The 57,886-nt window shown below is 36.4% G+C and overlaps 1 protein-coding gene across 1 annotated transcript; it reads left to right on the top strand.

The window, feature by feature from the left end:
* The first annotated feature begins 14,550 nt into the window (after positions 1–14,550).
* On the top strand, positions 14,551–34,243 carry Lipn (lipase family member N). The gene is made up of 11 exons (XM_078022132.1): positions 14,551–14,585; positions 17,216–17,274; positions 18,585–18,700; positions 19,518–19,635; positions 22,052–22,250; positions 23,846–23,955; positions 26,562–26,698; positions 28,394–28,540; positions 29,936–30,007; positions 30,538–30,609; positions 32,672–34,243. The coding sequence occupies exons 1-11, from the start codon at positions 14,551–14,553 to the stop codon at positions 32,903–32,905; spliced, it is 1,299 nt and encodes a 432-aa protein (XP_077878258.1). The 3' UTR covers positions 32,906–34,243.
* Positions 34,244–57,886: the final 23,643 nt, after the last annotated feature.

Here is a 57,886-nt window from a genome sequence, read left to right on the forward strand (position 1 = left end):
TATCCCCTACTATTCCCCCCTCCCCTCCCCTCCCACCTTCCCTCTCTGCCTCCTCTGCTGTTGTTCAATTCTCACCCTTTTATTCCCCCTCCCCCTTGACCATCATAACCTCTTATACTTTTGTGTATCATTGAAGGTCTTCTACCATTTGCATATCCTTTCCCTTCTCTCTCCCTTTCTGTCCCCCCATTCGTCTTTGTTTACTGTTAGTCTTTTCCTCATGCTCTTCCTTCCTGTTCTGTTCTTAGTTGCTCTCTTTATATCAAAGAAGACATTTGGCATTTGTTTTTTAGGGCTTGGCTAGCTTCACTTAGCATAATCTGCTCTAATGCCATCCATTTCCCTGCAAATTCTATGATTTTGTCATTTCTTTGTGCTGCATAATACTCCATTGTATATGGATGCCACATTTTTTTATCCATTCATCTATTTAAGGGCATCTATGTTGGTTCCACAGTCTAGCTATTGTGAATTGTGCCACTATAATCATTGATGTGGCCGTATCCCTATAGTGCACTCTTTTAAGGTCCTCAGGGAATAGTCCGAGAAGGGCGATAGCTGGGTCAAATGGTGGATCCATTCCCAGCTTTCCCAGGAATCTCCATACTGCTTTCCAAATTGGCCTCACCATTTTGCAGTCCCACCAGCAGTGTACAAGTGTGCCCTTTTCCCCACATCCTCGCCAACACTTATTGTTGTTTGACTTCATAATGGCTGCCAATCTTACTGGAGTGAGATGGTATCTTAGGGTGGTTTTGATTTGCATTTCTCTGACTGCTAGAGATGGTGAGCATTTTTTCATGTACTTGTTGATTGATTGTATGTCCTCCTCTGAGAAATGTCTGTTCAGGTCCTTGGCCCATTTGTTGACTGGATTATTTGTTATCTTATTGTTTAATTTTTTGAGTTCTTTGTACATTCTGGATATTAGAGCTCTATCTGATGTGTGGGGGGTAAAAATTTGTTCCCAGGATGTAGGCTCTCTATTTACCTCTTTTATTGTTTCTCTTGCTGAGAAAAAACTTTTTAGTTTAAGTAAGTCCCATTTGTTTATTCTTGTTATTAACTCTTGGGCTATGGGAGTCCTATTAAGGAATTTGGAGCCCGACCCCACAATATGTAGATCGTAGCCAACTTTTTCTTCTATCAGACGCAGTGTCTCTGGTTTGATATCTAGCTCCTTGATCCATTTTGAGTTAACTTTTGTGGCTGGCAAGAGAAAGGGATTCAATTTCATTTTGTTGCATATGGATTTCCAATTTTCCCAGCCCCATTTGTTGAAGATGCTATCCTTCCTCCATTGCATGTTTTTAGCCCCTTTATCAAATATAAGATAGTTGTAACTTTGTGGATTAGTCTCTGTGTCCTCTATTCTGTACCATTAGTCCACCCGCCTGTTTTGGTACCAGTACCATGCTGTTTTTGTTACTATTGCTTTGTAGTACAGTTTGAACTCTGGTATTGCTATACCTCCAGATTCACACTTCCTGCTTAGAATTGCTTTTGCTATTCTGGGTCTTTTGTTTTTCCATATGAATTTCATGATTGCTTAATCTATTTCTACAAGAAATGCCGATGGGATTTTGATTGGCATCGCATTAAACCTGTAGAGAACTTTGGGTAATATCGCCATTTGATGATGTTAGTTCTGCCTATCCATGAACAGGGTACATTTTTCCATCTTCTGAGATCTTCTTCTATCTCTCTCTTTAGGATTCTGTAGTTTTCATTGTATAAATCTTTCACCTCTTTTGTTAGGTTGATTCCCAAGTATCTTATTTTCTTTGAGGATATTGTGAATGGAGTGGTTTTCCTTATTTCCATTTCAGAGGTTTTGTTGCTGATATACAGGAATGTCTTTGATTTATGTATGTTGATTTTATAACCTGCCACTTTGCTGAATTCATTTATTAACTCTAGCAGCTTCTTTGTAGACCCTTTTGGGTCTGTTAAGTATATTATCATGTCATCCACAAATAGCGATAATTTAACTTCTTCTTTTCCAATTTTTATGCCTTTAATTTCTTTTGTCTGTCTAATTGCTCTGGACAGTACTTCGAGAACTAAATTGAATAGAAATGGTGACAGAGGGCACCCCTGTCTTGTTCCAGATTTTAGGGGGAATGCCTTCAGTTTTTCTCCATTTAGGATGATGCTAGCCTGAGGTTTAGCATATATAGTTTTTACAATGTTGAGGAAAGTTCCTGTTATCCCTAATTTTTCTAGTGTTTTGAACATAAAGGGATGCTGTACTTTGTCAAACGCTTTTTCTGCATCTATCGAGATGATCATATGGTTCTTGTCTTTAAGTCTATTGATGTGGTGAATAGCATTTATTGATTTCCGTATATTGAACCAGCCTTGCATCCCAGGGATGAATCCTACTTGGTCATGGTGCACAAGTTTTCTGATATGTTTTTGTATTTGATTTGTCAGAATTTTATTGAGAATTTTTGCATCCAAGTTCATTAGAGATATTGGTCTGTAGTTTTCTTTCTTTGAAGTATTTTTGTCTGGTTTTGGGATCAGAGTGATGTTGGCCTCATAGAATGAATTTGGAAGAGCTCCTTCTTTTTCTATTTCTTGAAATAGCTTGAAAAGTATTGGTATTAATTCTTCTTTGAAGGTTTTGTAGAACTCTGCTGTATACCCATCCGGTCCAGGGCTTTTCTTGGTTGGTAGTCTTTTGATGGCTTCTTCAATTTCTTCCTTTGTTATTGGTCTGTTTAAATTTTGTGTGTCTTTCTGTCTCAATCTGGGCAAATCATATGCCTTAAGAAATTTGTCGATATCTCCACTATCTTCTATTTTATTGGAATATAGGGTTTCAAAATACTTTCTAATTATCTTCTGTATTTCTATAGTGTCTGTTGTGATATTGCCTTTTTCATCCCGTATGTTAGTAATTTGAGTTCTCTTTCTTCTTCTTTTCGTTAGTATGGCTAAGGGCTTGTCTATCTTATTTATTTTTTCAAAGAACCAACTTTTAGTTTTATCTATTTTTTCAATTGTTGTTTTTGTTTCAATTTCATTGATTTCTGCTCTAATTTTAATTATTTCTTGTCTTCTACTACATTTGCTGTTGTTTTGCTCTTCCTTTTCTAGATTTTTGAGGCATAGTGTGAGTTCATTTATTTGTTGGTTTTTCCTTTTTTTGAGGAAAGAACTCCAAGAAATGAATTTCCCTCTTAAAACTGCTTTCATTGTGTCCCATAGATTCCGGTATGTTGTGTCTGTATTATCATTTGACTCTAAGAATTTTTTCATCTCCTCCTTTATGTCTTCTGTAACCCATTGATCATTCAATAACATATTGTTCATTTTCCATGTGGTGTAGGGTTTTTCCTTCCTTCTTCTATCATTGATTTCTAATTTCATTCCATTATGGTCAGATATGGTGCATGGTATTATCTCCACACCTTTATATTTACTAAGAGTTGCCTTATGGCATAATATATGGTCTTTCTTTGAGTAGGATCCATGTGCTGCTGAGAAAAACGTGTATCCACTTGATGATGGTTGATATATTCTATATATGTCGGTTAAGTCTAGGTTGTTGATTGTGCTGTTGAGTTCTATAGTTTCTTTATTCAGTTTTTGTCTAGAGGATCTGTCCAATGGCAAGAGCGGTGTGTTGTGTTGAAGTCACCCATAATTATTGTGTTGTGGTCTATTTGACTCTTGAACTTGAGGAGGGTTTGTTTTATGAACGTTGCAGCTCCATTGTTCAGTGCATACACATTGATAATTGTTATGTCTTGTTGGTGGATGGTTCCTTTTAACAGTATATAGTGCCCTTCTTTATCCTTCTTGATTAACTTAGGTTTGAAGTTGATTTTATTTGATATGAGTATGGCCACTCCTGCTTGCTTCCGAGGGCCATGTGAGTGGTATGATTTTTCCCAACCTTTTACCTTCAGCCTGTGTATGTCTTTTCCTATCATATGAGTCTCCTGAAGGCAGCATATTGTTGGATTTGTTTTTTTGATCCAAGTTACTAGCCTATGTCTTTTGATTGGTGAGTTTAGGCCATTAACATTTAAGGTTACAATTGAGATATGATTTGTACTTCCAGTCATGCTTCTTTATTTATTTATTTTAGTTTGGCTAATTTTACTTTTTGGTTATTTTCCTCCCCCTTTACTGAGATACTTCCTGCTATTGGTTTTGGGCACTATTTTTCAATTCCTCTTCTTGTAGTATTTTGCTCAAAATACTTTGCAGTGCTGGTTTTCTTGCTGCGAATTCTTTTAGCTTTTGTTTATCATGAAAGATTTTAATTTCGTTGTCAAATCTGAAGCTCAATTTTGCTGGATACAGTATTCTTGGTTGGAATCCATTATTTTTCAGTGTTTGAAATACATTGTTCCAGGATCTTCTCGCTTTCAAAGTCTGTGATGAGAAATCAGTCGTTAATCTAATTGGTTTACCCCTGAATGTAATCTGCCTCTTTTCTCTCGTAGCTTTTAATATTCTCTCCTTGTTCTGTATGTTGGCCATCTTCATTATTATGTGTCTTGGAGTTGGTCTATTATGGTTTTGAATGTTTGAGGTCCTGTAGGCTTCCAGGATTTGGCAATCCATTCTATCTTTCATCTCTGGGAAGTTTTCTACAATTATTTTATTTAATATACTGTTCATTCCTTTGGTTTGAATCTCTGTGCCTTCTTCTATCCCGATGACTCTCAAATTTGGTTTTTTTATGACGTCCCATATCTCTTGAATAGATTGCTCGTGGGTTTTAAGCATCTTTTCTGTGTTGACTATACTCTTTTCAAGTTGATAAACCTTGTCTTCATTATCTGATGTTCTGACTTCTACTTGATCAAGTCTATTTGTAATATTCTCGTTTGAATTTTTAATTTGGTTTATAGTTTCCTGCAATTCTAGGATTATAGTTTGATTCTTTTTTAATATCTCTATCTCCTGGTAGAGCTCGTTCTTTGCCATTTGAATTTGTTTGTTTAGTTCATTTTCAAAATATACTTTTATTTCTTGGACTTGCTGTCTCACGTCTTCTCTAATATTCCTTTCCATTTGAGTTAGGTATGCCTTGAGTTCTTTCCCTATCCCTGCTTCTGATGTTTCTATGTCCTCCTGTAGAATTAAGTTGTCTTGCATTGTTTGTACTCCTTTTTTCCCTTGTTTTCTCGTGTTGTCCACGTTACTTTCCAGCTCTTTTTGATTGTCGTGTTTCTGCTCTCATCTATAGCTTTGTTTTGGTTCTGTATTACTCTGATGTCTCTCCTTTGTGTTGTTAAACTATGCCTGCTAACTTGGATTCCGCTGGGAAGGAATTCCGACATCCGAGCTCCAGTGACGACACTACTCTGCTGTGGCGGGCCCCAGGCTCCTTGCCGGGGTGTCTTAATGAGGGGTGTGACTGGACTATCTCTGTTTGGTTTCAGTTCCCTGTCGCGGTAGGCGGGCGGTCTCTAGCCACCCAGTATCACAGGCCGCTGGCGGGTGATCGGTCGCCTGCGGGCGGCGTTCTCCTACGGCCCTGTTACGCAGGCAGTGGGTGAACTGTCGCCAGTGGGCCTGTGGTTTCCAGCCGCTCACTCGCCAGGATCTTGCCTCTAGTCTCCTGGTTTCTCCTGCTAGTCTTGGTTTCTCCTGTTTTGTTGTTGCAATCTGTCGGAGATTGGCGGTGTATACTTCAGCTTTCCCAGATGGTGGCCGCTGACTGCCTCAGTGGAGTGTCCGCTGTGGGGGATGGGACTGTACTGCTTCCTTCCCCTTCTGAAATCCCGTACTCAGCCCAAGGGTCAGTGTGGGCTTGGCTGGCGGGATTCCACCTAATGGCAGTCACTAATCTCCCTGCTTGCTAATTAATCGCTTCTCTGCGGCGCCACGCCTTCTGTAGCCGTGGGGCAGGCCATGAGAATCAGTCGGTCTGGATCTCCGGGGTCCTGCTATTGGCTGTTGGGATCCCCGGCACTCTATCACTTTGATTTTTTCTGCTTGCCCCTCCCCAGCGCTGGCTAGCCAGGTTTCCATTTGGCTGCTGCTGGGAGGAGGGGTTGGAGGTCAGGTGTCTCTAGTTTCCCCCTAGCCTTTATGCAGGCTCACTCTGATACTCCCTCCCCCGGAAAGCCTAGGAGAGATTTTATGCGAATTCCCCGATGTCTGGGGGGTGAGCTGAGTGACATACACCTGTTTTGATGTTGCAATCTGTCGGAGAGTGGCGGTGTATACTTGAGCTTTCCCGGACAGTGGCTGCTGACTGACTCGGTCCGCTGTGGGGGATGGGACTGTACCACTTCCTTCCCCTTCTGAAATCCCATACTCAGCCCAAGGGTCAGTGTGGGCTTGGCTGGCGGGATTCCACCTAATGGCAGTCACTAATCTCCCTGCTTGCTAATTAATTGCTTCTCTGTGGCGCCACGCCTTCTGTAGCCGAGGGGCAGGCCGCGCGAATCAGTTGGCCTGGATCTCTGGGGTCCTGCTGTTGGCTCAAAATCAAGGTTTTCATGGCATCCATTATTGCCTGTCTCCCTCTCGGGGATTACAGTCTTATGCTGCCTAATGTCCAATGTCTGAAAATTCTTATTTATTATTTTGATTTCAATGTCTGGTTTGGTGGGATGGTGAGATGATAATTTCAGAGCCTGTTACTTTCTAAAGATCAGAAACAAAAGTCAAGATTCTTTTAAAAAATTATAACACTCAGCTATGCATTACCATTATAACTTGATGCATGGAAGGTAAATCTAAAAATAGTCATACGTACCTATTATAATTTTAAGTTTATTTTCATGTAAAATTGTATTTCTTACTATCAATATGCTATAAAAAATACTCAAGTAAGCCAATCCTTTAAATTTAGATGGAAACCTATGCAATCATTGAGTTTGGTAACTTACCCACATTATCTGAGTTCATAAATAAAATCGGATCAGAATTATATCTCCAGAATGCTGGTCCATTGTACTACTTCTACTACACAAATATTTCTTTCTTTATAAAGACTTTCTGCTTCCTCTCTAATATCTCTAATCTACTTATCTAATTTTCTCTAATTCCCTGGAACAGTTTTCACCATGATGTAGTACTGGTCCACATTGTTCCCATCTGCAAAATGGAGATAATGTTGGTATCACTGATATTGGATTTCTGTGAGATAACACATTGAAAGAATTTAGAACAATTCAATGACTCTATGCTTTTATTCCATCAAATCCTAACTTTTCCACCTATCTTTCAAGACTTTCCCATAATCTGAGTCTGCCTGCTTTTACAAAGGCAATTATCTCTGCTTCCTAACCAGCTACACATCTTTCATTCAAACAGATTTGTATCAAGTCTTCTCTCTTACACATCTCATTGGCCCACACTATTTACCTTAAACCAAATGGAGTCAAATTAAAATTAAGTCCCAACATTAAATTTCTCAGTCAAATAGGATTTTATTTCTATAGCTATATCTTAGGAAAATTTCTTTTTAATTATTTATTTATTTTCAATAGGAATTTCATGGTATATTAGCATCACTGTCACCAGCTATATCAATTAAATATTTTTAATTTGATTATGCACTACATGTTCAGTGAGTGAACATTGGCAGCTTCTAGAAAAGAGAAAACTTTTCACATTGAACCAGTTTTCAATTCTACCAAAACCCTGCTTTTGCAGAGATTGAGCAGTCAGGTGTCTCCATAGTGACAGTGTGTCTTTATAATCTCTGCAAAGACTCCAGGAAGGGTAGTAAAAAAAAAAATAAGTAAAACTATTCAGCTTTCAGTGACAAAGACATGATACTGTCATTTAGAATGAATTTAAGAATTAGTAAAAAATCTGGGTCTTGAACCCACAGTTATTTGAATCCAAGTCCTAGGCTCTTAATGGTGGTTGCTCTGAAGACACAAGTGAAGATGGCCAGAATATTCCTTATCAGGGAAGGTCAGAGCACCTGGTTTTCAGAGAATTCCTGGGGATCTGCACAGTAAACAAGGACAGAATTTAGGATAGATTAAAGTCAACAGAGAGACTAAGACAAAATTAATGTTATAATAACCAGAGACCGAAAGGGAGTGGCTGAACCAACAACAGGGGCCAGGAATGAAATGGGTAATGTTGGTACAAAGTAGGAGTGCAGGTTCATATGTAAAACAGGTTACACAAGTTCTGAGTCAAAACAAGTTGGCAGAGAACAGGGCCAGGGCTGCTGGCCTGGTTGGTAGTCACTGGGCAAACCTGTCAGCAGATGTGTCATGATGACTCTTCATAACACCAAAGGTAGCAGCTGGCCACCATCTACTTGACCCTCCCCAACCTCAGTCCCCTCAATGATATTTCCATGCAATGCTGGAAAGTCACCCAAACCTCAGCAGAACACACTTCCCCCTTTAATAGAGCAGAATCTGCTCTTTTGAGAAGTCACTGTACCCTGTAAGGCCTGAGCCTTATTTTCATATCTGAGACTTCTCACCTGAAGCTGAACACTTTCACACCTTGTGTGTTCCATCTTCCAGGCACAGCCCTTTCCATGTGGGTTACAACTATTGTATCCCACTCCCAAGATGGTGCCAGGTAGACACAGGGTGTGAAACGAACCAGTTCTCTGTGAAGGTTCCTCTCTAGGACATTGTGAGCACTACCATTAATGATAAAGATCATCACAACAAAAATGCCTCTTATTTCTAGCCACTTCATGTTTTTTATTTTTCAAAGTGCTTTCTCAGGCATAATTTCCTTTCCTTTTTATTAGTTGAAATGCAACAGGGAATTTCTATGGAATGGATGGATGTTCATGTTAGTTTGTTTAAACCATGAGGATCTCAGAAGCATCTCTACTTCACATTGACTGGATATCTCTGGAAAAGTTGATTTTTTTTTTTAAGAATTCTTACAATGTCCTTTTCTACATAATAGAGACATATACTTCTGCCTACCCCATATACGGTCATGAAGACCAAACACACACATGAAGCAGTTTAGAACAGCATGACACCTAAACATACAGACCCTACTGTCTTGGCTCCTGTTGTCTTTAGATTTAAAGACATATTATCTTAACACTATAATTCACATTTTCCCCATACGCGAAATAGAGATTATGTTAATATTAGTTTCATTGGATTGCTGTGAGATAATGCAATAAAATTAAAAAATTTAAAAAATGGAAAAATAAACTTCTTTATTTACATAGGAATAAAATATATTAAGATATTGAGTAACATGAAAAGTCATACTTAATCACAAAAGTTGTTTCTTTGCCTTCTTAAGTCATGGATATATTTTGTTTTGATAATATTAACAGAAAGCATGTCTATTTAATGTATTTAATTAAGCCTTTAAAATTTGCCAGGTTCTGTGTTAAGTACTTTCTGTGCATGATCTCAAATGCTTCTCATAGTATGAAGAAGATGGACTCTATGTCTCCCCCATTTTACATCAGAGGGGAATGAATGTCTGGGAAGTTATGGACCCAAAAGCTCTCCTACTACAGACCAAGCATTCTTGACTCACCATGACTCTCCCCTGCCTAATCACAATGCTATCTTGCCTTTCGGTGCATTTTTGCCTGTATAATGGTATTTTCAGCCCATTTTTCTCTATTTATTCACATATTTTATTTAGTGTTATGTTCTCTACTATGGGAAGAGGAGGGAAAATGGTATGGAATGTGTGGAAGCAAATAGGGGATTCCTATTTATTGAGCTCCTGCTAAGTACCAAGTTCATACATATGACCTCACTCAGTCCTAATAATCTTTGTAAGTTAGACCTCTGCGTTATCTTGTTACATTGAGGAACCAGAAATCATTAAGTTCTCAAAGACAAAGCAAATAACTAGCTGTCTGTTCTAGTTGCCAAGAGCTTTACTATCTGCTCTCAAGGTTGTGAGCTTGATATGGATATAATTGTATGTGTGTGAAAGGTAACAGGATATAATAGATGTGAAACATCCTTTGAATGTTAGGCATGGGGTGTTGTTGAACCTCAAAGCATGGGAAGACCATAGAAGGCTGAAGTGTCAGAGGACATTCCAGAGGAGGAAAAGGATGACCAAAGTAGTGAAAGAAGTGTCAGAGTATCTACAGACAGATAAAAAAGCAAAGAATGTGAGGTGGTCTGGGTTCCAAATGAACTCAGAAGGGAGCCAGCTTCTTGAAGGCAATGGCTGTATCTATACATTATCACATTTGCAAGCATCATCACTCTGGTAGAGTTAGTGATCAATAAATGACTAAGGCTGGGATTGTCATCTCTGTTCTGAAGCACTTGACCGAATCATGTAGAAACTGGGCATCTTTATGACATATAATTAATACACCTTTGGCTAAGACTTATTTCTCAAGATTTTCTTGGTATAAATAAAAGGGCTATAGACATGATTTTATTAAATAAGATCTGAGCCTTGAAAGAGAAAGGCTGGTGGGCAGACACAAAAGATTTACAGGGAGACACCTCTATGGTGTGTATGGCATATCATATTGGCACATTCTGACACCCAGTCTTATCATTGTCTCAGAAATGACTACACTTAGTCTTGCTGAGTCATGCAACTGAAATTTTTGAGAAGTTGCAGACCATATTCAAAATATATATTTATGATTTAGATAAAAAACATATGACCAAAATTATTATCATATTTGTTTTGTTTTGTTTGTTTGTTTTGCATAGACTGGTGCCTTCTTTCCCTACATACAACACATAGAAAGTTCTAGTATGAAAATGTTGTTTGGTACGTATGGAAAACAAACCAACAAACAGGGGAAGCATATAGTTTGCCAAAACTATCACCTCCACAATCCTTCAAGTTCACAGAATCTTTTAAATAAGAAAAACAGTCTGAGCACTGTACATCTTATTTAGTCTTCATTACAGCCTTACAAAATGGTATTGCTTGTATCTTTTCCATACAGATTAGGAAACAAGATATTGGGCAACTTGACCTATTCTCTGAACTCTAGAATCTTGACTTTAGATATGTAAGCTCTTAATCTTTATGCCATAATGTTGAAATGTATCATGAAGTAGCTAGACATTCAGAATAACAGGAACAAACAGGTAGACACTGTTCTTTTCCAAGTGGAACTTAGAGTAATGAAAAAAGGCAGACAAGATATTCTCCAGATATTCATTCACATTCATTTAGACATTTAAATATTTAACTATAATTGTGATGAATCTTCCTAAAAGAAGTGCTCCTTTGGGTAGACATCTCTGAGCACATAATATTTCAATTGAGACCTATAATATCTACAGAGAACTAGTGCAGATGGCAAGAAACCAGGCTTAATGAAGAAAATTAAGAAAACAGAGTGATCCAGGGAAAGTGGGGCAAGATGAACTCAAAAGAAGTAGGCAGAGCCTTGTTTTTAGGCCTTCCTAACCACATTGAAGGACTTAAATCTCAAGAGTGCTTAAAACACAATCAGATGTTGTCTATCTCATCCCACTGCCTCTCCTGCCCCACCACCTCCCTTCCCCTCCCTCCCCTTTGCTCTATCCAGAGTTCATCTAATCCTCCCATGCCCGCCCCCCCACCCCAACATTATGAATCAGCATCCTTAAATCATAGAAAATATTCTGCATTTGTTTTTTTGGGATTGGCTAACTTCAATTAGCATTATATTCTCCAATTCCATCCATTTACCTCAAATGCCATGATTTTGTTCTCTTTTATTGCTGAGTAATATTTCATTATGTATATATACCACGTTTTCTTTATCCATTCATCTACTGAAGGGCATCTAGGTTGGATCCAAAGTTTAGCTATTGTGAATTGTGCTGCTATAAATATTGATGTGGCTGTGTCCTTGTAGTATTCTGTTTTAAAGTCCTTTAGGCATAGACTGAGGAGTGGGATAGCCGGGTCAAATGGTGGTTCCATTCCCAGTTTTCCAAGGATTCTCCATACTGATTTCCCTATTGGCTACACCAATTTGCAGTCCTACCAGCAATGTATGAGTGTGCCTTTTCCCCCACATCCTTGCCAACACTTATTGTTGTTGTATTCTTATTAGCTGACTGGGGTAAAATTCTGACTGGGGGTGAAATGAAATCTTAGAGTACTTTTGATTTGCATTTCTCTAATTGCTAGAGATATTGAACATTTTTTCATATATTTGTTGATTGATTGTATATCATCTTCTGAGAAGTGTCTGTTCAGTTCCTTGGCCCATTTATTGATTGTGTTATTTGTTTTTGTTTATTTGTTTTTTTTTTTTTGGTGTTAAGATTTTTGAGTTGGTGTGACTATGTTGTGTATAACCAGAGATATGAAAATTGTGCTCTACATGTGTAATATGAGTTGAAATGCATTCTGCTGTCATACATAACAAATTAGAATAAATTTTTAAAAAGAAATAAAACAGATAAAATATTTTTAAAAAAAAAAAAAACACAATCAGATGGGCAATTAAACATGATGATAATGGCTGCAACATGGAGAATGACTGCAGAGGGCACAGGGAGTAGTGAGGAGTTTGGGATGGTCCTGGCAGGGAGAAAGGCAGCCCAGGTTATTGCATGGCTATCTGAAAACACAAAACTAGCCAAAGACAAATATTTCTCAGGTCTATACAAGGGACTCCATCCTCTTTTATGGACAATCTGTAGATTTGTGCTGATATCCATGGTCTCAAAGCAAGACCTTCAAGAAAGCTGTTTTGTCTGTAGAGCCTTCGACCAACACTCTCAAAGAATTAGATCCACAAAATTTCCAAATGCATAAATGTTGACATAATCATATTAGTCACCCTTTATCAGGAAATGTTAAATTATTTAAAAACCACATAATAATTTAGCATTTGTTTGAGTGGGTCAATATAACAAGCTATCTTTTTTGTAACAGTAGAGGGTATTGTTTTTGATATAGGATTATAGCTAACAATTTATATAAATGCTTTTATTTGGGGGAGATTAAGACTCAAATCTCAATCCTTAGCACCACATAAAAAAATAAAATAAAATAAAGATATTGTGTCCAACTACAACTAAAAAATAATATTAAAAAAAAAAGACTCAAATCTCAGTTGGAGAATAGAAGCCAAGCACTTGAAAATATGTATTAATGACTAGGAGAGAAGGAAATTTGGTAGGCAGACATTCAAATCATGTTAAACATACAATATGAAATAAATATTTAGGGTGAGTATTATATAAAAAAATAGAATCTGGTTAAAGAAATATTTGAGGGAGAAAGAAAAAAATGAGCATAAGATTTATTGTTCAGAGCTATACTAATACACAGCTGCCGTCAGAAGATGTGGCTACCAAGTACTTAAAATGTGGCTAATTCAAATTGAGATGTGCAAAAATGTAACAGACACACACACACTCACCAGATTTCAAAGACTGAGGGTGAAAAAAGAATGGAAGGTATCTCATTAATAATAATATTGATTACACATCAAAATGATGGTAACAAATTTAATAATTTCATAAAATTATAAAAAGTCATAAAAATTACATAAAATTTTATTTTATATAAATTATAAATTATTAATAATTAATAATTTAAAATGTATCACATTATGTTGGTTTAAATAAATCATTAGAATTTATTTCACCTATTTCTTTAGATTTTTTAAAAATGTGATTAATTAAAAACTTAAATTACATATGTAGTTCACATTGGAAATTCTCTTTTAAAACTTCTGATTATTTATAGAAAACTTGACTAATTCTGCAACATATGCAGAAGTGAGAGAATACAGATTGTATGAAAGATGTTAGATTGTGCCATAGCAAATTACTGGTTTGAGGGTAATTTAGAGGCTGCATAGGGGGAAAAAACTGCTATCAAGTTTCAATTTTTTATTGAATCAGTATGCTAAGCATACTAATACCTACTTTAGTTCAAACATACAGCAAAATTGAGTTTTTCCCATAAATTTTATGTCTCCTCTAAAATTTGCTAGATAATGTTAAGAACACTTTCCTTTGGAACACTTAGCAGAGCAATCCAGGAGAATTCATAGTCAAGCATCTCAAAGTAAAACTGACAGAGGAAGTACTCAATCCTTCACTCAGTAGGCTACATTTTCTGGACTTCTAGATCAATCCATCCATTCATTGCTTTAAAGGTGATGTTGATGGGGAAGGGGGAAATGAAATCAAAATCCTCTGACACTAAAAACCACTTACTTATTTTCAGGGATGCTGGTGAGATTTGAAAGTGATTTATCAGTAATTGAACAAAAACAGAATATGAACTCAGGATAGACATAGGTGTATATTTCAAAAGAGTCAGTGTTACCTCTTTGTACATTCCAGTCATAATTTCATTTACCCATAAAATTGGATGACACCATATCTAAAACTAGATCCAACTTGAATTCCTGGCTAAGTGTTCCGTGTGTGTTTTAAAAAAGAATCTCCATTTGAATGTACCTCCTACAGAAATAATTCAAATGCAAAATGAGCTGTAGGAACTACCACACTTAAGTGGTGCACATTAGGCAAGCAGGGAGGCAGGTAAGCCTGCTTGGAGGAGTAGATGATATAATTTCCCCCTTCAATGGTACGGCCCTTCCTCTTTGTTCTCACAAAGCTGTGACCTTTCCATAAATACAATCCAGATCCTGCCATTGGGGACATGGACATCATCAAGGGCAGCCACCAGCATTTTGGGTAAAAACTTTTCTTTAAATGTAAGTTATTTTCCTTTGACTATTTTGTATTGAGATGGGTATATGTTCAACTAGTTTATTATGGTCTCTTCAGAAACCTTTAATACTTTATTTATTTATGATCAATCTCTCTTTTTGCCATTTCTCCTGTCTCTTTATCATCACTATGCTGTTTTTTAAGATGGGTGTAGTTTAGTGGTCCTTAAATGAAGATTTATTGTCACCAACACTAAAGAAAACATGTTCCAATCTAACAGGGAATCTCAAAAGCAACACTTTCTTATAGATATCATGAATATTTCTTTATGGGTAAGGAAATAAAATTTTAACATGTAAATTTAAAGTATTTTCCCACAGTCAGAATGTGTTAATTAATCATTTTACACCCTCCCCCCATCTCTCTCTCTCTCATGGTTCTGTTGAGCCCTATTTGAATTTTAGGGTGCAGAATGAGTTAATCATCTAGGAGGCAAGAGGTAAATTCCAGGCTCCCATTCCTGCAAAGTCATACTCTAGGGCAAAATTTGTCTCAAAGGTATAAACTTTCAAATTATTAATTTTTTTCAATTTCTTATTATTTTCTAATTTTTGTTTATTGCCTAAGTCTTAAGACTTGGAATTATATTTAAGGGGAAATTATGCACCCTTTTGCAAAAAGTTGATGTGTTAAGATAAAAAACAGTTTTGGGGGAGAAAGAAGCAATCAAACAAAAAGACAAACCATTGCTATAGTACACATGTTTTTAATTAGATGAGAACCATTGTCACAGTCAAGAGATGCATGTTTGACCATGTATTTTCAGCCATCTTGATAATTCAGTGGACGGTGGTCAACAAATACTGTGCCCAAGCTGTGACAGAATTCTTAAATCAAGATATCAGAAATACTTGTTTGTCCAAAAGATTGCCCCTCAACATACATTTTGCCCCTATACCTTTCTAGCTCTACTATCATCTAATTTTATGAGTGGGGGGGGGGAATGGAACTAATAATAGATGAATAGAATAGAGGCTATCATTTTATATTTCTCAGGGCTAAGGAAGAATTTTCAATTTTTATTTAAATAAATGTCAATATGAATATTAAGCTATATAATAATTACATATGTTACTATTATAGATTTGTCTCTGTATAATAAAATGGATATGCATTATTGTGCTTAACACACACATGTATTACTAAGTATAATAATACATAATATTTAATAATATGCTGAATATTTATTAAAATAGAAAGATTATATAAGAAGAGTAATGAAACTGCCAAAAAGTTTAGTGTCGTTTATTTGTTACAGCTTTGTTTCTATAAAAAGCAAAAGAATTGGAAGAATTACTCAGATTTTAAGCTAACCCTCAAAATTAAGAAAAGAATATGAGAAATCAATGATATAGTAATTTTTTGAGGTTTGAGTTAGTCTACAATCTGTAAAGACCTGAGAAGTTGAACTATACTCATGCTATTTCTACATTAAATTATGGCAACAAATCAACAAAATAATAATGATAATAATAATAATAATCTTAGAACTCTCTAGAATCCATTTAAGTTTTGTCAGTAAAGATCATTTTAAAATCAAAAGCCATGAGCAATTCCAAGCAAGTCCATACACCTCTGTCATCACACAATCGATCAGAACAAAACATAGTGGAGTTTTTCATCAAAGACTGAATGAGTAGCGAGTGGTACGTAACTTTTCCCTGTTTCAACATGCTGAGATCTTCCTTTTGCTCCACATTTATTTAAGTAGCACAGAATTTCCACTTAACTGAAACAGATCTTAGAATTTGGACAAATACTGACCATACCTTTGTTTCTGAAGGAATTTGACAATGAGTCTAAATGAATAGAAGTGAAACTCGTGTGTCATGCTGGGTGGCAACTTAATTTTCCCTGTCCTTCATACTGTGATAAAAGAGACTGAGTTCATGTTTAGTCTCTATAGGTATAAAAAGTGAAGTAGAAAACTGAGCACATGTGCCTCCATTATGTGATATTTCATGTAGAGTTTAGAGATAAATTGTCTTCATTATTCTCTCAGGCTTCCATTCCTACCTCGTTTAAAGCAGTAGTTAAATGGTTTCTGAGTCAGCAAACACAGCAGTTACTGCCAAAGTTGACAATAGGCCAAATACATTTAACATGTGAGTCACTTTCCTCTGCCACACTGCTAGCTCCAAACTCTTCTGGTCTCAAGCATCACCAACCAAATTGCTTCATCTTCTCTGTTGAGTGACAGTGATGCATATTCCTGTGAACTACATGGTTGACACTATCACATACATTGCTTCATTGGATCCTCACTGTTAGACTATGGGGTTTGAGGGGTGATACTATTATCTCTGATTTTGTCCATTAGAATCCTGATCTACTTCCCCGTTCCATGCACTGGTTTGAAAATGTTACTGAACACTCCCCACAAGGACAGTGGAAATATGAATGATTCAGCCAAAGTGGTTACTTGGCATTATGTAGACCACAATTTCCCAATATGCAAACTGTATCATGACACTGTGTTTGCCAAGGAGACGCCTTGGGTGAGGCACAGTCCAAGTTTTCCTCATTTCCACAAGCTTCCTGTTTCTCATCTCTCTAGTTTCTAATAGTTACTGCAACCATATCTTACTCTTCAGCCTGATGTCAAAAGCAAAAATTCAGAAGTTCCTCATCAATCAGGAGTCCTTGGGAGCAGGTGAAGCTCACCTAAGTAGGAAAGATGGAGATTTTATCACAACTGGGAGGCCAGATGGCAATGGCTCTCAGATGCAAGAGCTCTGAGGAGAGGCTGCCTTCTTACCCACCCTAGACCTGTCACTGGCTTGTTCTGTATTCTTGACTAGGAATTAAATCTCTCCAAGCTTTTGTTTTGTTTTGTTTTAATTGATAAAATGGAGAGTATTGGTACCAGCTTCATGGAGATTTTCTAGCTTTAACTTATGAAGCACTGAGGACAATGCCTAGCATAAGGTAAGCACTTACCATTAGCTACTAATAGTCTCAAAGCAGTGTTTAGATTATATAACATTTACAGATATAAAATCATCTACATCTAAGTAGCAAATGTATTGAAAGCTATTTTGCTTCAAAAGTAAACTGTTAAGTTTTGTAAATAAGACATGGTTTTGTTACAGTAAAAGCTCTCTGGTATTAGTCCCTGACTTATTCTTAGAAAAAGAAAAATAGTAAAAACATTTATTAAGGACTTACACTGCACTGAGTGTGTTATATATATTATGTCACTTAGCCCTCCCTATACCACTCTGAAATAGTTTACATTATTATCTTTATGATACTGACAAACAAAAAGACAAAGTTACAAAATAACTTGCCCAAGGTCAAAAATCTTGCTTGTGGTGAGGCTGAATTTCAAGTTCAGGCCAGTTGACTGCAACACACTCAGATGATGAGCAAGCTACTCTCTTACTGGTGTCAGCCTGCTTTTCAAACTGCTTTTGAACCATGGCAAGAAAGTGAGGTACACATGGACATGTGCAAGATTATTCCTCTGGATGTCCACATATGACATAGTCACAGCATGAGAAGCTGATCATAGCTTGTTTGTTGGCAAAAGCTTCATCAATTCAAGATTCTTGGTTGCTTTGTGGGATTCTGGTCTACCCTAGAGACACCTCTACTTTCACTGTGCTGTGATGTGGAAACTTGTCCTATAAATCATTAGGAATTCAGGTACCTCACAGATGAACAATGACTTAAAATAAATTTTTAAAAAATGATTAAAATAAGAGCAAAAAAAAAAAAAAAAACAAGCCTCCGTGCTAAATTGAATTCATTCCCTTTTAAGAACTGGACTATGCCAAGACAGTTTCTATGTGCAAAAGTAGATTAATAGTGCTCGGAGTTAGTTCATTTTATCTGTTGTCTTCCAAACATTATCAATGTTCCCAGGATCTTACTCCAGTTTCCATTAGGGCACTGTTTTTATTTCACAAGTCAAGGTTGATGGATGAAATAAATCTGTGAATGTTAAATGTTTTCTGCCAGGCATTCCTGTGATGTGGCTGTTTTTAACAACAGTTTGTTTGATTTGTGGAACATTAAATGCTGGTGGATTCTTTAATTTGGAAAATGAAGTGAATCCTGAGGTGTGGATGAACACTGTAAGTCAAGAGCAATTCCAAAGAACATCAAATAAAGCAGGATTAGTGGGTGGTGGGGAAAATCTCTGATAAGAAAAACAGGTGGATGGTTTTTAACAACTCTAGAAGGGTCAAGCTAGGTAGATCTGCTCCTTCAGTTGAATAATTAATATTTTCTACTAGTAATACAAAGCAGAATTGTATTGTATTATATACACCAACTCTTGTTCTGAATGTATACTTTAAGAATATTAAGCCATTTGGATGATGCATGAGACTGCCTTCTACTAGTCTATAGTTTTATCATTTTTAAACCAAGAAAAGTCTCTAATGACAAGTGAGTGGAAAATATGGCTTTGTCAGAAAGAATATGTCAGTGATGAATATCACCCCCCTCAAAATTTGCCTACACAAGATATTATCTAACATTCTACTTGTTTCTTTTGTTTTGCTTTTTTTTTTTTATTTTTAGTTTTTTAGGTACTGGGTGTTTAACCCAGGTGTGCTCTACCCCTGAGCCACATCCCCAGCCCCTTTTATTTTATCATTTTACTTTATTTCATTTTTTTTTGTCAGGGTCTCACTAAGTTGTTCAAATTGGCCTTGAGTTTATAATCCTCCTCCTTTAGCCTCCCAAGTAGCTGGAATTACAGGAGGATGCCACCACATCTGACTATTTTTATGAAGACTTTAAGTGGGTAGATTAATTTTATGGTTACTTGTGGCTGAAGATTTTACATACTCCACCCCAATAAGATGCACTAGGTGCTTTGTTCTAGTTCCTTTTGATGTCATTCAGAGAAGAAGTTTAGTGGATGGCTGTCTTTTCCTTGGGCAGAGTGAAATCATCACCTACAATGGCTACCCCAGCGAAGAGTATGAAGTCACCACTGCCGATGGGTACATACTCAGCATCAACAGGATTCCCTGTGGAAGACGGCATGCTAGGAGCACAGGTACAAGATACGCGGCTGCTGAGAAGGGACTGCATGTGCCTGAAATGTAAAGCTGGATATTCATAAAGAGAGTACTTTATCAAAATTTGTTTGAATTATTAGGGTGGTCTCTAAAAAAGAGACTCATTCTTTTGCCTCTAATTCTTCAAAAACAGATAAAAGCCTAAAAATACCAAAGGCATGACTGATCTTACTCAGAGCCACTGGGGTTGTTTCTTAGGTTGGAAATGCCAAGGTGGAGCCTGCATTTTATTAGATCATTCCTGGTTCCTCATATGTCCCAGGATATTGGATTTCCTCATTGTTGGAAGAGGTTTTTCTCGGTGGAAAGAAATTGACTCCAGTGGGGTACCCAGACAAGCTTCCTTTGCTCCCACTAAGATCCATGATCCTTTCTCTGCGGAGTAAAACATCAAGTGAAATGTCAGTAGCACTTCTGAAACTTTTTCCAGGAAGGATAACCAATATTCACATGCCCCTTGGCCTAAGGGACGGTTTATGAATGGGAACAGCCTGGTGTTGTAAAATGAGGCCTGAATGGTAGAATGAGGAGCCAAGGATACAGAAGCCTGGGATAGTGCTTCTTAAAAATGAACTATAACTGCACAGGCTTTCAGAAGGGAAAAATAAGAGTAAGCAAAATATGTGCAAAGACTCAAAGGCAAGTCACTTATTGGCAGATGCTTACCATGTTGGTTCTGCCTGGTTTCTCCCATCACCACTTTTAAGTGACAGCTAAAATCACTTTGTTTGACACTCTAAGAAAAAAAAATTTATAATAAATATTTAATACTAATTGATAATTAATAAATAATACTGAATAAATAAATTCAAGAGTTTCAAAAATGAAAAAGGGGAGTGGGATATAGATAGTTCTCCCAGATAAAGTATGGGATTTCCAGTTAGATTTGAAAGCAGAATAAGCAACAAATAGGTTTTTTTGAATTTCCAATTTAGGCTGTGCTTGTACTAAAGAAATTATTTGTTGTTATCATGATTTCAAATTTAATAGTGCATCCTGCATCTCTTTGTTTACCTTGGGGTTTGTCTTTTACTAAATCTGGGCAATAACAGGCTTGAGGGCAAGGAAACTATGAAATAAAAAAGGAGGAAAAATCTTATAGAAAAAAGTTTGCTTAAGGACAGAGAATTTTGGAAATATTTGTAGCTAAAAACCATTTATTTTCTGTGTTATTCTAAATAATTTAAATCAGTTAAAACCTCCAGCAACCCAGTAGTCACCATCTTACAGATGATGAAACTGAGGCACCACAGATTATGTAACAAGCCCATAGTCACACAACCAAGACACAGACCAGGACTCCAGGCAGCCACTGAATTAAGGTTACTGTTCTGCATTGTTCTTCCTGGTTCTTCCTGCAAACTTTCCCTTATGAATTTGGGAGTTGAAAGAAGGATAAGCTAATTCTACTTATTAATTATTAATTCTTTAAATATAAAAACTACTGTTGTAGTTTGCCAATGTTCTCCAGTGAGCAGAGGCTGGAGTTTGAGTTAGACTTGGTGAGGAACTTACAAGTGCTTATTTATGCTCTCCTCCTCTTCCTCCCTGGAAGAGATGTAGGGATCCATTAAGCATGATATATTGTGCATCTTTATAAGCCACGTGCAGAACCTATGTTTACAGATGCTTCTCAACTTAGCATGGGATTATGTATTGATAAAATCAACTTAAAAATTTAAAGTAGTGTAAGAAAAAGTGAATTTAATACAGCTGACCTACTGAACACCATAGCTCCACGACACAGTGCACTGTGTAGTATGGATCATTTATCCACATGATCACATGCCTGTCTGGGAGCTGATGGTCATTGCCATCATTGACCGGCATCTTCAGAGTGTTATATAATATATTGCTGGCCTAGAAAAAGATCAAAATTCAAAATCTGAAGTATGATTTATATTGAATACATTATCAGTTTTGCACATGGGAAGGTTGAAAACAGTAAGTCAAACCGTCATAAATTGGTGACCATTTGTAAATGAACGCATAAAAACAGAGCAGTTACAATTCTCTGTTGGAATGAGACAGAATCAGGTTTGTCTCTTCTCTGTATTTTTGTGAGTTGAAAGACCTGCTGGGAAAATCACTTATCTTCCCTAAGCCTTGTTTTCTACATCTTTAAAATAGCACTACTTTCAAAAGTTATTATAAGAGTTTAATAAGCTAATTCATGTAAATCATTCTACCTAGCTCCAGGTACAAAGTTTGTGCTCAAGAAATTGAAGTTATATGATTATAATTCTCTGCACTAATGATAGGAAGAAAAGCATATTCTGTTTATGTCTTCTATTCTTGGCATGTATTTATGTGTGGTGTGTGTTGCTATCAGTTTGAACATACTTTGTTTATCACAGATTCTTCTTGATTTCTGTCTTTCTACCACCGTCACAGGTCCCCGGCCAGTTGTGTACTTGCAGCATGCCCTGTTTTCAGACACTGCCTACTGGCTTGAGAATTATGCCAATGGAAGCCTTGGATTCCTTCTAGCAGATGCAGGTTACGACGTATGGATGGGAAATAGTCGGGGGAACACTTGGTCAAGAAGACACAAAACACTCTCAGAAAATGAAGAGAAATTCTGGGCCTTTAGGTAAACTATATCTAAGAAAAACAAGTTGGAGGCAATTTCTTGAAATATATAATAGTATGGATGGTATTAATAATAGTCTATAATACTTGAAGTCATGAAGCTCCTCATCATTTCTACTGACATCTTAAATTGTAAGAATCTTTCATTTTGACTGATTCTCCCACAGGCAAATGTGCCAGTTAAACAAGATCATCTGACATTCCAATTCAATCTGACTATACTTTATAAATATGTTCAAGGGACAACTCAGAATACTCCTATGACCCATGCATGCATTCATTCAACCAATATTTATAAAGTGCCTACTGTATGTACTATCTTATGCCCCGAGCATTCAAATCTATTCAGATCAAATCCCTGGCCTCATGAAGCTTGTATTTATTCTAATGGCATTTTTATAAATATTTTCCTAGACAGCCAATCAATTTTGCAAAGATGATGTGTATTAATACTGTATTTGTTTTAAAAACACTGTTCTGAGATTGAAAAGAATACAATTTTCAGGAAAATTTCAATATAAAATTTTCAAAACAGTATTAATGGGCAATGAGAATATTTTAATATATGGTCTGTTTCTTTTAATGGAAGTGTTTCTCTGCTACCAGATGATAAGCTGGTGCCTACAATAGCTTGCCCTTCCTCAAACTTAAGCTCCCTATTGGTTTGCTGCTAGAATAGACCATGCGTTCCTATATTCTTGAATATTAATGAAATATTAAGCACCCAGTGACAGGCTGAGAGGAGAAGGAGGATAGAATAAATTATTAGGGCTAGAGCTCTGTGGAAGGTGCTAGTCAGGAAGCATTTCATGTCACCAAGTCCTTGACTGGGAGCTTGGTGGTAAATGTACTTGAAGGCATTACAAAATTACACTTATACTTGGTAGTATCAATTTAGAGATCTCCTCATATATGCTTTTAACAAGCAGGTCTCTAGCTCATGGTGTACCTGACAATATAACAGGCCTTTTCATTAATGCTGGTTGGACTGGTACTATAGAACTTTTGTATATATTGAATATATAGAAAGAAGTACTAATAATAGCAACATCTGATCAGGTGACTACCAATAGTCAGGTCATTTCTTTCACACTATGCAATGCCTAGAGCAGCCCTCGAAACCAGGACCTATCCTGTTCATTTCTCAAATGAGGAAGTTTAGGCTCAGGGCATTTCAGGAACTTATCAAAAGTGACTCAGCTAGTGAATGATAGGACCATAACTGACAACAGTCCTGTTTCCAAAAGTGAGTATTACACTAGCCCTAGGAGTCTTGAATCCCATTGGATTGTCAGAAGCAGAGACATGCAAACTATATGGGGAAAGGGAAGAGAAAGAAAAGCAAGAGAATAGAATGAAGAATAAGACTGAACTTTAGATAGCATCCCCAAGTCTTACAAGCACTTCTGTTATTAGGAAGTAACCTGTAAATCAAGACAAAAGCTACAATGGTCTATACTTAATTGGGTAAGTAATGAGATATCCACTGACTAAGTAGACAGCACAGAATTCTGGGTGTAAAAAAAGAAGTGGGAAAGTGTCTGAGTTTTAAACTTACAGTTTAAAGTATTTATAAGCCCTTATTTTATTTTGCAGTTTTGATGAAATGGCCAAATACGACCTCCCAGGAATAATAGATTTCATTGTGAATAAAACTGGTCAGGAAAAGTTGTATTTCATTGGACATTCACTCGGCACTACCATAGGTATGCTAACAAAGGCCAGTGTTATTAGAATCTTATGGGAATATGCCTTTAAACTGGAATAGAGTAACTGCTATTTATAGTGCCCTTAATACTCTGTCCTGTGCTGGGAACAACCTTCACGCTCTGAGTGGCTGTGAACCTCCAGTCCAGAGACAGGCAGCATGTCCAGCAAACTTTTCCTCAATTTTGGGTCATAGCCACACATCTGTAATGATGTTGTAATTTTCCACAAATAATCACGTGCCCCCAATCCAGTGAGGAAATTCTAAAGAATAAGTTTCTAGATTTCCTCTGAGCTGAAAAACTGAAGCATAGTATCATGAAATATCTCTGAGAAATGATAAATATGAACCAATGGGGTCTTCCTTACAACCTAGTTTGGATTGAAATAAAATAAAAGGGAGAGGATCATATTTAATTTAAACAAGTTTAAAAGATAAGGTCTCATTTTTTATGGATTGGACACAAAAGCTTATTGTGATAAATTAACTGAGCTAATATGCTCAGCATATTATCTAATATTCATCTAATAACAAATGTAAACATAATGTTGTGAACAACCAATAAAAAAAACAAATGTAAACAGTATAGATATTTATAATTTAAAAAATCACCTTCTTTTAAAAAATGTATACCTTAATGATTGTCAAGATTTTTTTGGAAAGAAATCAGTAATCTAGTTCCAAGTAAAAGTTTAAAAGAGGTAAGCATGGTGGCACATGCCTCTAATCCCAGTGGCTTGGGGGACTGAGGCAGGAGGATCATGAGTTCAAAGCCAGCCTCAACAAAAGTGAGGCTCATTAAGACCTTGTCTCTAAATAAAATACAAAATAGAGCTGGGGATGTGGCTCAGTGGTTGCGTGCCCCTGAATTAATCCCTGGTACCCATCAAAAAAATTTAAAGGAAACTACTAATAAAAATTTGAATTTGTTATTGATCTTCCATTAAAGTTTCTAATTTTAAGATAATAACTTGTGGAAAATGCACAATTTGGGTAAAACTATGCAAGAAGCAATAAATATTGTTACCATATTTCCACAACCACCACCATCAACATCAATAATAAACAGATACAGAGCATCACTTTATAATGACAGTTTACAAGCTTGAAACAGTCAGGGAGATCAGAGCACACAGACCAAAAGAATATCAAAGGACTGCTAGGAGAGTCCAAGAAATGCTACTGAGAGGAGAATAATTTTACCATAATTTCTAGTGCCTACTAAGCACTGATTATGTTTAAGACCTTATGTCCAGTGCTTTTTCTCCCTCTAATCTTCTGAACAACTCTACTGTTATTATCTCCATCTCATACAAGAGGAAAAAGATGTTCAGAGAAACTGAGTTTCCTAAGGTCTCTGAGCACATAGAGACAGAACATAGATGCAAACCAAGTCAGTCTGACTTCACCAACAGAGGATCTGGGCACTATGAAGAGAGGACTATACAGAGGAGAATGACTTGAGTTGAATCTGGGAAAGTGAGACTTAGATATACTCTTACATTTAATCTGCAGAGAATACAGAGAATATGACCATCAGCGTTCTGCACTATACGGAGGGCATGAAATGTTTCAGTGAGCCCTGTTTGTATTTTGAACAGAGTAACTTTGTCACATGGAAAGGATCCACTGTTGGAAGGACATTTAGCAATCCAAGTCCCAGGCCCACTAAATGTCAGTATGGCTTCCAAATTAGTGTAACCACCAGAAAACTCACCTGTATACGTTTTCAAAAACCCTCTGGCAGAAGTATTACCCCTTGTTCAGAGTTGTTGACTCAATTGTTTAGTCACTTGTTCAGTTTTTCCCCCACTGGCCAAAATAGTTTTAACATTTTAGTAAGCATCTCTGTGTGCCACACACCCACCCCGCTTCCAGCGAAGGCCCAGGAAATCACCTCATGAAATCAAAGTACACAGGTACCCTGCGTAGTCTTTTTAGCCTAGTGATGATCTTCGCCATCATCCTCACAGGGATACTGTTGAAAGAGCAGAACCAATGGAAGGACTAGGTCCTTACTGGGACCATAGTGGACCCAACAAAAGCCCCTTCCATGTTGGAAGCTGGAAAGAGTCTGAGTTATTGGTGAGCATCCAGCAAGGCACTGGAGCAAAGAAATCTTACTCTATAGTGAGAAAGAAATCCTATGGAATAACTGGATAATATTGTGGATGAACCAATTAATGCATGTTTTGTGGACTGATTATTTTCTTTCAGAAGCTCTGTGACTCATTGCTCATCTCAGAGTTGGGGGTAAAATGATTCTCCCCATAATTCACCCCATGCTTGGGAGGTGAGACTGAGTACAGTTCACCCAGCTATTAGTAGATGCTTCAGCAGCCTCCCCCTCCCCCTTCACCTACCAGGTACTCCATATCCACAACCAAATTAAATTGTCCATCAATGGAATAAAAGAAAGGGGGACTTGGGAGTAGAAAGAACTGAAGGCAGATTATCTTTGCAGAAAAAAATCCCACTTCATCCACAAAATTGTTGCAATAGAAGGACAAAGGAAATGAATAAATAGATCCCCACCTTTGCTGGTAGAAATATTGCCTATGTATTTTTAATTTTTACAAGATTATCTTGTCTCTATTCTCCCAGGATTTGTAGCCTTTTCCACCATGCCTGAACTGGCACAAAGAATCAAAATGAATTTTGCCCTGAGTCCTGTGATCTCATTCAGATATCCCACAAGCATTTTTACCAGTTTTTTTCTACTTCCAAATTCCATAATCAAGGTAGGCTTCTCCTTTTGCCAAAATTTACCTGAGGATCTCATTTGGGATCATAGATCTTTATTAGCTTTAAATCTATTATGAAGTAAAGTAAGAACTCTAAGTAAATAAAATCTAAGACTCCATGAACATGTGCTTGTGAATGTGTGTATTGTGTGTGCACCTGTGTGTGCCATGGTATCTACGGGCCCCACACAATATCTACTGTACCCAGTCACAGAGCTGAGTACATGCCCAAATCTCAATCTGAGCTGAGTGCTATATTCATAGAGAGTCTTCTCACAAGTTTTCTTGTTCTATTTATTTGGGCAGGTTAATGAATTCACAATGTCCAATTAGAAGACACTCTTCAAGTTATGTATGGTCATGGATGTCCTCATTTAGATGTTAGATAAGCCTAACATAATTTTTTTCCATATGGGAGCTTGCTCTAATTTATTAAAGTTACATTTCAAAGCCTCAGTGTCTTACAGCCTATGTATTTATTCAAGTATTTATTGGTATTATTTAAGGGATGAAAAGGTTCTGTAATTGACAATTATAGATTTGAAATTTTATTCACCAAATCGTTGTTCTGTATTTTGCTTGTTTTTGTTTTCCCATGAAGGTCATGTACACAAAGAGCATATATTTTTAAAAGGTTGCCCTTTCAATTTGGGGCAATGGTAAAAAATGGATTTGGGCTAAAATGAAGTCAAGGGAAACTATTTAGAATATCATAATAATTCACTTATTAAAAGATGAGACCCAGATTTGGAGTAGAGTAGTAGGAATGGGAAAAATTATTAATGAGCAAACATAAGGAGGAATTTCTGTTAGGCCTAATGATTCATTTGATAACAGTTTTATTCTATTGTTTACTGTGAGCACAAGTGAGGTGACATCCCCTTTGCAGGGTTGGTAGTTTTTTTGCAAAATGTGTTGACATCAGTTAATCATGAAAGTTACCTCCATTTGGGCAGGGTTAAGTAAACTAATCTGTCAAATTCAGAGGCAGATATATCTATCTATAAATAAACCAGTTTTATACATGTGTTGCTATTTTATAGATCAGAAGTCAACCAAATAATGTCCCTGGGTTATCTTAGTTCACATTCTGTACTGTCAAAATTCCTGCCATTTTAAGTCCTATTCTCTGGCTCCCCACTGCCTTTGACTACCTCCAGAAGCTTATTTTGCCAAGACTTGGAAGTTTTTGGCTATGCTGTCTTTGTGACGTCATCACAAAACTTCCATGTTCAGTGGCACCTTCTCTTTGGTACTACATTCTGTACTTTACATGATGACAGCTGACTAATCCAGGACAGTACAAGAAAGCCAATGTGTACATGAGTAATATGAAAAACCTGCTTTTCCTTTCTAGTCAGTATAATGTTTCACCTTAAGAAAAAAAAACCATCCCATTTCTCTTATCAATAAATGAGGAATAATGGCAATTTCTGATTAGACAGAAAATAGGAAGCTTCACCATGAAGAACTAAATTTGAGGTGAAGATTCCTTACTGCTGACTCCCTGTAAATAATGTTTATTGATCTTCCTCATTTGGAAGTGAATTCCTAAGTCATTTTTCCTGAGCAACTTGGTTTCCTGGACTAAACAGCAAGTGATCCTCCACTATGATACATTCCTACAATGAAGGTATTTTCAAGAAGTCTGAACGTGGATCTTGAAAAGATAATTGATTTTTATTTTTACAGGCTATGTTTGGTACTAAAGGTTTCTTTTTAGAAGATAAGACCAAGAAGACACCTTCTACCAAAATCTGCAACAATAAAATACTCTGGGTGATATGTAGTGAATTTATGTCCTTATGGGCTGGATACAACAAGAAAAATATGAATGTGGTATGTATAATAATTTTGGAGCCATTTAATGCTTGAAGAAATCCCAGCTTTCCTGTGATTCATTCTTATCCATGTATTACACGATAGTTTGTATGGTCCTTTAAAGGCACCTTTAAAGGCAGATATTTGCTATGCATAGCTGATTAGATATTCCATGGACCTTACACGTAAGGACTGTGGAAGGGAAAGGCAGCTGCATCCTTCCATCCCTGGTCAAAGTTAGGAGCGTGGATGTTCTATGATGAGTAATAGATTTTCACCTGTTCACAATCAGCCACAATGTACTACAGTTAACATGTATTTATTTCATTTGAATATGTTGAGTTATAAAATGAAATCCTAGAAAAGGATGAAAGCATTGTTCTCATTTCATATGTGCCTTCCTGTATGAGTGACTGTGGTTTCAAATAAAACTCACCACTTAACTTGGAAAAATCTCAGACAATATGGGAAATAGAATCCCCTTTCTATGAAGAAGTAGTAGTCGATTTTAAATAAAATCTTTGTTTCCTGTTATTGAGAATTCAAAAAGGAGGAAGAGGTGAGCAATTTCCATTCACAGATTAGTGTGGTTGAATAGTTTTCTCTGCTGTATTCTAATTATCAGCCAATGAGTGTGTTATAGTGAACTCAGTCCCAAGATATCTATTTTCCACAAGCCAGTCCATCCCTATGCTTGTAGAAGCTAAATTATGTTAAGTTGAAACTCATGAGGAACCATTGTTCAAAGCCTGTTTTTTTCCAGAAGTACAGATTTTTAAATTTCCCTTGAATGAGTGCATTATATTCTAAGACATATAATTACAATTACTCTTTGATCTCTATAATTTTCATCCTTAGGATTTTTACAGAAGTACTCTTTGGAAAGAATTGACTTTTAGTTTTACTTTTACTCCCATAAGAGCCTAGCCAGTTTGTAATATTTTTAATATATTCATTTACAAGAAGTGAAAACAGAGACTCAGAGATACTCCATAACTTGACCAAGGTCATAGAGCTGAACAATGAACAACATGAGTCTAAAATCCAGGTTTTATACCTCTTGATCTGTGACAGTGTACATGTGTGCACATGCACATACCAACGTGCTCTTGCACATAACACCTTCCCTGGTTTCTGAGCTCCTTAATGTCCATCACACCTGATTCTACTTCAAAATAAGTGAATTAACCTGCATATTCAGAGCTGGCGCAGGTTTGCTGTCCAGCAGCCCATCTTACTAGTCAACCTATGGTTCACTCACATTCAAGTTCCTGACATCAGTATGGGTTTATTTAGATGATTCTCCCTCATCATTTTCAAAACACCAGTATCGATCATTAATTCCTGCTTTTGAAATGCACAGTTCATTTCATTGGGTGATTGTTGCTGTAACATGGGTTTGATTTCTCTTAGAGTCGAATGGATGTGTATCTATCCCATGCTCCCACTGGATCATCAATACAGAACATACTGCATTTAAAACAGGTAGAGTCCTTGTCGTGGGAAACCACACCAGTCCTTTCTCTCATTATAGATAAAGGACAGAGTTCACTCTCAGACTCACCCAAGAACTTAGCAACTTGCTTTCAATTTGTCCTTGTTGCCTCCTTCCTGTTTTGATTTCCCTAGATTCACAAAGAATGTGGGGAGGTTTATAGTGCAGACATAAATGAATCCCATCTTAAATCAAAACAAATAAAGTAGTCCCTGAGTTTAAGTTAAGAGTTAAATTGAGAGGGCCTCAGAAGAGCTGCAACCTTTCCAGAGAGAGAAAAATCTGGGATTTGACTTTCTTCTACAGAGACTTGGTTTTTCATTAGTTTTTCCTGTAAACCAAAGAAGACCATTGTTTCCCTTTCAATAGAAAGGACACAATTTTTCATGATAATAGTAAGATATACATTCTTCTGGTGATCCAGGGGCCTTGTTTTCTTCCCAGTGTTTTTCTCAGATTTGCCTTTGGAAATCATGATTCTTATCCTAAATATTCTTTTTCTAAAACACATTTATTTCAGCTTTACCGATCTGAAGAATTCAGAGCTTATGACTGGGGAAGTGAAGCTGAAAATATGCTTCATTATAATCAGGTAAGCTACTGAGAATGACCCGAGGAGGGGATTTTGAGAAGTTTTAATATGAAATTATTTGAGAGTAAGAAGAATCCTACTTGCTAATTGGTGACATTTATGCTGATGAGAATTTTATGAAATAAATATCTAATTTTAATCTGCATTCATTTCAGAATTTTTAGGAAATAAAAGGGATACATATAAAGAAAGTAAAATCATTTATATCCCACCACCCAGAAGTAACTGGATGTATTAATGATCTGACATATTTATTCTGTTTTTTTCAGGATCATGTTGGTTTGTATAACTTTTAATCTTGCTTCTTCATTTTAAATTATAGTAAGATAACCAATGTTACTGATAGCTTTTTTTTCAAAATATATTTTGTAGAGGGAAATAAATTTATTCATACATAGCAGAAAGTATGAATTTCATTTTGCTTTAATAATAAATTTCTGATATATATATGTATAATATTTGTGTGTGTGTATGTGTGATTTTAATGGGAGCATAATAATGGAAATTGTTTCAGAAAAACTTTGACAGAATACATACACATTTTTTTAATACCAACAGGGGAAAAAACTAAGATTCCACATGAAAGTTAAAAAGCTTTATTTAACATTTAAGAATTGGATCATAAGGCAGCTTTTTCCATACAACTTTACATATCAAAATTTGTAGACTCATTTAGCACTTCATTTGAAATCTCTCCCTTTACAACCTTTCTATTCTCAGTCAGGGATTGGGCTTCTAAATATGAACTAAGTACATTAAATTAAATTTTCCAATGTCTTACCAGACTATCTTTAAAGACTTCTTGCTAGTGCAAACACATATCAATTAAGTTGTTTCTCAGGATCAAAACAATTAGACTAGTCACTTTCTGAGCAATGAAATAAATTGTTAGAGGAATAAGATTCTACTAACCTCTTAAGACAATTACAAGAGGTAAACTATATCATTAAAATCAACTTCATTACATTCCCCTAGAGAAACTAGTCTGTACTAGCTTCACCTTGCTTTCCCTCAAGTCCCCAGTTTGATCTCTGTTCCCACATTACGTGTTATTGAGTGTTAGAGGATCAACCTAGTGCCATAAGTGTAGGGCTTTCCCTCCATCTCATTCCCCAATGTTTTCTCACCTGGAAGAGAACCTGGCATGTCCAGAGCCCTTAATACCTATGTGTTGTGTAAATGAACTTTACCTGCACCCAAATATCTCTGTCTTCCTAATTTCCCCCCTCTTTTCTCTATTAGGAAGATAATCTGCTTCTGTGTCCTTTTCCCTATATCTTCTTACCACCTCTTCCTAAAGTTTTGGTGTGTAAAGTTATATGGAAAAATATACCTTGGGATCCAATTTTTTCCTCCCATTCCTCCTGGTTGCTCTTGTTATCTTACATGAACTCCCGTCCTTTATGAAAAAGAGCAAACAAACCTTCTCTTAACCTGTCAATTCTATCTAGTTGTCATCATTCCTTCACTGTTTCTATTAACATTTTTCAATATTCAAGAGGGCTTCTTTCCCTCTTTGGCTCACTCCTTAACCTTGGAAAATGTAGTTTCATTCTTTATCTTTCTATTGTAAGTACTCTTAAGTCACTCTCAGCTTTTAATTGCCATCCATCTCATTCACCAGTGTTTTGTTTTGTTTTCATTTTGAGGCAGGTTATCACTAAGTTACCTAGACTAGCCTCAAATTTGTGATCCTCCTTTGTCAGCCTCCCAAATCACTGGCATTACGGTTATATACTATGGTGACCGGTTGACTCCTCTTTTTTGAAGCCCCCAGTTAGAAACAATTTCTTCTTTCTTTTCACTTCCATTGCCTTTCAGGGGTGTTTTATGGCATGCAGCATACACTACTTTACATTCAGATGTTTGTATAGCTGCCATGTCTTTCTTGTTCCTCTGTGCTCCTTGAAGGTGGGGATAGTAGAGTATCTTCTTACCTCCCTCATTGCCTCACAGAGCAATGATCATGGCAGACACTCCTTTAACAGCCTTCCCATTTATTGGAGTTCAGCTGCTGCTATGAGGCGCCTCCTCTCATGAATGCCTTATCTTTCTCTTTCAGAGTCGTCCTCCACTATATGACTTGACTGCCATGAAAGTGCCCACTGCTATTTGGGCTGGTGGACACGACATGCTTATAACGCCAAAGGACATTGACAGGATACTCCCCCAAATTAGGAATCTTCGTTACTTCAAACTATTGCCAGAGTGGAACCACTTTGATTTCGTCTGGGGCCTCGATGCCCCGCAACGGGTATACAGTAAGATGATAGCTTTGATGAAAGAATATCTCTAAATCTAATGCATCTACTTTTCAGTTCAAAATTTCTTTCAAGCCCCTAAGAAGCCTTAGGAGAAATACTAATGAACAGTGAGATCGCCCCCACCACCCTTGCTGCTATTGTCAAGGTGTTCCCTTATCTGGGCATCCCAACTAGGGATTATTTGAACTGGGCCACTCTTTTCTTTAAGAGATGTTTGCATCTGAAATCTCAGGATCCTACCCTCTTTTAATCCAAGATGATCTATCTAGTAAGCACGTCTCTATTAAATGTACAATTGAGAGACTAGGTAAAGAGGATTTTCTTTGCCCTACACTTCATGCAAACAATAGCTCATCACCTCCCTATACCCTTTTTCAATGGATTAAATGGAAGCAGAGGTATATTTGCTTGGAGAGAAAGTCTTCATCAGGAAAGCCATTTAGGAATATATCTGTGGCTGTGACCTTATGGTTTTCCTGGATTCACAATTGGGCCAACAGTCATTATAGTAGTCATCTATACCCAAGTCATGAAATAAATTGGCCCATATCAATAAGCCTGATGGAAATGGCAGAATGAAAAACTAATAAAATTTAATTTTTCCAGGAGCTTGTTATACTGTAACAAGCTAGAAGGGAAAAGACTGAGATAAGCTGAATGGTTAATCACTAAACTTATTCACTATAGGCCATTGCCTCTGAAACAAAATCAAATTAATACATTAGTCTTGTAATAGTGTGTTAGAGATCCCTGGCAGAAGACAAATCTTAGAAATGATTTGCTCTAAGGAGAAACTAGGCTGATCAGCTACTATGTCTTCAGGATCAAAATGGAATTTATACTAATTTATTTGTAAATGGCATTCATAGTGGGGCTGGGTTGTGGCTCAGAGGTAGAACATTAGCCTACCATGTGTGAGGCTCTGGGTTTGATCCTTAGCACCACATAAAAATAAAGATATTGTGTCTACCTATAACTAAAAAATAAATTTTAAAAAATTGAATTTATATTGCACAATTTATAACATTGAAAGCAACTCCCAGAAAGCCTGATTTAGAATGAGCAAAGGAAACTCACAGACAGCTCCATAAAAGTCTCTATAAAAGGCTGGACACTGGTTCCAGAATTTCATAGAAAGCTCAGTGTGTAGCATGAAGTTTTACTGTTAGTTTCTGTAATCCTGAATGATGTGAACTCAAGAGTCTTTACCATTATTGAAGATGTAACTCAGAACTGCTCATGATCCTCAGGAAATCATTAAAAAAAAAGTGATACACATTCATACTCTTGGTAATTTATTTTTACTTAAAACAAGAAAATGTAAATTAGCACACTAATTAATGTTTACTTGCAGGACCAAGGGCTTTCTATTATTGGGTACAACATAATTTATTCTTCAATGAATAATCTATTATTCATCATTCTTAGTTTTTAGTTTTAGAGTTTTTAAAATGTGGTAAAAATTAACACCACTTGAGAATCAATTTTAAGTGAAAATCTATATTTTTAAAATCTTTATGTTGATAACTATCTTGGTCATAATTTTTTACAACTTTTAAAATCTAGATTTTTAAAGAATATACATTAATTATAATACAAGCAATATGTTTGTCATTGCATCAAAATTGATAAAATAATTTAACTGCTATAATAAATAAAATTGGTATACATAGAGAACTCTTAGTATGTATATGAGTTGATAGGAAGCAATAGGAAGGTGTGACTATTCTAGATTAGCCTGCTTATAGCTATGAACATTTAAGTGGCATTGAACATTAGCTAATATTGTTTACAGAAATACAGAACATTGGTTAACAAAGGAATCCATTAAGTGGAGATTAGTTGAGAGACCTCTTATTACAGCAATGCTGAGAAACAACCAACCATGAACCACTCCCAAATTTGAGTCCAGTGTGGGCAATTGAGCAAGATCCTGTCTCAAAAATAAAATAAAATAAAAAGAGCTGGGGATATAGTTCAGGGGTAAAACACCTCTGGGTTCAAACTCTAGAACCAAAAACAAAGCAATGATTAAGAGAGTAAAAATTCAACCCATAGAATGAAATTAACATATATATTCAGAAAACAACATATATAGAATATATAAACACTTTATTTAAATTGATTTTTTAATGAAAACATAATAGAAAATGGCAACATTTGCACAATCATATCAAAAGGGATGGCATACTCATGGACAAAGTGCTAAACTTTATTATTATTATTAGTGTTAAACTAAATTATAATTTCTTAATTATTAGGAAAATGCAAAATTTACACTACAAAGTAATATTATCAGAATTGCTAAAATTACAACAACCAAGAAGCATAAATGGGTACAAGCACTTTCGATTCTGTCTTTGGTAGCAGTATCTAGTGCAACTGAACAGATCCATGTTGCAAGACCTTGCAATTCCATTTCCCGGGTCATATGCAGCAGAAATGCAGGTGAATGGCTCATCAAAATATTTGTACCAAAGTATGAATAGCATCTTAATCATAATTGTCCCCAATTCAAAACAACCTAGATGTGTAGCAATATGAAAATCAATGAATAAAAAAGATAGTATCATCGTACAATGGCCTATAAAAATCAACAAGGAAGAATTATTCAAAACCTAAGATAAACCTCGCAAGCACAGTAAAGAAAGAGAGACACAAAAGAATACATATTTTATTATACATTTTAATGTAATTACATGCTAGTGCTACAAGCCTCAAAGGGTTACCTTCTGGGGAGAATCAGGACTTGGAGGAAATATATGAAGGCTTCTGGAGGCCAGAAAATGTCCTAATATTATATGTAGGTGCTTACATCCAAGTGCTTTTATTTTGTGCAAATTTATCCAGCTATACATTTATAATATAGGAATGGGTTCTATTGTGCTTGATATAGTAAATAAAAGTATATTTCTTTATAAAACACTCACTTTCTGTTCTAAATTAATAGATTAGAAAGTACAGAAGAAAAGGAGACTGTTATCAATACCACTTGTTCACATGCTATCTCTGCACATGGTAGCAAATCTATCAACTCTCATAGGTCTGAGTAATAATAAAATATTCTTTGCTAAGGACTCTACATGAAATATCTGATTTAAAACTTATAACCATATGAAATAGGTATCATGGTTTTCTTTATTTTACAGATGAGAAATTTGAGGCAAAGAATTTATCTGAGACCACAAAAGTGAAGGATCATTGTTTTAGCACAGGGAGTCTGACACCCTAAAAACTACACTATGGCATATAATAGTTTACATGTATACATGTTGTATGGTATAGAAATGACAATAGGACACCATGCTGAAGGTAATACTTATATTACCTTGAACCAAAATCCCTTGGAAAATTAAAGCAAGAGAGATTGGGGAAGTGATTTTCTTTACAAACTCTAAACATCAAGTTTTGAGATTCCTGGGATATTGCTAGTGACATCAATTATACCATATTTAATTATTTTTTCTGAAATATCAAGATTGCTTCTAAGTCGGCACAGTCTAGTAATCTTTCATCAATGAGAAATGGCCTAGACTAGCTACAGAGGGATGATATTAATTTATGGATAAGTTGGTGATATTTCTTCTTAGTTTTCTTCTCCTTATATCATACAAAGCAAGGAACTTATGCTCATGACCCTCTCACTGTCTCACTACATGCCTATAGTTTGTCAAGCCTAAATATCCCATTGCTATAGGACAAGGTAACTAACAAGATCCATTTTAGTCAATATAAATTCATGCGAAATTTAAACTCTGGACTCTGGATTTGGTGAATTTCTTGCAGGCAAGACAATCATTTTCAGAAGGAAGATAAGCAATGACCTTTCTGGGGCTCATTAACCACAGAGGCAGGTGTTTCCCCAATAGTATGTTGGTCAGCCTGATCCCATATCCCTTCTCCTTGGAAGGTGCTTATCCAAACACAAAATTACAGTTTGGATCTTGAAATACCCCCAAAGCCTCATATGTTGAACATTTTGCTCCCAGCTAATGGTGCTATTGGGAGGTAGTAGAAATTTGCAAAGTTAGCCCCTGTCCCTTCTCATGGCCTTCACTCTGTTCCACTACACACACTCCTGTCATGATGTTCTGCCTCCACAAAGGCCCAAAACAACGGGGCCAAGTGACCATGGATTGATAATGTGAGTCAAAATAATATTTCCTCCTTTAAATTGATTTTCTCAGGTATTTTGTCCCAGTGACACACATGGTCTGGGCAACACACCACCATTTTGGAAGAGTTTTTTCCTGAATCCCCCACCCCAGAATTACTGCTCCATTAATGCTCACTTTTTATTATTATATTTTTGAAGAATTTTGTATACATCTATTTTCCCAATAAATTTTAAGTAGTTTGAGAACAGAAGCTGTGTCATTCTTACCTTTAATTTTTTTTTTTCTAATCAAGGGTAGGAATTCTGAACATGCATGGTATGGGACATGCACCTTCCACAGAATCTGTAACTGAATTGCCCATCACTGAATCGCACATCCTGACCCATGAAATAAGTACCTTGATTATTTTGTATTGTGATGAGCCAGCTGTAAAAGGCCATCAACATTGTTGGGGGCAATCTTAGTACACACATTTCCAGATTGCAACTGGGCTGTGTCCAGCTTCTGCAAGACTGTGGAAGGTTCTTCCTGAGTGCAGCACTACATGGAGCCCAGGACCAAAGTCACCAGGCATTTTGACACCCCAGGACCCAATCTTACCCTCATTCTGTTTGTTTTTCTAAATTTGCATCCTAAACACACCCTCCTGCTGCGCCTCTCCCTGACTCAGGCAATGGCAAGGCCCTACTGAGGTGGATGGCGCAAGGCGTCCATCCTCTGGAGAAGTGCAGTATGTTTCTGGGAATGGCCTGGTTTGTTTTTGTAATCCTTTAATTAGTTGCAACTTCTCATATGATCATTAAGTATGAAGGAAAAAACATGACTTTCCCAATTAATGCAAGTACTTCTAAAGAATAAATCTGTTTGCTCTAAATGCAATGATTCAGCTGTGGAAGGTAAATTGCTAATGTTTAATGAGAAACACCCTGTAGGAAAAACAGTCAAGGAAGTTTTTGAGAAATTAAATTAAAATCTAGAGAAGAAGAATTAATGTTAAGAAGACAGATTAGTGCTTAGTACTGGGCAACTTGTTCTTGTTCCTGTGCACAATAGTTTGGTGCTCTAGCTCTTGTTTGATTAACATTAGTAGCCTCTCTTTTCAAGTTAACCATTTGCCATAATGGCGGCACCGGTTCTAGTCAGTAAGTCAAGAAAGAATAGTTAAGGTATAGGCCAATAGTCTGGGACATTCCTAACTATTATTAAAAGCTAACTAAGCAGAAACAGCTCAAAGCCAAACTCGAACTGAAAGTAAAAATAGCTTGCTTATGCATAAGCCAAGACACATTCTTCTTATCTAATTGTAGCTACATAATATTTTGTTTCTTTGAATAATGATTCCTGTTTTGTAACCACAAAGTACTGTAAGTCTGCCAAAATGAAAAGTATATATGATTAACTTCACAAGAAAAGATTGGGATTCAGCACCTTCACTCTTGTGTCTGTGTTGTTTCTCCACCCCCCTTTCTCCGACTCCTCACCATCCTGAGACCCCCTGCCGGAGCTGGACTCTGACACCCTCCTTTTCTCCTTCTGATATCATCAAAATATTTCATTCTGTTTTTGCAGCACTTATACATCTTTTATACAAGTTCATATTCATTCCAGCAGATGCCTTTGAAGAACTCTCATTTGTGATTAAAATATTTGACATCTTCTTAACTCTCTAGTGATTCTGATCAGATTAAAATTGACCATTCATTTAGGACTTGGGACAAGTCAGGAAAGAAATTTCTTTTCATATCACCTAACAAAAAGGTAGCCTTAGTTAAACTCAACACTTTTCATCCAACCAGGACTTACGTTGAAAATGGTGTAACCATGTTATTATTCATTAAATTATATATGCATAAACGTGTGCGGGATGGTGGCATGCACGGGTCTGAGCAATATCCAACTTATAACTTATGTTGAAGAAGCTTTAATCCCTGTCAGAAGGACCTACCTCTGCCCACATTTCACATTTGTGAAAAGAAGGCACAAGGAGTTTAAAGCAGGAATGGTAGCTCCAATCGCCCAGCTTCCAGAGTCTTTCTTTCTTCAGTGTCAGCAAGGAATTCTGAACAAACAAATCCTTTTGCCATTTTCAGAGTTTAATTACCACATCTGTGACCATGGGCTTGAGAAGCACACAGTATTTTCAACTAAAATAGCACATGGCCTCTGATAGGACTGCCTTCTTACCAACTTTTCAGGAAATCCTTGGAAATATTTTGCCATGGACAAAAAATTTGTTAATGGAACCATGTTATTATAAGACTAAATTTTGAAAAAACTGAGCTATACAACTTGGAGTTATTTAAAATACTTCCATCCAAGATCATTAACAAAACAGTTACAAAAACTAAAATTCTTGCAGCTGTATTTTACATAGGGAGAGCAATTTTCTGTATGAATTGAAGAAAATCTATGTTACATGAACATGATAATACTTATTCCTTTATCTCCTGACACTTACAAATAGTACATATGGTTAGAAAAGCATTTTGTACTTTAAAACTTTTTTTTTTCTTGGCTCAAGGCAAAAAAGGAAAACTATTCAAATGACACTTGGCACATCTATTTTTTTTTAAAGGCATCAACAGCTGCCAAGGCAAACATGGCCCCTTCTGACTTTGGTAAAGGTCCAAAGTAATCAAGATGCCATTGTGTCATGGGATGCATCCCCACATTATTTAGCCAACGGTGGCCCCAACACATCAAGGATATAGATAATCCTGAACATAAAGCATTCGTGTCTGGCAGGCCTCTACCAGGGGATTCCATGTTAAATGCAGATCTTGCCAACCACCCACACTAACGAGATGAACTGGCTTTGAAAGAGCTGGCTGCAACACTAAGCTAAGAAAACAGCAAAAAAGCACAGGACACAGAAGTAATTTTCATACCAAGGGTAGGGAGACTCTGAGACCTTAAGGGTCAGCTGGAAAAGAGCCCTTGAAGAGTAAGCGTGCACCAGAAATCTCTTTATTTCTATAGGGGGACCAACAAAGGAGTTTTGATAGAATGTTCTTCACCAAATAAGGCAGGGGATAAGGTTTCAAAGGTGAAGTCTTGCTTCATGATGTCTTGTGGTCAGCAGATTTATTGACATCTTGGCAAGTCACACCCATCTCAGGTGCTGTGTTGGATCATAGGCAGAGAGAGAGGAGAGGCACACTTGCATTGTGCAGCTCAATCAGTGTGCAATGCCAGACCTGTCCCCTCCTATGGCTACAATGTGCATAGTTCACACACAGCCCAGGGATGGTTTGCGACAGGCAGACCCCATCGTTTGACTACATTCCATGTAACTCTCACACCTGCATGCTATAGGCAGCAATGCAACCAAGCTTCCAGGTCAGTGGGAAGCACCCACTCTAACCACCACACCCTTGCCAACATATCTGCTTCATTATTCCCTGGATTAGTCAGGAGGGCATGGCCAATAACATGCCCTATAGTCATCTGTTGCTGGTAGTTTACCCTCCCAGAGCTCTTGCCACAGAATATGCCCTGCAAAACAGTCAAACATATCGTTATGGGGGATCCTTTATTTGCTATCATTATTTAGCTCAGTTTACTGGCTATTTTGTTTTGTACTGGTTTCAAAGTAAACAGTTTCTCTTTCTGGCTCCACAGCCACTGCCATCCATACAGGCAGCTGTCCACATCTGGAGTTATCAGTGTACCAAACACTGGAGAATATAGATGCCTTACCTCCAACGTATAAGCCTGTTTCTGGTTCACCTACATAGGTAACAGGCCTAGCATCTCCTAAAGTTTCTGGTCCTAGCAAACCTGGACTTTTTTTTTGATTCCTACCAGTTCCTAACACAGGAATCTCTCTTGGCCCCTGTTGGCTCCTATGGAGCCTATACACATAGACTCCCTCTAGGTCTCTAATAGCTCCTAGTACACTTGAGCTTTTCTGGTCCCTAATACCTGGGCTCTTTGACCCCTGTCAATTCCCAGCACATCTAAGTCACAAAGTTGTGCAGGATCCATAATATGTAGCAAACGGCAGTTCTATTGGCTCCTGGGAACCCTAAATCTCACAGGCATAACAACAAAGCAGCCAGGGGCTCTCTTGGCCTCTGTCCAAATTATTTTCCCAAGTCCACCAACTCTGCTTAACTGGTGGAACATGATGAACTTGGTTACCTGGGCTGGCTCTGCTGATGGCTGACCTTCAGAGCCAACAGCGGCTGCTGTTTAATTTTCTGCGTTACTGTTCTCCAGGCTTGCAGGTGTTAATATTCCTCCTCCTTCTTCTCTTCCTCCTCCTCAGACTCCATCAACACTATAGGGGAGGCCTAGGGGAATTTTCAAGGTATGAGAGCTTCCTCCAGTGACCATATTCTGGCTTCCAAGGTCTCTTCCTTACCCTGCAACTCCCTCATCTTGGCAGTCTCTGGAATATCGGTATCAGGTTTTACTCTCGGAGCTGTAAAAACTATCTCATGACCCAATGGATATTCATGCAGCTCCTCAGGTCCTTCCCCTGTCTTATCTGTACTGCCACTGCCATCTTTGTCCTTGGCTGAAGGCTGGTGCTGGGCTCTGTGGCTAATTTTATAGTCCATTTTGCTGGGTCTGTATTCACCATCGTGCAATCAGAAGCCTTCACTTTGCTCACAGGGAACCCATTCACTGCATCCCAACTCTACACAGAAGTCCATGTTTGCAGGACCTTGGAAACCAAGTACTACATGCTGCTCAGTGACCACAAGTCCATCCTGTTTACCAGGGTTGAGACATCTCTCACCTTCATAGTATCCTACCAGCTATGTCAGTTGTTGGGTGGAGGTGAGGCTCAGGCCTGGGAAGCAAGGTTCAGGACTATAGTAGTTGAAAGAAGAAGCAAGGCAGAGTTGGGATGTTGGTCATTCTTAATTTGGAAGTTGCACTGGTCCTTAGCCAGACCCCAGCTCCAGCTTCATCCCCTAGCCATTTCTATTTAGCCCCTGAATCTTTTCCATAGGCCTTTTTAATATGCAGACCAGACAAAGAAGGCACATTGCCAACAGGTTACATAAGTGGGCACACACTCAGAAGCCAATGTTTATGACCTTGACTATATACTAAAAACATAACATAGGTAATCCCAGAAGCTCCAGAGGCTGAAACAGGAGAATTGTGAGTTCAAAAGTTCAAAGACAGTCTCAGCAAAAGTGAGGCACTAAGCAACTCAGTGAAACCCCATCTCTAAATAAAATACAAAATAGGGCTGGGGATGAGTGTCCCTGAGTTCAATCCCCAGTACCCAACTCCTCCCCGGCAAAAAAAAAAAAAAAAAAAAAAATCATAACATAGCCCACCAGAAGCTGCAGTGAGAGAGCCTAAACATAGTCATTTGGAGCCTGCCCCAACAGCAAGGAAATAAAAAACATTCAAAATTGTTTTGACTCCCAATAACTAAACCCTAAGATAGAGAAGTGGATGAAATGCCAGACAAAGAATTTAAAAAGTTGATAGCTAGAAGGATCAAGAAACTAAAAATATAAGAAATGAAATATGAGGGAAAATGTAGGAAATATCATTTCAATAAAGATATAGGTATTCTTTAAAAGAACCAAACAGATGAAATAAAATAGAAATAAAATAATTCATAAATCAAATAAAAAATTCAATGGAAAATATCATTAATAGTTTAGACCATGAAGAAGACAGATTTTTCAGGCCTCAAAGACCCAGGTATATGACCTTGGAAACTTAGCAATAAAGTAAATATGATAAGAGAACATGATCAGAATATTCAGAAAATATAGGACAACATGAAGAGACCAAATATAAGAATCATTGGCATTGAGGAAGGGAGTGAGATACAAACTAAGGGCATGCACAAGCTTTTCCATGAAATTATATAAGAAAAATTTCCAAACCTTGAGAATTAGATGAATATCCAGGTGCAGGAGTCATTCAGAATACCAAATAAACAAGCTCAAAAAAGATTCTCACCAAGACACATTGTAATTAAATATATATACAGAACGAGCATAGAATTTGTAAAGATGCAAGAGAAAAATGGTAAGTCACATTTAGAGGCAAACCAATATGAATCAATTCTGATTAGTAGCCCCGATCCTAAAAGCCAGAAGAGCTTGGAATAATACATACCAAACACTGAAAAATAATGATTGTCAACTGAAATTACTTTATCCAGCAAAGTCGTCCTTCATAATTGAAGATGTGAACAATAAAACTTCCATGATAAGCAGAAACTAAAAGAATTCATGACTACTAAATTGTCACTTTAGCAAATACTTTAAAAAAATATATTTCACGCAGAGTAAATTCAAACCAAGCTTCAAAGAAAGCAAATGAATGAAGCCTATAAGAAGAGTACCTTATTAAAGGAAAGCCAAGTCTGAATAAAACATTAGAAATCAATCAAAATGACAGAAAAAAATAGTCACCTCTCTGTTATAACACTGAATTTAAATGGTCTCAAATTTCCAATTAAAAGACATAGACTGGTAGAATGGATTAAAATCAGGACCCAACCATATGTTGTTTACAAGAGATTCACCTTACAAATACATACATAAGCTGAAGGTAAAAGGTTGGGAAAAGGTATACTATCAAATGGAGACCGAAAGAAAGCAGGAATAGCCAATCTCATATCTAAGCAAGCCGACTTCAACCCCAATCACAAGAGACAAGGAAGATCATGCTGGTAAGGGGGTCTATCCAACCAGAAGACATAATGAATGTAAATATTTTATGTCCAAAATATCAGTGCACCTACTTACGTAACCAAACACTACTACACGTTAAGTCCCAGATAAACTTCAACACAATAATACTGAATGATTTCAAAACACCTCTCTTACAATATATAGGTGATCTAGACATAATTAAGGAAGGGATCTTAGTGTACCTAAAAGATATCTATAGAACATTTCATCTATCATCTATTTAATTAACTTTATTTTCACCAGTATATGGAACCTTCTCCAAAATAAACTATATTTTCAGGCATAGAACAAGTCCTGGCAAATACCAAAAAATCAAAATAATTCCTTGCATCTTATCAGTTCCTAATGGAATGAAATTAGAAATCAGTAACAAAATAAAGAACAAAAACCATGTTAACACATGGAGATTGAATAATATACGTTTGAATGAAGAATAAATTAGAGAAGAAATTAGGAAAGAAATTTTTTAAAAGTTCAGAAATAAACAAGAAGAGAGATTTAATACATAAAAATCTGCACCACAGATTTTTAGGAAGGTAGTTCTAAGCAGAAAGTTTATAGCATTGAGTTCCTACATTAAAAAAAAGAAAAGTAGAAGGATCTCAAACAAACAATCTAATGTTACATCTGAAGGCCCTAGAAAAGCAAGAACAAACTAATTCCAAAACTCGTATAAGAAATGATCAACATTAATTAAGTATGTTAATTAGTAAATCAGTGACATAATTAATGAGATTAAGAATTTTTAAAAAAATGCAAAGGATCAGTGCAGCAAAGAGTTCTTTGAAAAATAATATTGATAAACCCTTTGCCAAACTAACCAAAAGAAAGATATAAGACCCAAATAAAAAAAATTACAGATGAAAAGGGAGTGTAACCACAACTGTAACCACAATTGCTGAAATTTAGAAGACTGTAAGAAACTATTTTGAAAACTTATACTCCAACATAATTCAATTTATGACAACCTAAAAATGCTTGGGAATAATTATAATCAAGGAGATGAAATATCTCTACAGTTAAAATTACAGAACACTGAAGAAAGAAATTGAAAAAGACCTTAAGAGATGGAAATACCTACCATGCTCTTGAATAGGCAGAAATCACGTGTCAAAATGGTCATATTAGCAAAAGCAATACACAAATTCATTGTGATCCCCATAAAAATCCCAATGACATTCTTCACAGAAGTAGGAAAAAATCCTAAAAATCATGTGTAAGGATAAAAGGCCTGGAATAGTCAAAGCAATACTGAACAATAAGAATGATGCTGGGGGAATCATAATGCTTGATCTCAAATCATACTTCTAAGTTATAGTTACAATAATCAGCATGGTTTGGACATAAGAATAGACATAGATACCAATTAAATAAGATAAAAAACACAGACATAAATCTACATAGATACAGTCATCTGATCCTTTGCAAAGTTGCCAAAAACATACATTGGAGAAAAAATAGCATCTCTAACAAATGATGCTAGGAAAATTGAATGTACATATATAGAAAAAGTAGATCCCTCTCTCACTCTGTACAAAAATCAAGTCAAAGTAAGTTAAAAACCTAGGAATTCAGTAAGAAACACTGCAACTGCTAGAAAAAACATGGGATCAGCACTCCAATATATTGATGTAAGCATCAACTTTCTTAATAAGACTCCTATGGGCTGGGGATGTGGCTCAGGCGGTAGCGCGCTCGCCTGGCATCCGTACAGCCCGGGTTCGATCCTCAGCACCACATACAAACAAAGATGTTGTGACCGCCGAAAACTAAAAAATAAATATTAAAAAAAAATGTCTCTCTCTCTCTTTCCCTCTCTCTCTCTCACTCTCTCTTTAAAAAAAAAATAAATAAATAAAAATAAAAATAAAATAAATAAAAATTCTCTCTCTCTCTAAAAAAAAATAAATAAGACTCCTAAATTTTAAGAAATAAAATTAAAAATCAATACTACGTGAGATGACTTCAAACTAAAAAACTTATGCACAGCAAAGGAAAAAAATTAAGAGCATGAAGAGAAAGCCAACAAAATGGAAGAAAATCTTGGCTAGCTACTCTTCTGAAAGGAGGTTAATAACCAGGATATACAAAGAACTTAAAAAACTTAACACCAAAAATCCAAATAACCCAAGCAATAAGTAGGCAAATGAACTAAATAGACATTTCTCAAAAGAAGAAATGCAAATTGCCAATAAATACATGAAAAATGTTCAAATTCTTGGCAATCAGGGAAATGAGCATCAAAATTACATTAGGTTTCATCTCTGTTAGTTAGAATGGCAGTCATCAAAAATAAAAATCAAATCAAAACTGCACTAAGATTTCATCTCACTCCAGTTAAAATGGCAATGATCAAGATTACAAACAACAATAAATGCTGATGAGAATGTCGGGGGAAAGAACACTTATATGTTGCTGGTGGAACTGCAGATTATTACAACGGATCTGGAAAGCAGTATGGAGGTTCCTTAGAAACTAAGAATGGAACCACAATGTGGCCCAGCTATCCCACTCCTCGGTATTTTTCCAAAAGAATGGAAATCAGTATACTATAGCAATACAGCCACCTCAATGTAAATAGCAGCATTCACAATTGTGAATTGTGGAATCAACCCAGATGCCCCTTAATAGATGAATGGATTAAGAAACTGTGGTATATGTACACAAAGGAGTTCTACTCAGCCACAAAGATGAATGAAATGATGACATTTGCTGGTAAATGAATAGAAATGCTTAGTGAAATAAGCCAGATTCAGAAAATCAAAGGTTGAATGTTTTCTCTCATATGTTGAAACTAGAGTAAAATAAAGGGAAGGATAGAATATCATAAAGATATATGGAAGATCAGTAGTGTAAAAGAAAGAGATTGGGAGGCAGAGTGGAGGGGTGGGAAAGGAGAGACAATGAGGAATAAATCTCAAAAAAATCATATCATATATATATATATAAATATACCACAGAGAATTTCACATTTAGGTATAAGTAAAAAGAATCAATCAAAACTAAATAAACAGATGAAAATAGAATGAAAGGTCTAGTAAAGGAAGAAGAACCAAGGAGGGGCTGGAGGAGGAGAGGGAAAAGGTGGGATCATGAACTGAAATCAAATTCCATGTGTGTATGATTTTGTCAGGATGAACTCAACCACTATATATACCTATAGTGCTCTAGTAAAGGGGAAAAAAAAGAAAGTCAATTTTTGGTCAAATGTTTCCTATTATATGTGGAATTGAGAGTATAATAAGGAATTTTTAAAAGATGGGGGGGATCTCATGAAAACAGATGGGAGAACAAAGGGGTAAGGGAAGGGGATCCGAGGCGGGAGGGATGGGAACATGTCACAGTGAGCTCCATTTTTATGTATAACTACAATGCACCAATTTAAAAACTAAATCAATAAAAAAGAAGTGCGTGGGGATAGGGTGGAAATGGATTACTGGCATTCAAACTTGGATAGATTGAAAAATACATCCCCTAACCAGTGTCAAAGTGCAACAAGACTTTAGCCCCATTGAAACTTCCATAATAATCATCACATCTCCTGCAGTACTGACCTAAATGAAAATGATAGTAATAATAACAATAATATTAAGTGATTGTTAAAAATCCTATATAAAGTATAACTAAAAGTACCGATAAATATTTTTTCTATTTTTATTGCTATAGATATCAAAAAAAAAAAAAAAGCAACTACTACTAAAGCAGCACACTTTGTGTAGAATGCAGCTTCAAGAAAATCTCACAGTGCCTGCCCTTCATCCCATTTCTAACTGGAATGCCTTGATGTTCCACTGATCAAAAACTCTGGGTCAAGCCTTCTTTCTTTCAGCACTTTCTACGTTTACCTTTCTAATTAGTATATGAGTTGTTTTCTTAACCCAACCTGTCAACTAGTTGGAAACAGCTAGTAATTTGGAATACTCAACAGTATTAATAAACTTCATAATAAATCCTTAAAAAAAATACCTTTCATGTCCTGTCATTTTCCTCTCCCACAAAGAAAAGATCCCTAGAAACTCTGCTAAACCTAATGAACACCTGGTCCTGGACTCTGGAGAGCAAGAGATCAACAGAGTGGGTTGCAGAAGCTCTGAATTCCAAAGCCAGATGCCAATAAATCAGTAATGGGATGGAGCCGAAGAAGACTTGCCACAGGTGTATGTGGAAACAAGATTGTTTATAAGTTATAATGAAATACTTACCCATATTATAAAAATATGAATGATGGAAAGTGAAAATGCAAGTGTTATTAAGAATAGTTTGGTACTAAATATCTTTGGTTTTTTGAGTATTACTATAATGCATATCTGCATTTCCACCAATATTTATGTTTATCAGCTTTTCATATATTTTCCCACTTTTGTGATATACATCTTAGTGTTTGATAGATGTGTCAAGTAATTTTCTTCAGAAGGAAGATGTGTTGAATATTATCTGTGTCTCTGTGTGCCTGACAATGTTCTTTGTTTGTCTTTACACAAAGGGTCAAAAAATAAATTAATTAATTAAATAAATAAATAAATAAAAACATCTTCTCATCACTAAGTTTTGGAGATGTTTCCTTTTTATCTTCTGGAATTTAGCATCACAAAGAGGTCTGAAGTCACCTTAGTTTTTACATATTTGCCAGTAACCTATTGTGGTTTTTAAAAAATTATTACTTCTTTGCTCATATGCTTGTTTTATGTTATTTTGGCTTTGTTATGTTTCATCCCTATAATTTAAAAAAATTAGTAAGAATATGTTCACAAATGCACCTCCCTTGATTTTAATTTTTCAGAGAGTCCTTTTTATCCACATTTACAGGACTTTTAAAAATCAAGTTTTCCTCTATTTTGCCTTTCAATATTGGTGTATCTATTTCTTTGTTTTTGTCCCTGTTTTTTAAATCAAAGAAACTCTATTACTATATGTGTTTTTCTCGATGTCTGGCATCTTCTCTGGCATTAGTTTTATGTCTTTGGTTTGTTCTCTGACTTATGGGCTTGGTAATCAAATTATTTCTCAGGATAACTCACATGCTTTATGCAATTCTGTGCTTTACAGGCTTCAGTGATTTCAGCTGTTGCTTTTAGTTTTGTTATAGTTTATCTTGTCCATTTTTCTTTATTCTTCATGCTATTGTATATTTATCACAAAAAATCAGACCTACAAAATTATACAGAAAAAAAAATATAATACCTACACTTACCACACAGGTTTGAAAAAAAATTACCTATGGAGTTTCTTTTTAGTACCAAATTCAGTATATTTTTCCAGGATATTGTTTATTTCCTCTAAATTTATATGTCTATTTACCTGTGAACATACATATTTAATTTTACATATGCATGTATATCATATATTTGAGTATATGCCTGTGTGTATTGTGCATGTTTGTGTGTATAAAACATTATGTATAAAAGGCACTTTACTGATTTAAGTTAGGGATCTTGATGTGGTAAGTTTATTCTGTATTATCTGGTGGCCCGAAAGTAATCACAAAGGACATTGCAAGATGGAGACAAGGTCAAAGTAAGAAAAGAAAAACTGTAATGAAACTCAGGGTTAGAGTGAGCAGCTAGGAACCAGGAAATGCACAGAGTCTCCAGAAGCTGGAAAAGGCAGGGAAATGGATAACGTCCTGAAATCTCCAGAAGGAATACCACCCACAGACACCTTGATCTTAGAATTATACCACATGATTCAAGGTTGTATAATCCCACACCAATTGCTGTAGTTGGAATCTTGAATGTTCTCCAAAGACCCAGGTGTTAAAGGCTTGATTGCAGTGCTGGGAAGTGACAGAGCCTTTAAGAGGTGGGGCCTGGTAGAGGAAGTTAGGTCACTAGGGCTCTGCCCTCCCTTAGAAGGAACATTGGAACCCAGCCTCTTTCTCTCTGTTTGTTTGCTTCCCAGCTGCTGTGAGGTGAGGCCTTCCTGGCCATGTGCTTCTATCATAGTGTAATGCCTCGTGAGCAGCCTCAAAGCCATGGGACCAATGGACCGTACACTGGAAATTCAAAACTGTGAGCCAAAATATGCCTTGATTTTTTAAAAGATGATTATTTCAGGTATTTGTTATAGTAATGGAAAGTCGGCCAACACACACACTCAGGTCTCACCTAAGAACTTCCAGAGCCTCAATGATAAACACGCTACAAATGGGTAAACACCACCTAGTTAACTCCACTAGGCAGAGAGGGAAAATGGTATCCATAGATTGAAGCAACTGCAGAGAATTTTGACTTGAGGCAGTAAAGCTGGTTACTACGGTGATGGATAATTAAAGGGAAGCTCTGCATGCTCAGTGTCCTGTTTCCTCCATTACTTCTGCCTTTCTTTATACTGTAGCATCCAACCTGACAGGACTCCATTCCTGCCTGAGCCCTCAGCAGATGGACTCTGTGTTGAGGTAGGTCATACCTAGGGTTCTTTCTGCTTCTAAATTGTACTCTCTCAGATTAAAATAGGTTTGGGAATACTTTCTTTAAGTTTAGAAAAAAAATGATTTTTTTGCTTGTGTCTAATTGCAAAAAAAAAATCTGTTTATTATAAACATTTAGAAAATAGGAGCTAACAACAACCAAAATAACCAATATTCTTAACACCCAGAGAAGCTTGCATGCTTAATAATTTGATGTTTCTCTCTAATCCCATTTCTATTCCTGTTTGTTTATAATTTAAAAATATTCAATAAATAAGGTTTATTAACTCTCCCTGTTAAAATCTATAATGCATTCTTTTATATTATGTATAATATATCTCTACAATATTTTTCTAATGATTGAATAGAATTGTCATAAAGATAAACTAAAATTTATGTAAACATTTTACTCACATGACAATTTTGCTACTTCTAATTTTTTTACTATTTTCCCCATGTTTTTGTTTATCATGAATGGCTTCTAAAAATAAATTTATGAACTAAGAATATTTAAGTTTTTAAATACATTTTGCCAGATTTCCCTTCAGAAGCATAAAATTTATGTAAAAAAACGAATATTTTTAAAGGGAAATAATTACAAGTTTGAATAAAAAGGAGCAAAATAAATGGTGATCTTTTCTAAGAGAAAGAGAGAAGACTCTTTTTATTTAATATTCCATGTGATAAGCAAGGAAATCTGCATGCTTCCTGTTAAATTGACCATGTACTGGAGAAAGAGGAGGGAAAATGAGAAGTTCAGGAATGGAGCCACTTTTTAAGGGGATAGAAATAAGTGAGGAATTTTTTTTCCTAAAGACATTTAGATGAGATTTTCAGGTTTCAGAGATGGGTAGTGAATTGGCAATCCTCATTAGCGCAAAACGCAGAGTCTTTTCAAAATGTTGACGTATTTCAGAAAAATCTCCTGGAACACAATCAGCCAACAATAGATTGGTGAAATAATCAGTTTGGACAATCAATCTGTGAAGCCCACTTTGGCTATCTACACAGATGGTCAGGTGGAGAATCTCTCAATTACTCACTTGCTAAGTATTATCATGGCAAAAACCAGGGTGGCCCCAACAGCTGAGCACCAGGCCAGGCAGCTAGTTAAACCTCACCCAGCATGTAACTACTATAGACTGTGGGTTCCATTGTTGGAATCACCTGTTCCAAGCAAGCTGTTTATAAATTTTACATGAAAAATAAGAAATATTTTTTAAGTAATTGGCTTTATTTTCAATCTTTTTCACCTCAAGCCCATGAACTGATATTTATCCTAATAATAACAGGAATGGCAACAACATTGGACAGTAACAACATATTAAATGGCTTCTATGACAGGCTCTATGCTACACTGTGCTGGCACACGTACGTGTGTACCTCACACACATATTTTACTTTGGCTTTACAACAGTGCCACATGGAAGACTTTATTATTATCAGTTTGTGTATAAACACACTGTGAATCAGAAAATTATCTAAACTGGTAAGTGTCAGAGTTGGAATTTGAACCCAGGTGGCTTGGATTCTATTGTTCTCTATTGTCTCTCTTTTTTTGTGGGGGAAGTGTATCAGGGATTGAACTCAAGGACACTCAACCACTGAGCCACATCCCCAGCCCTATTTTGTATTTTATTTAGAGACAGGGTCTCACTGAGTTGCTTAGCACCTCGCTTTTGCTGAGGCTGGCTTTGAACTTGTGATCCTCCTGCCTCAGCCTCCTGAGCCACTGGGATTACCACCATGCCTGGATCTATTGTCTCTTACAGGTGGGTTTCCCTGCTCAGTGACACTATGGCTTCAGGCTTGATGTAGTATTTGAAATCCCATAACCAAAAGTATGTTTTATTCCTCAAAGAACCCTGCGAAAAAAATATGAAGAAACCTAAGGACCACCAAAGTCTTGTCTGATCCCCATTAGTTCCATCCTTCATTACATGTTTGGAAGAGCAGTGGAGAGCAGGAGGGGAAACAACTTGTCTTCTTTGTCTTTAAGGGCATCGTCTTAGAATTGTTCACAAAATTTCTGGATATGTTTGTGGTTGTTTTTATTTATTTTGTCTGCAGTATTTTAGTGTGTTAAGAACAGACTGCATTTTTCCTGTTGGGAAGATATGCCAGGCATTTCACAGACAATAAAACAAATTATCCGGAACAGGGGAGAGGCTTTTGGCAATGAGATGTATCAGCATAAGTAACAGGATGAGGTAGGCAAACTGCTGAGATGTTCTGGAAATGGAGAGGGGAATTCCAGGGCATCAATCCAAGAGCCAGAATGTGTAGGAAGAAGAGGCAATCTCTGAAGAGACACACTAGTCATTAAATTGTTTTAATGGGAGAGAGTGGATATTGCTAGGCTGTTGCTAGGCTGTCCCTGAAACCTACCTAGTGGTGTGGTGATAGGGAAGGCCTTTCTTTACTCCACTTTCTCCCCATTCTCTCTCTTTTCACTCCCACCTGCCCCTGCTCCACTCAGTCTCCGTGGTGCTAAAGCTGACCTTACACATTTAGGCAAGCTGCTTCCATCTTCTGGGCCTAAGTTTCCTCATCTAGAAAATAAACGAGGTTCTCCACCAGGTCTTTGCCAACCCTAACATGTAACAGTCCAATAATGTGAACACTTTAAAAATCAGGACAGTCGAGCTGGGGTTGTGGCTCAGTGGTAAAGCACTTGCCTAGTATGTGTGAGGCACTGGGTTCAATTCTCAGCGCCACATATAAATAAAAATAAAATAAAGGTCCATTGACAACTAAAAAACAAATCAGGACACTCTGAAAGCAAAGTAGAACAACCATGCCCTTCTGCCCGCCACCAGCCAGGGAAAACATAGCACCTGCCATTTCCATGTCTTTGGGAAACCCCTCCATTGCTTTATCAGGGTTTGTGCTGCTTTTTGAATGACCCTAATTTGGTAAGCCACCCAATCCTAACTCTTCTCCAAATACTCAAGGACTAAAATGATCCCCAGCCATTTCTCTACTGCCTACACCAAATTTTCCAGAATCACAAAGGATCACAATATAAATAGATATTTTCTTTTTTTTAAGTATCTAGATATATTATCAGAGGACAGAAGGATTATAGAAACCATTTCCTTCAGTGGTTTTAAAATGTTTTCAGAAGCCAAAAAAAAATGTTTTTGAACAACAGTCACACAGGTTCCAATATACATAAAATAAATTGGTAGTATAGTATTCACATACAGTGATAAGGATAAAGTTGCTTTGGTAATCCCCAGAAATAGAAATGGGGTTGCAAACGACAGTGCTCTGATAATTACCAGCTTGGCTTATACTTTCGTGTTCCATTTTGTTAGGCTATATGGTATAATAAAATGTGCACAGAATAGGTAGTTGAAGTAGTAATGGTTTTTAAACAATTAAAAGTTTAAAACAATTTCAAGTGTACAAGATAACAGAGGAAGTTTTTCTCTAAGGTTCTAGCAGAAGTTAATGAATATGTGATCAAAGATGTTTGCAATTTGACATAAAAATTTAACATATGAAATATAAGAGGACATGTGAAACAAAAGGCCTACATGGGCAGTTGGCATTAACTGATGAACAGCATCTTCCAGTTGGCATCCTGCAGACCAATCTATATGATTTTATGTTCTAGGCTTTGCTATATTTGCTTGTTAAATGCAAACTTGTTTTATGAGGCTTTATTAATATTTAAACCTGCTTTGAGATGAAAGAAAATTGAACCACAAAAACTATCATTAGTGATCACAGAAATTAGTAACCTAATGTCCCTTAAACCCCTGTAGTTTCTTCTTATAAGTTTTAAAAACTCAAAGAGGCTATGATTATAATGAATCATTATTTTATTGCATTTTTAATGTTAGTGAATACAAGGAAATCTTTAACCCTTGAAAGAAAGTCTTATTTCACTTTCTGGGACCAAATTTCTCTGCAGAAGGAGCCAAGGTGGAAGGATTTGCATTATATGGATTAGAGCATCTCCTCCTTCAAACAGGATGTCTGATGATGGCCATGGCTCCCAAACCCCAGAATCACTGAATTCACTTGATTAAAATCTAAGTTCTTGGGTTTCAGTAGGCTTGGTGTGGGACCCTAAATCATTATTAACAATTAGGTGATTCTGATGATTGTGAATCTGAATTGTTTTATTATTATTACTATCATTATTATTGTTATAGGAGATAAAGCTTTAAACACTTTGGTCCTACTTAACCTGATAAAAGCCAGTTCTTTGAAAAAAAAAAAAACAGCTAGTATACATATTTGTTGTCCAGATGATTAAACAATCAGTTCTAGTGCTGGTGTGATTAAAGTATTTCAGTGTTGTGGAGAACAGGAAACCATCTCATACAAATAAATTAACATTTCTCCCAGGATAAACAATGAGAATTTTTTTTTTCTCACATGGAGAACAACCACAAAATCATGATTGCAACCCGATATGCAAACAACTTTTGGGAGATTTATCAGCAGATACCAAAAACCCATACAATTTTGAAAACATAGTCATATGTTCTTTTTAAAATGAAACGTTGTTTTTTCTCAGGTCTGTATTGATCTACGGTGATGATTCCAGGATTTCTTAGTCTCAGGGTTCTTGACATTTGGGGCCAGATACTTCTTCCCTGAGGGCTGCTCATGTCTTGTGCCTTTCAGGATGTTTAGCAGCATCCCAGCTTCTACCACTAGGTGCCAGCACCACTCTCTTAGTAACTCCAACCAACCCGGCCAGACATTGCCCAGGGCTCCCTGAAAAAAATCACTCCTGAGTGGCACTGTATTCATGGAGGAAAATCATGTACTCTCCCTGGGGCTTCAGATTTCTGTCATAGCAAATGAGGAACTGAAGGTGGCATTCATCTCAGGGGAATCAGGAAAGACTTAAAATAAGTGATATTGATAAAATTATAATTAAATTTAATTTTAATTCAGATTATAAAATTCAGATTCATTAGAGAAATATAATTTATATTTGATAGCATCCCATATGAAAAGTAAATTTCAAATGGACTAGAATCCAATTAAAAATTGTTAAATTTTTGAAAAAATACGAAAGATATAATTTTTAACGTTGGGATTGAGAAGGCTTGACTAAATAAAACCAAAAACTTATAATGATGAGGGTCTCCTTTCACCATCCATCCTATTCCCCTTCTACCTCCCTTTCCCTCCCACTCCTATTCCCTATCTAGAGATAATCTTCCTCCCTTGCTCTCCCTCCCAACCCCATTTTGATCATTATACAAAATACATGTATAAAGATGTGAATTTGGTGTCAACATACCTTATATACAATCAGAGATACGATAAATTGTGGTATAAAGGTATACTAAGAAATGTAATGTTGGGCTGGGGTTGTGGCTCAGCGGTAGAGTACTCACTTAGCACGTGTCAGGCCCTGGGTTCAACCTCGGCACCACATAAAAATAACTAAAATAAAGATATTTTTTAAAAATTTACTTTAAAAAAATGCAATGCAAAAATAAATACATAAATAAAAAGAATTGTAATGCAAAAAAAGTGCATGTATAAAGGCATGAATTGGAGTGAACATACTTTATATACAGAGATATGAAAAAATATGCTCTATATATGTAATAAGAATTGTAATGCACTTCACTGCTGTCATGTATTAAAAAAAATAAAATCAGGGCTGGGGCTGTAGCTCAGCGGCAGAGCGCTCACCTAGCTTGTGCGAGGCCCTGGGTTCAATCCTCAGCACCATGTAAAGCTAAATAAAATAAAGGTAATGTGTCCAACTACAACTAAAAAATAAATATTTTAAAATAAAAAATAAAATCAATAAAAGATCAAAATAAATTAATTAATTAAAAAAACACAAACTTAGAAGCTAAAACCACAAGTCGTAATTCTATAACATTTAGACACTTCTCTATGATGAAATAATAATAAAAGGTACCAAAAGCCAAATTTTAAAATAGAAATTATATTAACATGTTTAACAAACTAAAGATCAATATTTATCATAAAGAAAAAGTCAAGCAAATGATCAGATAAAAAATATAGGCTAATAACTTAAATGACCTAAATGCATTTTAAAAATCATAATCTCACTATAACTCAAGAAAATGCAAATGAAAAGTACAATGAGATGTCATCTTCATCCCATCAAATTAGCAAAATTAAAATGATTTTTTAAATGTGAAGTTGGTGAAGGAAGATATGGAGCAACATCCACATTCATGCCCTATTATAAGAAGCCACACTGATATAATCTTTTAGTGGAAAATTCAGCAGCAGCTATCAAAATGTAGACTGTACATAACCATTCATCCAATGTTCACATCTATAAATTTCTGCTATAAATACATTCCCTTATGTGCATACAATATGTGTATACTAGAGCACTGGGTACGTTATTGTTTTTAATAACTAAACCTTACAAGCAAAAGGCCATGGTTGGTACATCAATATAGTTTGATCATCTTGCAAATAAGTTGTCTTTATGCAGTCATTAAGTAAAATTAGATTCAAAATATTGAAATGAAAAAGACTTTGTTGCAGAAAGTTTACAGCTATATGTAAGTATATACATTACATATATCTTATCTTTATCAATAAGGTTGGATATATTTGAGTTATATAATTATGTGTCTATGTGAACACATAAAAAATCTCTTGAAAAATGCTAACACACAATCAGGGGGGAGTATAGAAGTTTATTGGATTAGACAAAAGAGAATGAAGGAAAGGGAAAGGGGGATGAAAATAGGGAAGACAGTAGAATGAATCAGACATAACTTTCTGATGTTCGTATATGAAAACACGACCAGTGTAACTCCACATCATGTACAACCACAAGAATGTGAGTTTATACACCATGTATGTATACTACGTGAAAATACATTCTGCCATCATGTATATCTAAAATGAACAAATAAAAAAATTTTTTAAAGCTACACATCAAACTGTTAATGGGATTTAAGTCAAGGACAAAAATAGAATGTGCTCTCAATCTATGCACAGTGTTTGATGTTTTACCACAAATATGTATTCTATCATTTTTACTAAATGATATAATTTTATATTATCTAGTTTTTAAAAATAAAAAAGCGAGAATGTTGAACTAAACTGTTTCTGCAATCTATGAGGTTAGCTCTAAAACACTATGACTTAATTAAGCCTAGTTTAGAAATACATTTGAAAATTTAAGTCACCAAACTTGTGTCCATACCATTGGTTCCTTTAATGGAAAAGAAGTCAGGCATGGTGACACATGCCTATAATTCCATGACTCAAGAGGCTAAGGCAGGAAGAGGGGAATTCCAGGCCAGCATCAACAACTTGGTGAGGCCCTAAGCAACTTAGCGAGACCATGTCTCAAAATAAAAAATAAAAAGAGGGCTGGGATGTGTCTCAGTGGTTAAGCACCCCTAGGTTCAATCCCCAGGATCAGAAAGGAAGGAAGGAAGGAAGGAAGGGAGGGAGGGAGGGAGGGAGAGAGGGAGGGAGGGAGGAAGGCATTATTTAATGTTAGATTATATAAGGCTCTCAGGGGTTGAGTTGTCTGCCCAAGATCAGTGGCCCAGGAAAGGATGGAGCCAACATTCACAGTGGAATTGCTGAGTAGGGGATGTGATTGCTGCTGTCTACACCAGATGTTTTCTAGTTTCACAAGTTAATAGATTCTGCTTTATCTTATAAGCTTTGGGGCAGAAAACAGGAGACCATGGTGCTAGGGCAGCTTTCCATCAGCATAACCCTTATAACCTGCATGAAATAAAATTGCTGAGATGTAATGGGTGTTCATTCTGCATCAGGCACTGCATTCCTATCACACTTAATCCTCTCAGCAGCCAG

The sequence above is a fragment of the Ictidomys tridecemlineatus genome, chromosome 1, assembly GCF_052094955.1.
Source record: "Ictidomys tridecemlineatus isolate mIctTri1 chromosome 1, mIctTri1.hap1, whole genome shotgun sequence".
Lineage (NCBI taxonomy): Eukaryota > Metazoa > Chordata > Mammalia > Rodentia > Sciuridae > Ictidomys > Ictidomys tridecemlineatus.

Coding starts and splice junctions, on each gene's coding strand:
- Lipn (XM_078022132.1), top strand. CDS start 14,551: ATGGACATCATCAAGGGCAGCCACCAGCATTTTGG. Junction 17,275..18,584: donor TCAGGAGTCCTTGGGAGCAG/GTGAAGCTCACC, acceptor GTTTTCTGCCAG/GCATTCCTGTGATGTGGCTG. Junction 26,699..28,393: donor TTCCAAATTCCATAATCAAG/GTAGGCTTCTCC, acceptor TTATTTTTACAG/GCTATGTTTGGTACTAAAGG.